The following is a 58,430-nucleotide window of genomic DNA, read 5'->3' as shown; positions in this document are numbered from 1 at the left end:
CAGCACAAGGTGTCACAACAACTCTAACATGGAACCATAACACACCAAGTGCTCACACCGCAATGATCACAGTGACTGCCATGAATGCATTTCACAGCAGCCTCCAATTTGGGAGCCAATCCCACCAGGAAGAATTTTCTTCTTTCTGCCACTCTTCTCCTGATCTTTCTATCAAGGAGATTCCTGATTGCTGGACCTCAAACCCAGCACTGATAAACATCCCTGCAACATTCCTGTCCTACAATAGCCCACGTTCCTCCCTGGCCAGCAAGCAGATAATCCAAGGCCATGTGGTTCTGCAGAGCCCCATTTGTGTTTGTTGGAGCTCACAGGAAGTACTATTGGATATTTTCACAGCATCATTTCTTACTTCTTCTAATAATCAATTTAGCTTGTTAATGTAAATTGGGGGCAGCCGTGCACAGCCAGGGGATTCCATTTCCCCAGTGGGCCATTGTTAAGGGCATGGAGCACATCTGGGAGATGGGTTCTCCATGGGGACAGGTTCCCATCTCCTCATTTTGTCAACTGCTCTTTTAACAAACCTTCACCCATTCAACCAATGCTGCAGCTTGTGGATGGTCTGGGATATGAAAAACACAGCAGTCTTAATCACTGTATTTTTTACAGTAACAGACAAAGCATTCCGCATCACAGTATAAACAAATCCTATAAAAAAATGCCAATTTCATCCCTTCCTCCTTTATTCATTGTACACAATTCACAAAGTTTACCACTGACATTTGGGTCTTGGCCAGTCCTTTTCTCTAGGGTATTTAGTGTTTACAGTGAGCAGCCAAAGCTGACAAATTATTGTCAGCCTTATTTCACATTATCAATTTTTAATTATACAGATATAAATATAGATTATTGTGTTATATATAATTATTATTATTATTATATCACTTGCACAAACAAACCTGAGCTCAAGATTGAAACCTTCTTCTGTCACTCCATGTGGGAGTGTTCCAACAACAGTTTTTCCTTCAGTTAGTGCTGTTTCCAATGTGTCATTAACAAAATTCACCCTTGTCTTCCAAAAATGCAATTTTTTTTCCTTTTTCCATATGCAATTTTTTGGATGCATTTTAAGACATCCAGGGGTTCAGCTTCTTTTAACCAGCTGCCCCACTGCTCACATCTGCTCTGACCTCAGCCCACTCCAGAGCCAGCCAACTCCAATGAAGGGCTTCCCATCTGGGAATTTCTGATGGGACCGATTCATCACATTTACATTTAAAAATGACATTTTCTTGTCATCTGGCCCGACTGTGCCAGTTTTGTTTTACCAGTGGGCAGGGTCAGCACCAAAGACACAGACTCCAACTGAAGGAATCAGTGTCATTTACTGCAGCTCAAAGCAGCAAAGGATCACAAAAGGAGCAGCTCAGCAATGCAGCCAATCAACAGAACCAAAGATTGCAGCAGTGATTAAGAAAGATCCAGCACCTGTTACCCTCAGACTTCAGCATCCCCCAGATCCACACAGCAGCGGGGGAAGCTGTCCCAGCCAAGGGCTGCAGAGCCACTCCTGGACACTGGGAATTCCTGCAGGTGCCTCCAGCCACAGGTGAGGCTCCAAGCTCGCAGTGAGAGGGCCCAGCTCTGACAGTGCTGAATGAACAAACTGACAGCACTTCTGGTGTGGGAACATCTGGTTTCATCCTGCTCTTGGGTTCCTCCCAAAGCCTGGCCAGGGCTCAAGGAGGAACCAAGGGAGCTGACTTTGATCCTTCAGCCCCAAACAAGGCCAGATGTCAGATTTCATGGCCCTGTCTGGCTTGCAAATACAAAAAGATCAATACATGTGTCAGCTACATCTATCACAATGCTAATGACCATGCATATTTCATTAATGAGCAGATACAAAGATAACCTTTGGTTGAAAGGTTCATCCAGAGGCCACCTTTGGCTCAGGGCCTGCTGTTCAGGCCTTGGCACTTCAGGGACGTGGTTTAGTGCTGGGCTTGGCACTGCTGGGTGACCAGCTGAACTGGATGAGCTCAGAGGTCTTTTCCAACAGAAAGGATTCTGTGATTCCAGGATTCTATCTGCTGAATTCAGTTAGGTCCAGGTTAGCAGCACTCATTTGCTCAGAAAGTCTCCTCTTGCTCAGCTCTTGTGGCCTGAGGCTTCAGCTCCTTCAGCTCCTGGTGCTAAGCTGCTCATGCTGAACGAGACGACTTGGAGAGAAAAACACAGTCCATCCAATTCCTTCTGGGACACAGAGAGGGGAGGGTGTGGAAACAGGAGCATTGTTTGGTGAGGCCTCCTCTCTGTCCTTCATGGCTTTCAGTGCTGTGAACCAGCCAAGAGCTTTCTCCAAGAGTGCAATGGAGCAGCTGTTCCTGCTCCCAGGTCTGGCTCTCTCCAGTCTCTGACCTTGCTTGGCTTTGTCCCTCTTGCTATGCCCTCTGTTCCCCCAGGGCTCGGTGGCTGCTGCCCAGGACTGTGGGACTGGCACAGATCCAGTGGTCGAGACCCTCCTTGCTGTGGCCTTGGAGCTGCCTGGGCACAGCAGCCTCTTCCATCTGGAAGCTCCCCATGGACAGGGAGTCCCCAGCTCTGTTCCTTGCACAATCTCCAGGAGCCCAGGGCTGTCATCTCAAGTCCCTGCTGGCACTGGGGGCTCCCAGGTGCCTCAGGCTGCTGTGACACCGCTGCACACAGGAGGGAAGAGTGGCAGGGGCTGTGCTGAAATGTCACTATAGGACACAAGACAACACGACGCAGAGACGCTGTTGGTCTCAAGGCAGGAAAAAGGGCAGGTTAATTTATTTACTCCAACATTTATAGATTTCCAAATATGACAGTGGATTGGAGGGTGAAAGTGCCACCTCTCCAAGGACAAACAAACAGTCCATCAAGTTTCTCCTCCTCCATAAAAGAATGCAAAACAATAAGTTGTTTACAGAAAGTGTGTGAGAAAGTTTGGTACAAGAATGCAAACATCAGAACACTTAGAAAATCTTAAAAAGTCAAGGCGACATTGAAAGTCAGCTCCATGTGCTGCTGCTGCTGCTGTGGAGCCATTTGTCCAGCCCTGGCCCAGAGTCAGGGATCAGATCCAGGCCCTGCTGCTGCTCCCTCGGGATCAGCCCCAGTTTGGGTGTTGCTGTCAGGGCCAGCAGGAGTAGTGGCTGGAGCAGCAGGTGCTGACAGTGCCCCAAGCCCTGGGGCTGGAGGGGTCCCTGGGCTGGGCTGGAGGGAGCTGCCCCTTGTTCTCCCTCTGCCCCAGGCAGAGCTGGGCCAGGCACAAGTGGGGCAGCACAGCCAACAGGGAGCCTGTGAGCCTCTTCCAGCCCTGGCTGCTCAGAGTTTGGGCCTTGGAGCCCCAGGTGGCCAAAGGCAGCTGCTGCTGGTCCCTCTGTGTGCCCCTGTGTTCAGCAGTGCTGCTCCATCAGTCTGTGCCCAGCAGTGGGGAAAAGCCTCAGCCCTGCAGGGCCAGGAGCTGCCGGGCTCTGCCTGAGCAGCTCAGCCAGCAGGAAGGGAGCTGCTCCACATGGGAACCAGGAGCAAAGGGCTGCAGCACCTCGTGCTGGGGCAGAGCCCGAATTCTGAGAGGGAATAACAGAGTTATTCATGTGCATTGCTGCATCGGCACTGCGGGTGCTGTGCCAGCAAACACAGAGTTCAAGATGTGCAAAAGAATTCTGCAGCTCTTGACTGGATCAGGATGTCAGCAGTGCTGAACTCCAGCACAGTCCAAATGAAACACTTCACACCTCTGCTCATATCTGCTAGATTTTTTTCTTCAGGGTGTCCAGAGAAAAGTAAACAGAGGAGGAGCCTACGTTTTCATTGTTTATCAGAAATGTATCTCATTTTGCTGTACATTCCTTTTGTAGGACGAGTTCTCTGTTAAAAACACTGGACAAAAAAGAAAAGAAAAAATATGAAAGATAAAACCAAAAAACAAATGCGTAGTGAAAATCCTTGGTAACTTTGGATTAAGAGGCAACTGATCTTTTTAAGAAGAGAAATCAGTTACTCTGTAAATGTTCTGATGGCATGGATTCATCTTACTGACCTTGGCATCCCTTTTTTAAAACATTCAGGGTTTTGTTTGCAATACTATGTTATTCTAAATTGTGATGGAATCAATAGGAAATTGAAAGATCTATTATGCATTTATGCATTACTGTGTCTGGAGTGTAAAAATATTGCAGTTGGAAATTTGGATTTAAAGTGTTGCAAATGAAAGTTATAAATCCCAGTGGATTGTCTGACAGCAGCTTTTCCTAGAGGATGTGCAGCACTCTACCGACTTCATCAGTGGGGTTGGGGGTACTTGGACCTTTGTCCTGTGCCACTCTGAGAATGTCATAGAATGGAACTTTGCCTGCCACCAGCCCAAGTCACCCTCTGCCACCAAACCTCCTTGGACCTTGTGTCCCCCAGGCAGGCACAAACTGTTTGTGCTGCTCCCGCTTTTGCACAAACCCACAGAGAGCTGGGATTTTTCCAAGTCTCATGTCTGCATTGGGCCATATTCCTAAAGAAGCAGCAGCCCATCCCAATGAATATGGCAAGTTATATGGATGGTTGTGAGCTCCACTTCCTACCTAGAAATCCTGAAACTGCTTCTGAATGCTGCTCCTTCAGCTCTTGGACATCTTCTCACACAGAGCTGGGAAAAAAATCCCCTGGTCTCTGGCTAAAGGGTGAGTTATGCCAAAGTTGGAGCTCTGTGCGAAGTCTCTATCCATCCCTCTCCTATTAATATACCAATATGTGGGGGTGTGCATGGATGTGTCTTGTACACAAAGGAAGGAGTGTGCAAGCAACGTGACTGACACTTTCACTGTCCATGTTCTCCCATACCCATGGGTACAGAGACATTATGGAAACCCAGGCACACACAGAGCCTTCTGCCCCTGGATACAGAGACACCCAAGAGCCCCTGGCACACACAGACCCTTCTGTCCATGGATGCACAGACATCCAAGAGCCCCTGGCACACACAGACCCTTCTGTCCCTGGATACAGAGACATCCAAGAGCCCCTGGCACACACAGACCCTTCTGTCCCTGGATACAGAGACATCCAAGAGCCCCTGGCACACACAGACCCTTCTGTCCATGGATACACAGACATCCAAGAGCCCCTGGCACACACAGACCCTTCTGTCCCTGGATACAGAGACATCCAAGAGCCCCTGGCACACACAGACCCTTCTGTCCCTGGATACAGAGACATCCAAGAGCCCCTGGCACACACAGACCCTTCTGTCTCTGGAGGATGGAGTGTGGTGGGTGGGGGCGGTTGGTGGGCAGCGAGTCCCGGACAGCAGGCCAGACCCAGCTCCAGCCCTGCCAAGGCTCAGTACCAGCTCCTCTGGAATGGGGAAGCCCTTCAGCCTTGTCCCTGCCCAGAGGGGCAGTGCTGGCCTGGCAGCACAGGTTGTTTTCCCCTCAGGCTGCAGGAGATGAGAACACAACACTTGCCAGCACTGAGTGCGAGGCACAGCTCCGGGTGCTCCCCATGAACCTCAGCTCTGGGAGCACTGTCTGCCCCAAGCTCCAGGGGCTGCAGTGGGAGCCCGGCTGGGCTCTGCCCTGGGCCATCCTGCAGGGACAGCTGGAAACAGGGAGCATTCAGCTGCCACAAACAGCCAAGCCAGGGCTGCAGGGCAGCTGCTCCAGCCCGGACTGCACTGCTGTGTGCTGTGCTCTGGGACTGGGGCTCCCCACACAGGGGACTGGACTGGTGTGCCAGAGGAGACAGAGAAGCTTCAGCTTCAGCCTCACTGAGGTGGCTGCGTGGGCTGGGAAGAGTGGGGAGGCTCAAGGGGATTCACAGAGCTCATCCTGCTGCAAGGATGAAGAAAAGGGAGTGGGAACTCAGCAGTGAGGAGAGCTGAGGGCTGGAAAGTGGCTCTGAATGACACTAAAATCCCACTGGACCTCTGAGACATTGCTGCTCCTCAGCCACTGACAGCATGAGTCCCTAAACCTGGGGGCTTGGCCTTCCTTGTGGTCAGGGGCATCAAGGAAGGCAACAAGAGTGATGGAGACTGCAACAGGTTGGTAACTTATTGGGGGAAAATAGGGAGCAGTTGAAAAGTAAAAGGCAGGTGGGGGAGAGAACTGTTCAGAGAAGGGCTGAGCTACATCTTGAGAAAGCTGAGAAATGTCATTTGTAGTCATCCCAGATTGATTTGATTTCAGAAGGTATTGAACAAGTTTAATTTTTGGGAGGTGTCATGTTTTCCCTTGGAGGTGTACACTCTGCAAACTTGAGCTGTGTTGCCAAAATGCTCAAGCAAGTCTGTGCTGCAGGTGACACCATTTCTTCTTTGGCTGATTCCAGCCTGGTGCTGAGCTCCAGCAGAGCCCTGCCAGAGCCCAGAGCAGCTTCAGCATCCGCAGAGCCTGGCTGCAAGGAGAGAAAGCAGAAACCACCCGTCAGCTGAGGGCTCCTGTCCCCTTGTCCCAGCTGCCCGCGGTGTCCAGGCCGTGCTGGCCGGGCTCAGAGCTGTGCCCAGAGCTGCCCATCAGTGCTGCTTTTGGCAGCTAGGCAGGAGGGCAGGACATGTGCCCAGCCTGCATCCAGCCATGGCACATCCACCTGCTCAGCAGCTGCCCAGAGCAGGATGCTCCTGTGCTCGCTGCCATCTCCCAAAAGCTCTGATCCCACCCTGCCAAGCAGACAGGCACCCACCTCACGCCATCCACGGCTGGAAGAAAAGCTGGTCCCAAACGATGTCCTCAGCCTGCTCCAAGGGCACGGCCCATCCACGCCACAGCTGGTCCCAAGCACTTCCCAATCCAGACTGGACCCCACCTGGAACGCTTCCTCTAGAAAAACAAACAATAAATTATTGAAAATAGATAATAGACAAAAAGGGGAAAAAACAACAGATGTAAAAATCTTATCTCTGTCAGGGTCTTGAGGAAGCACCAACCCCTGCATGTCCACCCACGGGAAAAACACACCCATGGGTGAGGGAAGCCCACGCTTTCTCCTTTCCCCCTGCACTGCCCCCCAAAATAACCATGATCTCAAAGCAAACAAGGGCAGTGGAGCAGCCCAAGCCCTTCCTTGCCTGCACAGCAAAGCAGCCCTGCAAAAGTTCTGGAGTCCCACCTCTGCTCCCACCATGGGGGTTTGTTTGTATCGGGCTGGCTGCCCCAGCTCCAGCCCAGGGCACGGTGGGTGCTGGGGGCTGTTGGCAGGGCCAGGAGCCCACTCCCATTTCGTACCCATCCCAGACCATGGCCCCAGCCCTGCCAAAAGCAGCTGGGCAGCCGACTGAAGGATCAGCTGCATCTGCCACAGCAAAGAGGGGAACCTTTGGTTCTTAGCCAGGCTGTGCAATGCCCAATTCTGGGAGCATCCCCCTGCGTGTGGACTCATCTGTAAATTCGCTGTGGAGCCAGACTTTGAAGAAGGTGCCAGAATTGAAGGCCATCATCTTCAGCTTACCAGTGGCCAGGTCCAGGGAGAGGTTGTCATCCTTGATGTCATCCTCGCTGTCTCCTGCAGCAGCAGCCCCACCTGGTACAGCTTCTCTGGGGGCTCCTTCTCCTTCCCTGGGCTCAGACCAGGCTGTCAGGGCTCTGCCCAGGGCCCCAGCTGTCAGGGAACCAGGACAAGCCAAATCAGCTGGGATGTTGGCCACCAGGGCTGGGCAGAGCAGCTCAGCTCCAGCACAAGGGCTGTGTGCTCCCATCTGATGAGCCCTGGGCAGTGACACAGGCAGGACAAAAAAGTCTGGGTTTCTTTGCTTCTCATTACCAAGGCATGTGTGCAGCTGTAACTTACCAGGGCCCTGCAGCACAGTGTGCCTGTGGCTCTCTCCCTTCTTCTAGGGCAGATGAATATCCTGCATCCAAGGATGACAGAACACCTCTTCTAATGAGGGCCTTTCCACGTCCGGCATGGATAAACACCACCTGATGAGATCTTGGCACTCTGGGCAGAGAAACCAGAAACGGCCAGTCAGTTGGAAAAGGCTTCTGTTGGCTTTGCCCCACTATTCCCATGCCCACTCCATGCTGGATGTGCTCAGAGCTGAGCCTAAACTTTCCCATCAGTTCCCTGTTTTGGAGGAGAGCAGGAGAGCAGGACATGTGCCACCTCCTCAGCAGCTGCCAGAGCGGGATGCTCCCGAGCCTGCTGCTGTCTCCCAGCACTGGCATTCCCCCCGTGCCCAGAGATGAGGATCCACCTGGAGAGAGCCGTTGTGGCAGCGAGAGCTGATGGTCCCAGCTGATGTTCTGGCCCCTCCTGAAAGGGTGCTCCCCGCAGACCATCTGGTGCAGCACGATGCCCAGGGACCAGATGGTAGCTGGCTCGCCATAGTACCAGCCAAAATGGGTCCATTCTGGGGGGCTGTATGATGGTGTTCCTGTGGAATACAGATGGAGTTCATCAGGGGGATGCTGCTGGCCCCAGCATCCCTGGGCGTGCCGGGGCTGCAGCAGTGGCACACGGGGTGACCACTGCCCTCTCACCAGCACCTGGGACTGGTGTACAAACTTTGGGTTGGAAAAGAAGCCACTGGTGTGGGAAGGGGACAACGGAAGCCCTGGCAAGACCAACCATGACAGAAACACACTTAGTGCTGAGGGAAAACCATGCCTTCATCCTCCCTGCCTGCATTGTCCCAAAATACATTATGAACCCAGAACAAACCAGGTGAGTGGACCAGCCCAAGCCCTTTCTCACCTGCACACCAAACTGGCTGGGGCACAGGTTCCAGGCCCCCCCATCTCTGCTACCCTCACCCACGGGTGTTTTTGTTGGGCTGGCTGCCCCAGCCCCAATCCTGGGCAAAGTGGTGGGCAAAGGCTGCCAGCAGGGCTGGAAGATGGCTCCCCACCCACCCCTGCTCAAACCCAACTCGGCTGAAGACTCCGTGCCATGAAGGTCAGCAAAAGGGAGAATCCCTGCTGCCACACCCAGCTTGGGCCCTGAGATGCTGGGCCATCAGATACCAGAACCGGGAGCACAGCTCTGTGTAGGCTCACCTGCAAAATGAATGTAGGCTGTCTTTTGCAGGTAGGTGCCACAGCCGAAATCAATCAGTTTGGCTTGCCCGGTGGCCAGGTCAATGAGGATGTTTTCTGGCTTGATATCCCTGTGCAGGACCCTGCAGCTGGTGCAGTGCCGCACGGCCTCCAGCACCTGGCGGAACAGCTGCCGCGCCACCTCCTCGGACAGGAACCCCCGTGCCCGAATGAAACGGTGCAGGTCCTGAGAGTGCTCTGGCCGCTCCAGCACCATCAAGATGTCGTTGGGGAGCTCAACCCACTCCAGCAGCTGGACCACACCGGAGAAGCCATTGGACACCTTGACCTGCAGCACAATCTCCAGGGGTGCGCTGGTGCCGTCGGGCTGTGGGACGAGCACGATGCCGTCAGTGGGGCTGATGCCGTGCCGGGGGTCAGGAAGCTCTCAGCCAGCCCGGGATGCTCTGCGCCCTGCGCTGGCCCCACGCCGCTCTCCTTTGAGGTGTCCTGGAGGCTTCCACCCTGCCGGGCCTCGGCTCATCCCTGCCCAGCACAGCACCTCGCTCACTCACCAGCTCACCCCAGTGATGGACGCGGTTCTGTGGCACCCTTTTGATGGCCACCTGCAAGCCAAGTGCAGAACAGGGCTCAGCTCGCTGTCCACCCTGCCCAGCCCCATCCTCCACCCGCCTCCTCCGCCCTGCTCCTCCTCCTCCACCCCCTCCTCCTGCGCCCGCCGCCGGTCCCGCCGCTCACCGGGGCGCCGTCCGAGAGCCGCGTTGCTGCGAAGACGCTGCCGAATCCGCCCCGGCCCAGCAGCGAGCCCAGGCGGTACCGCTCCTTCAGGCGCTGCTGCGCCTTCCCTGCGGGCGGGACGCGGCTGTCAGCGCTCGGCCCGGGGCCAGCAACGGCCCCCGAGCGCCCCTCACCCGCCCCGGCCCGGCCATGCCCCGGCGTTCGCTCCCTGCAACGGGACAGCGGCGGAGCTCGGGCCGGGGGAGCTCGGGCCGGGCAAGCCGCAGCGGAGGTGGCGGGAGCGGCAACACCGCGTGTGTCCTCCGCGGGCCCCGGGAGGAGCCGGGGCCGGGCTCGGGGTCGGGCTCGGGGCCGGGGCCGGGCTCGGGCCAGGCGGAGCCAAAAGCCGGCGATGCCGCCCCAGCCCCAGGCATTGACTCCCGCCCAGCAGCGCCAGCGCCAGCACGGCCAGAGCCGGGCTGAGGCCAGGCGGCGGCGGGACGTCCGGGGGCGGGCACGGGGCAGCCCCGCCCGGGGCCGGGGGCGGGCCGGGGGCATGGCCCGGCCCGGCACGGGGAGAGGGAGGCGGGGAGAGGAGGGGAGACCGGGAAAGGGGGAGCGGGAGAGGTACGGGGCAGCGGGAGAGGGAGAGGAGAAGAGACTCTCAAGTTTCTTCTGTCGCTGCTGCTGCCGCCACTGCTGCTGCCGCTGCTGCAACTGAAGCTCCGGGGCCGTTTGTCCCCGTGTCCGTTTGTCCGTTGCCCGCTCGCCCCCGCCCCGAGCCCCACGTTCCCCGAGGGCAGCCCCTGAGCCTCTGCAAACACGGGAACTTTGCCGAGTTCAGCCAAGAGCCAGAGTCTGGACTCCTGCACAGTGGCTCAGGATTGCCCTCGGTCCCTGCTGTGCATTGTCCCTGCTCAGGGTCAAACACTCTCAGAGCACAATCCCTGAATGCAGAATTTGTACCTGACCCAAGCACTGCACTTATCTCTCCAGCATTGCTTTCCAAGAAAAACAGGGGAAACCAAACTCTGTGTAGGTCATGGTATCTTAAAATGTCTAAAACTTGCCAACTCATGGATCTTAGTGGTGAGATCCATTTGGAATTAATGGGATGGAGAAGTAGTGCAAGATGGAAAAGGGGAGCATAAAAATAAATTGAGAAAAACGTCTTGAATTGTTTCAGTTTTCATTTAATATCTTAAAAGCTCTTTCAGTTTTTCTAGAATCTTCTCCTCAGTCCTGTTTGCTTTTTCCAAGAACCTTTCCTGGAGAACGAGGTGCAGCTTCTGTCACAAGGTGTGCCACCAACTGCAGCTTTCCACACTGTGGGTACAGCACAACTCTTGCAGCAAAGCAGGACAAATATTTGAAGAATTTTGCAGCTTGTTCTTTTCTTTTCCTTGTGGGCTGGGCAGTTGTGCCATTGGTAAGGTTTTCATTGTTACTCTTCTACCCTAAGCAAACATGACAGGCTACCAAGAACTCTTAGGGAATGCAAGCCTGACTGAATGCAAAGAAAGAATCTCCAGAGCCTGCAGCCAGAAGTGGAGAGCTGTGTGATAATCATTCCAACACCCCCAAGGACATCTTGAAAGTGATCTAGAAGATGAAAATGGGCTGACAGAAGGAGTTTGTTTCTGTGTTCAGTTCAGATTCTGCTACATCTGAAATCAATTCTACAGTCTCCATCTAAATCAAGAGTACAATCAGTTCATGAAAAGCACCAGAACAAACTGGACCTCTAAAGAGATGACAGAAAGAATCTGAAAAGGAAAAAAGCAGGAGAAATGCATTTCTCAGCACTGCAGTACTTGCCTACCTGAAACCCTCCTCCATTTCCTCTGCATGCCTGGATCTGGCAGTGTCAGTTCTGTATTCGGTGGTGCCTCCAGCCCTGAATCCCCTCATCTACAGCCTGAGGAACCAGGAGCTCAAGGCTGCAGTGTGGAGACTGATGACTGGACATATTAGGAAACATTAAACTGCTGGCCAATTTCTGCAAATCACTTATAACAAAATTAATCTTTGATAGTTCTGTTGGTTTGGTCCATTGATTTCCCTGTCATTTTTTTTTTTTTTAATATTCTTCCTAAAGCTAGACCATTGTTTCTGCTATTTCTGACTTTGTTTCTCTCCACCTTTGCTGTGGCCGCAGACTGTGACAATGAGGAGGTGTGCTCTCAGTGGCTTTAAAGGAACTAAAAGATCTCCCAGCAGAGTTTTCTGCAGAGATCCCCCTTTTGTTGCCTTCTCTGGAGCTGCAGCAGCAATGTCTGTGTGCAGAGCTGGGGGCAGATCAGTGCTGGCACAGCAGCTGTGCCCAGCAGCAGCAGCAGCAGCACTTGGTGTTGCCAGTGCTGCTGCCGTGGCCCTGCCCCGCTGCCCTGGTGGCCCTGGTGTTGCTGTAGGGCCTGAGTGCTCTCGGGGCCGGGCACAGTCCTGGGGGTGGCAGTGCCGGGGCTGCAGCAGGGACAGGCCATGGGCACTGCTGGGGCAGCGCTGATGCCTCAGGCCAGGCCCTGGGGGCTCCAGGCTCCTTGCCCAGGCTCTCTCAAGAACACGGCCAGGCCAATGCTCAGCACAGAAAAGCCCCAGGGTGAGCAGCCCCAGGCTGGCCGTGGGCAGGCTGGGGGCAAACAGCATGGCTGGGGCTCTGCAAGGGCCCTGGGGGAGACGGGAAGGAGCAGCAGAGCAGGGGCTGATCCATCCCCAGTGCACTGCACAGCCCAGGGCAGCGTCCCAGAGCGTCCTCATGGAGCTGCCAACAACATCCCCCCTCTGCAGCCCTGGCCTCTCCCCCAGCTCACAGAGGTGCTGCATCCTTGCAGGCACAGACACGGCAGCACTGGCTCAGGAGCCCCTGTTTGCATTGCACAGAGCAGGTGGGAGCACACCCATGCTGCTGCTGTGGGGACATGAACCTGAGGGAGCACAAATGCCATCAGCCCCTGGGGCCAGCAAGGGCTGGGGGACACCAGGGAAACCACTCAGCTTTGTCGTGGCCTCTGCAGTCAGCCAGAAAGTTTGTTCCCATCAGCTGGGAGTTTCCTGTCCCACTGCAGACCCTGTTGCTCAGAGCCAAGGCTGCCTGGCAGCCAGCCCCAAACTGCCCTGAGCATTTCCTTTGCTCCACCTTTGCTTTCTTTACCCATCCCTGATCCAGATTTCTTCCTATTGCCCAGCCCTGTTCCCTGCCCTGCAAACAGCCCATCCCTGTTTGCCCTTTCCTCTCTGGCCCCACTCCCCATTGCAGTTCCTGACTTGGCACCATGGGAACGTCCCTTGGGCAGCAGGATCATCCTCCAAGTGCTGCAGGAATTGTCTGCAGGCTCCTGCAGTGCCTGGTGCTGCTCCCTTGCCAGAGGCACCCCAGGCCAGGGGGGCACATCTGGGCTGCTGTGTCTGCCTGCGGGCCTCCCTGTTCTGGGCAATGAGGAGGAGCTGCAGAGGCTCTGCAGGACTGACAGGATGGGCTTTGGGGCTGGGAGGAGAAGCTGAGGGACCTGGGCTGCTGGAGCTTCTGAAGAGGAGGCCCAGGGCTCATTGTGGAACTGCCCCAAGGGTGGTTTCAGAGAATCACAGAATCAGCAAGGTTGGAAAAGTCCTTGGAGATCATCAAGTCCAACCTGTGCCCTGACACTGCTTTGTCTCCCTGAGCCTCCTTTTCTCCAGGATAAACCACCCCAGCTCCCTCAGCCACTCCTCACAGGACTTGTGTTCCAGACCCCTCCCCAGCCTTGTTGCCCTTCTCTGGACACGCTCCAGCTCCTCCATGTCCTTCCTAAATTGGGGGGCCCAGAACTGGACACAGCACTCGAGGTGTGGCCTCACCAGTGCTGAGCACAGGAGAAGAATCACTGCCCTGCTCCTGCTGGCCACACCATTCCTGATCCAGGCCAGGAGCCATTGGCCTTCTTGCCCACCTGGGCACACTGCTGGCTCATGTCCAGCCTGCTGTCCCTCAGTCCCTGCAGGTCCCTTTCTGCCTGGCTGCTGTCCAGCCACTCTGTCCCCAGCCTGTAGTGCTGCAGGGGTTGTTGTGGCCAAAGTGCAGGACCCAGCACTGGGACTTGCTCAACCTCACCTTGTTGGATTTGGTCCCTGGATCCAGCCTGTCCAGGTCCCTTTGCAGAGCACTCCTGCCCTCCAGCAGATCCACACTCACACCCAGATGGTGTCATCTGCAAATGTACTGATGCTGGACTCAGTCCCCTCATGCAGATCATCAGTGCAGATACTGGAATCCACGCTGGCTGGCTCTGATCCCTCAGCCATCCTGTGGGTGCCCTGTGATGGCTCCCATGGTGATCTGTTCCATAACCTTGCCAGGCACCAAGGTCAGGCTGACAAGGCCTGGAGTTCCCCAGATCCTCCTTCCAGCCCTTCTTGGGGATGGGCTCACATTGGCACCTCCACTCCTCTGGCATCTCCCTGCTGAGCCAAGTCTGATAGTAAATGATGGAGAGCAGTTTGGGGAGCTCATCCACCAGATCCCATCTGCTCCCAGAGACACCTGTGAGCACCTGAGTGGCTGAGCAGGTCCCCATCTGCTTCCTCCTGGATTCCAGGGGGCTGTTCTGCTCCCTGTGCCCATCTACCAGCTCAGGAGAACACTTGTCCTGAGGATGGCCTGTCTTATTGTTGAAAACTGAGGCAAAGAAGGGGTGAAGTAGCTCAGCCCATTCTTCATCTTCGGTAACCATATCCTTCACAATAAGAAATGCAGGTTGTCCTTACCCCTCCTTTTGCCATTAATGTGCTTATAAAAACATAATCATTGTCCTTCACAGAAGTATCCATATTAAGTCCTAACTGAGCTTTCACCTCTCTCATTTTCTATCTGCTCAACCTATCAACATCCTTAAACCTTTCTTGATTTACCTGCCTCTATGTCCAAAGGTGATGCACCCTCTTTTTAACCCCTAAATTCCTTGAAAAGCTCCATGCCCAGCCAGGCCAGTCATTTCCCCCTCTGGGTCATCTTTCTGCACAAAGGGACAGACTACTCTTGCTCCTTCAAGATTTCTTTTTTGAAGTGTTTCCTTCAAAACAAAATCCTTCCTGGAACTCATTGTTTTTACGGGCTGTTTCTCTTTAAAAAATCAATACCCCAAATCTGCATCCTCAGTAGGCCAAACTCTGCTCTTATAAGTCCAGGGCAGAAAAAATTTTGATGCCCCTCCTTCTTTCATGGAATATTGAAACAACTCAATAATTTCATGGTCACTGTGCCCCAAACAGCCTCTGACCAGCACTTCTCCCACCAGCCCTTCTCTGTTTGTGAGCAGCAGGAGACAGAGCTTTCCTTGGGAGTGGGAATTGCAGGAAACCTCCCTGTTGGGAAGGATGAAAGTTTGACAAGAAAGTCTCACAGATATGTATGCTTAGCAGAAAGATTTTTGAATGTAGAAGCTGAGGAAGGAATAGAGATAGAAGCAAGTTTTGATATAGAAGAAAAGAATTGCTGAGCCAGTCTTACTGGATAACCAAGGAGGCAAAGGGTATGTTAGTTAGAAGGGGGTTTTTATGACTCAGAACAAAGGATAAACCCATCTCAAACAAGATGTTTTTACCAAGCAGAAAGATAGCACAGGCAAACAAGTCAGCAAATGTTGCAAGTAGAAAAAAGGTCTCAGAATTTTCCACTGCAAGAAAACTGAAAAACACCTTCTAGCTTAAACTATAATGTACTAACATTTAGTGATTGGAGAATACTAACATGAATATGGTAATTGTATTAGTTATGATAGGCTATAGATAAAAGTTAAGGTATAGATTGGTTCTACTGTATTAAGATGCTCAGGAGAGAAAAGTATATAATGCATTTGTAACCTAAACTAAGGGGCTCCAGGCCTGCCTGCAGCTGCAGCTGACAGCTGTAGGCTCAGGCTCTGTCGCCCACGACCCTGGAACACCTTGCATGCAATAAACTGCGTTTTGGAAGAGCCGCCTGGAGTCCCGCATCTCTCATTTAGGCTCTTACACCTCCCCAAAGCACAGCTTGGAAGGTTCAGCCTGGAGCTGAGGAGAAAGCAAAGTCCCTGCCAGGGTGGAATTGTGGTGCTCGAGGTGTGGCAGCGTGAGGCTGGGCCATGGCCGGCTCTGTGTACCAGGAGCCGGCAGCGCTGGGTGCAGGGAGCCCAGGGAGGGCACAGAAACGCTGGCTGAGAAATGCTGGGGCACAGCGAGAGGGGCGAGTGCAGCCGGCCAGGGCACAGGAGCAGCACGCACAGGGGGCACAGCCTGCAGGACAGATGGCCAAGGGCTGGGCAGGGCTGGCAGGGCCACAGGCACCCAGGCCTTTGTGCCCTGGGCTCGGGCAGCGCCTCTGGAGGCCCCACAGCAGGAACTTTCCTGGCAGGGGCTGCACTTTGGCTCTCCCTCGGCCTCCCTGGCCAGGCTGGCAGGGGCTGCAGGTTTATGGCATTTGTCCTTGCTGCCCCTGACATCCCCCTGCCCCACAGAGAGCCCCGAGCCACCCGTGAGGGACAGGCCCTGCTGGCCCAGGCTGGGCTCAGGGCTTGGCCTTTCTGCTTCCCCCAGCCAGCCCAGGCCTTGCTCAGCATTGCAGTTCCCTGCCCAGAGCCCTGGGCTCCCTGCACTCCTGGCCTCAAGGATCTGCTCTCACCAGTCCCTGGGAGCCTTTGGCACTCCCTGCCCTCAGTGGGGCCCAGCCATGCTCCACGGCACTTGGAGTTTTGCTGCTGACTCCTTGAGCAGCTTCTTCATCCTTCTCTCAGTACCTGAGGCTCCTGGACCCAGCCCCAAATCCACCGTGGGGCTGATTAAAATACAGAAAGCCCTGGGGGGCTCTTTCTCTTCCTTCAATTTTCCTCCAAGTCTCCAGGGCTTGTGAAGCTGCTTGGAGTCAGCCTGGAGTTCTGTTAACGAGGGAGATTTCAAAGTGCACCGACGGCATGATGTTTGGTTTTAATCACGTGTGTGGTTTTTTATTTTTCAGTTCAGAAAAGAGGTGAAAGAACGATTCCCCAGGTGATCTTGATGCTGAATGTCTCCCTAGGAGATCTGGGCATGGAGAGGAACAAGCCCCTTGCAGGCTGACCCATTTTGGACAACCTGCTCCTCACCCCAGCCTCACCATGTCTGACATGGCCCACCTGGGACTGACATCCCAAAACATAAAAAAGTATGCATTTTAAAAATAAATAAGATTGATTAATTTATAAAATTATAATTATAGTTTTTTTAATTTATATTAGTATTACTGTATATTTCTATTACCTTTGATATTTATGTGAAAAATTGAATACATTTTTAGCAGTCAAAAAATTATTTGTCATTGGTTTTAAATAAAACAATTCCTTTCATTAAATCATTGACCACTACTGGCCATTTATTTCTCCTTCTTAATGCTAATTAGTGCTATTTTTAGATCTTTTGACATATTTTTTTATTATTTTCATGGACAGGGTAAAAGGGGCCACTTTGGGGTCCCTGGAGACATTTCTGGGGCACATTTGGGGCAGTTTTGGGTCTGGGCAGTATGATAAACAAGTCCACTGAATTTAAGGATCAAATAATTATCTTTATTATTTTGCAAGCAAGAATAAGCAAGGACAGCTCTGGGCGGCCCGGAGTCTCCGCTCCACTTTGGCTCACAAAATCCTATCCCCTGAGTCCACCCTTTATTGCCTTCTTCTCCGGGTTTAGGGATGACGTGATCTGTCTTCTGCACTTGCTCGTTCAGTTGCTCGGGGGTCTTTTTCTGCCTTCTGGTGGTCGTGGGATGAAGGCTTAGTCCCCCTTAGTCTTCCTCTTTGTGAATGCTGAGTGAACTTATGCCTTATAAGGCATATCTATACAGAACACTATACACTTTCTGCAAGCTAAGCAATTCTTACTAGTACTATACACTTTCTGCAAGCTCAGAAATTCTAGCGAGTTTAAGGATTGCTATTACAGCTGCTTCTCATTACTTTCCTTTCACAAGGCATAACTTTACAATGGAATTCCCAAAGCACTATAGTAAACCAGCAACCATATGTATCTGCACGAGAAGTTTTTTGGCTATTTAACTATTGTTTTATATTGTATAGTTATTTAGCTATTGATTTAATTAATGAACAAACGTATTACTACTTATTACAAATCCCCCATTTCTTTTTTTACCAATTTTGTTCATTAAATCTTTCTAGTTCTTTCTTAGCAAGCATTAAATGAGCTGCCTCATCAGTTAAGCTATGTGCACTAATTATAGGTACTAACTTCCTTAGTTTCTTCATCATATTCCAATTCATAATGAATGGAACTGCTGACAAAATAAAACCAAGCACAGTCAATATCAACAGAACAACAATGGGATGGCATATACTGTTTAGGACCCCTGCGGCATTAGGAGACCAACCGAAAAGGGTATCCCACTGGATGTCACTCTGGAAATGCCAGTGGCTCTGGAAATGCCAGCTGAGAGCTCTGGCAGTGACTGACACTGCACTGAGAGGGGCCACAGTCCTGCAAGGGGCTTTCATCAGGAGCAAAGAGCAGCCTGGAGGGTGGGCAATGCTGGATCTGTACCACTGCGTGCTCATCCTTCACCTGAATGTGGAGCTGCCCCCAAAGTTGCCATGGATCACTTTTTCTTTTTCTCCTCTTGGGTATATTTTGGAGCAGCTGTTCTATGTGGCTTTTAATGGTGATCCTGTGGCAAGCAGCCATTTGCCTGCTGTGCTATCCTCACAACTAATACTAACTCCTCATTCCCTGTAGTTTTATTTGGGGTTTTTGATCTATTTGTTGGACTGGTTTGCGTGGGTTTGTTTGTTTGTATGGGTTTTTGTCTGATTTGGTTTGAGGATTTTGTTTGCTTTTTTATAAATGACTGGTGAAGTTTTCCAAACTCAAGAAAATGTAAAGCAGGCTCGACTTTGCAGAAATTACTTTGGGCTGGGTTTAGCTGCATCCCCCAGGCTCAGGATCACTAGTATATTTTCAGGTTTTGCTCTGCATATCAGCCTGCCCACTCTCCGCTTGGTGTTTCACAAATGGAGAAGACAATGGACATTGTGCCAAGCTTCCTTTCAAACAGAAAAACCTGGGTCAGCATGACAGAAAAGAAGAAACAAAAAATCACCAGTTAGAAGAGAACCAGTGTCCCACCATCTTCCTCTCCACTGTTCTTAATTTTGTACATTTAGAGGCAAACGTGGGTCTAAAGCTTGCATCTCTCAGTTCCTGATGCTATTTGCTACCCTGCAGCCTTGACTGGCCCTGATGTGACTGACTGCTGGGCAAGTGGGGCTGGGGATGCTCAGCCTGGAGAGAGGAGGCAGTGGGAGACCTCACTGTGGCTCTGCAGGACTGGAAGGGTCCCGCAGGAAAGAAGGGGACAGAGTGTTCAGCAGGGCCTGTGCTGACAGGACAAGGGGGGATGGCTTTCAACTGCAGCAGGTTGATTGAAGCTGCATCTAGGGAAGCTGCTCTTTTCCACTGGGGGTGCTGGGGCACTGGCCCAGGCTGTGCACAGAGGCTGTGCATGCCCCATCCTTGGCAACAGGGCTCTGAGCAGCACGCTCTGGGGGAAGACTGCTCAGCTGGGAACAAGATGTTGTTCTTCAGGCTCCCTTGCAAGCCCAACCGTTCAGGGACTCCATCATTCCATGGTCTCCACTGTCCACTTCAGATGGAGCCTGGGAACTGTGATGTCACAGCCCACGCTCCAGCTGGAACGTCCAGCGCCCAGCAAAGAGCACAACACAACCCTTGGCTGCTGTGTTTGCACACTCTTCACCCTGCTCCTGCCCACTCTGCTTGTCACCTGCCCCCTGATAACCCCATCACTCCTGAAAGATCCTGAGTGCCTGGATTTTGTCATCCAGCCCTGCAGGATGCTCCCATTTGTCCTGAGGAAGGTATGGTGCCATTCCATGGAGGTGGACACTCCCCACCTGCCTGGGTGGGCTGGAGCTCTGTGGGCATGGAGTGGGACAGGGACCCCACTCTGAGGTTTTGCTACCTCTGCAGGCTGTCCCAGACAGAGAGGAGGAGATGGAGGTAGATGCAAAGATTGATATGGAGGAGGAGATGGAGGTGGATGTGGAGGTGGAAGAAGAGATGGAAGTGGATGTGGAAGAGTCCATTGAGGACATGGACATTGATTAAGAAGGTGAGGAAGAGGCCATGATCTTGGCATGAAGAGTAATGCCAGCAGCAGGACAGGCAGAGTGGGTCTCCTGCTGCCAGGCTGGGGCTGGGCTGGGTGCTCCCTGCTCAGGGACATTGTACCAGGGCACTGGATTCTGGTGGCCATCCACAGCCTGTCCTGTGCCTGCTTTGCTCCACACAAGCTCCATGCCAGACCCAGCCAGGCTCAGTTCTGCTAGCAGAGTCCTGCTGCTGGGCCAGCTGTGCCAGCCTAGGGGCACATGCAAGAGCCCTCTGTGCCTGACTGGAGTGACCGTGGCATTTGCTTTTCTTCCAGGTGCGATGGACATCATGGACAGAGATGTCACCCTTTTGTACATACCTTTTACATTTTGTTGTTGTCTTATATGTTTTAGGGCTTTTTGTCTTCTGTAAATATGTTGCATCTATTTTTGCTAGATAGGTTCTTATGTATATATGTTCTATCAATTGTTGTTGTTACAAATATTCTTACAATGTAAATGTGTTCTGTATTTTTGCTGCTGTTATTCTGTAATAAACAAATTTTATTTTTCACACCCCAGTTCTCCTTGCATTTGCTTCAGGCACAGGCAGCATTTTGCAAAGTTGTAGTTTCCACTTGCTCCAGGTTCCCAGGGCTGGAGGTCCCTGGCATAGCCACCCCAGGAGTGGGGGTCCCTGTGCACAGAGGGATCCCACTGACAGAGGTGAGCCTCTCTTGCAGTTTCTCTGGACACACTTGGGAGCTGTAGGGGCAAAGCCCAGTGTGCCCTGGCCCACGGATCCCATGTTGGAGCAGGGCTGAGCCTGTGTGCTCCTGCAGAGCCTCAGCCATGGCTCTTCCCTGGGCAGCCCCAGGGCTCAGGAGGGTGCACTGTGCTGTGGGCAAGCCCTGCTCCTGGGCACCCTGAGGGGCTGGAGCCAGCCTGGAGGGAGCCTCAGCCCTACATGGACCAAGATTTCCTTTGGAAAACCCCCTCTGTCCACAGACTCTGGTGAGCACAAGAATTGATCCTCCTAGTTCAAGGTGTGACCTTCATTGGCACAAATGTGTCCTTTGCACTTTCTAGCACAGCAAATGTCAGTGCTTGTAATCCCTGTTCTGCACACTCTGCTCAGGCAGCAAAACTCCTGAACCTGAGGGAACATCTTGAATTAGCACCAACCTGCAGAGAGCTACAGGGGGAGAACCTACCCCCAAGCACCCAGAGAAATACTTGACACTGATAGTCTGGGGCAGAGCTGACACTAAAGTATTTTAATGCCAAGAGAGAGGCAAAGAAGAGATGGAAAAGAATAAGACATCTTCTCAGTCAGTGGGAATGGCTTGAAAGGGGGGCAGGGTGGGGGTGGATTCATGGCCAGCTGATCCAGTTGACACCCCCTCTCTTCTGGCCATGGCCAGAGCTGGGTGGGATGGCCCTGGCAGGATGGTCTCCTAGGATTCCCACAGATCCAGGCTCTAACTGTGGCTCTGTTCCTCTCCCTTCCAGCCCTTCAAGCCCTGAGGAGAGATGACAGCCCTTCCCAGAAAAACATAGTTGTTAAACAGATATTCAGTTGGAGAGTTACAGAACTGGCTCAGAAGAACCAGTGTTTGTTGAAGACCTGCAAATGCCATGGAAGATGAGAGTGCCTTGAGACCAGAAGAGACCAGCTGGAGCTCCAGGCACTGCTGATGATTGGCACAGCTAAGCCTGTGGGAAACTTGCATGGCTTCAGCCCTCTCCCTGCTTATAGATAGCTCCCTCCCTCCAGCCCTCAGACTCTGCCCATCCCTTCTTTTTCCCTCCACTCTCCCTCCCTTTTCACGGCTCTTTCCCTCTAGTCCTCAGATCCTGCCCTTCCCCTTTTCCCCACCCAGCTCATTCCTTTGCTTCGCCTTCTATTAATAAACAGTTTGGCTTCTTCACTTTGCCTGCATCCCTGTGGAGCTGAAGCAGAACAAATCCGGGGCCCTGGGACACACAGGCCCCTGCTGCCATTCTCTGCCACACCGTGTTTTGTGCACAGACCCAGAGGAACGAGGGCAGGTCAGGCTGGCACGGTCCCTGTGCTGAAGGTGCAGTTCCACAACCCTGTGCAGGTACAGATCCTGCTGAGCACACGGAAGGCCAGCAGTGGCACAAGGAGTCTGTGTGTCAGGAGTGAAGTCGTGTCTAAGGCCCTGCCACATTTGATCCGCTGCTGTGCATGTCAGCAAGATAATGAAGAACAGACAGTGAAGGAAACCTTATGGTTGAACTGGTGGGAATGTGACCCTTGAGAGAAACAATGGATTGGTCAATTGATGCGAAGTTAACCTGTGAAAGAGGAACAGCACACAGTGGAGCTGTGGTTGGCATGGAGGTGGTATCAGAAGCCATTGCGGCCTCATCTGATGCACTGGCCAAGCGTGAGATGACGTCCTAAGTGGAAAAACTGCAGAGGAGGAGATGTCAGGCCTGGTTCTGGTGTGGAGGGATGAAAAGGACAAAATGCACGCCCTGTTGATGCAGGGGATGCCCTGAAAGTGGGTGGCCTGCCTGCCTCTCCCACTGCAGCACCATGCTGAGATCCCCTGAGAGGAGCCCAGTGCTCCTTGCTCCTCTCTGCTGACATGTGAGCCTTTGTCTGGTTTCGGGGTGGCCCTGGCTGTGTGAGGGGGGCTACGTGGGCACGAGACAGCCGGTCCTGTCCCTCTGGGTCCCAGCAGTGCCTGGCAGCTGTCCTGCATCCACGTCAGGATGCTGGCCAAGAGCGGTCCAGGAAGCTGAGGCACAGGTCAGGGCCCATGGTGTTCCCTCAGGATACAGCAGTCCCGAGGGGTCTCCCTAATTCAAAGAAATCTGCAGACAAATGCATTGTCCACCAAAAGCCCTTTTCTTGAGCTGACGGGAGGGCAGGGGTCTGCACCCACCAAAATGCTTCTCTGCCATGTATAAATTTCAGTGGGTTGATGTAGGAATTGTATCAAAAATACCATCCATCTTTACCCTGCTGAGGTGATTGCATAGGCAGCGGGTTAGAAATACATTCTGTCAGATTCCTGTACTTGAAGCTGATGTCCAGGCGCTGGCCAGAGCGGTCTCCATAACCTAAAGCAGCACTTCTTCCTCATGGCTTCCCTGCACAGGGCTCATTCCCTACTTGCCCTTCTTTCTTCTGCTAGAATGTGTGGAATGTGTCTAAAGCTTTTTTCAAGTCCCTCTCCTGTCAAGTTAGGCCCCCAGGTTTTTCTTATGCTAACTGGTGCTAAGTACTTCCCTGTGTCTGTGCTAAGTACTTGTTTGCTTATGTGAATTGCTTGTGCTTATGTCAAACAAAGGCCTTGTTTCATCCTCCCTTTCTCTTTATTCTGATGCAAATTCTTTTGCAAGATTCCCTCCACAGTCCACAGGACATATGTACTGTTATGCTGCTCTTTTAATTTTCTACCACATCCATAGCTTCATGATTGGTTTAGAGGAGGGTTTTTTTTTTTTTTTTTAATTAGAACTGTTTTGCTGAGGAAGCTAAAAATCTGAGGAGCTGTTGGTGATTCCAGATTTGTCCATCACAAGAAGACATCTGACTCATGATGTTCTCTGTCTTTCTCTATTTTGGTGATGATTTAGATAATTTCTTTGATAGCAATTTGAGTGTCCATAAGGCTCTGTGAGATGCATTTTTGACTTCTGCCACTAGCCATTCTATATTAGGCTGGTGCAGCATTTCTTTTAGAACATCAATGATCCTTCCAGTTTGGAATTTGGGTGCTTTGTGATACACATCGTACGCATTCGGCATAAGCTCAAGAGAAGTTATTGTGTGGTGCAGCTCAAATAACATCTACTTTTGGTTGTGAGTTACAAATAGAGACGTTATCATTAGCAGTTTCATTTAATGAATCTGTTGTAATAGTTGTGCAAGCAGATCTCACCCAGGCACATCCCCTTCCCACATAACATACCTGTGACTGTGCATGGGTTACTGGGCTCATTTCACAAATACAAGGGCTGCCCTCAGTGTGCAGACACTGATCCTCTCTGTCAAGCCCTACATTTTTGCACACAAAATTCAGTGCATCCCTTGGCACACATGCTTTGATACTAAGAGTTTGCCAGTTTCCAGTTTTCTTGTTGAAAATGGCCCACACATTATCCTGAATGGGTGTGACAGTTACATGAGTTCTTATAGCTCAAAGGGCCAAAATTGGAATTACACAGTATTTTGTTGCATTCTTAATAGTTAATGTAAAAGACTGCAGGGTTCTGTTCATTCTGTGTGAAACTGACCAATTGCCACCAAGTGTGGAAGTCTTTTTCAAATTCCTTTGTGGTTTCATTTTTAGGCATGATTTAGTTAATTCTCTTGGCAATTTCCCCAGCTCTCCTTTTTCTAAGTTTTCCTGAGATTACAGACCATAGCCACAGCTGAGCTTGTCTACATTGAAATGCTAAAGAAATGTTGCCCTGTAGTTTTTCCATAAAGCCAACAACTGCTGGAAACAATCCTGCTGTGTATTGTTGGCCAGGGTGGTTAATAGGTTAGCTGCCAGGCTGTAGGTCTGGGCAAGTGTTAGCAGGGCTGATCTGAGAGGAGTTTGTGTCTGTCCAATATAAAAACTCACAGTGCTTCATTTATTGGCTAAGACTTCTTGATCAATAGAATTTCATATTCCCAGTTCAGACCCAAACCGTCCCCTTAAGCCTTTTTTAGACCTATGATTTGGTGTCTGGGAATGTATCCATGACTCCCAGCCTTTTAGGCTTTGCTGTATGAACGGGTAGTATTGCTGTTTAATTTTGGATCTATTAGCCTGTATTTTTACCTCCAGGTTTTCAGAGAGAACTGTGGATTTAGAAGCAACGATTGTTCATTTACTTTTCTTACCACAGAGTGAAAGACTTTATTATTTCACATATGGGTCCCGTGCTATGCCATTGTTTGCTCATGTAAAGTTGTTTGTTTTAATTTTAAATGCCTATTGTGTGACCCATTCTGTTTTGCTCCTTGTCGAGTACCCAAGGCATGGTAACTGGTTTCTTCAGATACATTGCCTGCCTTTAGGCAAGCGTTTCAGAAACCTTCAGAAACCTTACACTGGCCCCTGGTAGTATTACAAAAAACACTTACTTTACTAAATTTCCCAGTACAAATGGCTGAGTATTCTGAGTACCTCAGCCCACAAGAGGATGTAGTTGTGCTGTCAGGATTCCATGCATATCTGGGTTGCCATCACACAGTCATGACATTGGGCATGATATACCCTAACAGGATGATTGTGCTCCAGGCTTCCCCTCCAACTTGATTGGTGACTATTTCTGATGGCCTGGAATATGCCAAGAATGAAATTCAATTCTCAGAAGCAGATGCTCTGTGAGACCTGTTCCATGTACTAAGCATACCAGCAGGACGATTTATTATTCTAGTGGCACAAGAGCTGCCTGCTGGAAACAATATTTGTTGGGTTGCATTCCTGGCAGGCTCAATTCCTGTATCTCTGTGTGATGATGGTCCTCCCACCCCACCTGTGCACTGCAGAAGAAGGGAACTATCTTGTGCTAGGTTATAGTCTCCCATTTTAATTTGCATAGCACAAAAATCCTGATAGGAACCACATGAAAATGGATTCACACGCTGCTTGTTAGAAAGGTCACGGATGTGCATGGTCACTGTAGTAATCTCGTCTAAAAGAGGTTTTGTGAGTTTCAAATTTACACGCCATAGAGGTCCTGCTTTCAGGTGGGTCAAGAAAGGCCGGCATGGAGTCAGGTTTTCATCAATCTTCAACTGCTTGGTCATTAATCCTTAAAATGGTGTAAAGTGTTTTTACCTTATTAATCCCTTTTAGCCAATTAGGTCCTGAATATTTTTGAGTGTTCCATCTAGCAGGATCTCGCAGGCCAAGGAGATCATGATGGTAGTGACAGTCACCTACTGTGGCTTGGATTCTGATCAGAAATATCGGGAAGACAATGATGGTGTGAAGCGCATCTTGCTTTCTTCTGTTCTTTCTGAGGTCCAGCTGTGGACTCCACTTGCCTTTTGCAGAAGTCTTTTAATTCTGGAATAGTGTAGCCAAGAGGTTAACGCTTCAAGCTTTAAAGGCTGTATAAGTGATTAAAAGTACCAATTAGAGTCCTTTCCATTTTGGGATAAGAGGCTTTCCCCCAGGGGATTTGATGTATACCTGGTCCCCAGGCTGGATTTGTGGAGAGGAGCATCCTCTTGCTCCTCTGCTCAAAATGTGTTGATTTATTTGCTGCAGCTGTTGTGTCAGTTGAACAATATGGTTCTGCAGATACCCCTCCCCAACTTGTACAGTATCTTCCCCTTGATAGTAATGCTTATATGGTCTTCTGTACAGTATTTCAAAGGGATTCAGATTTTCTTTTGTTCTTGGTCTCCTGGAATCCATAATAAAGCCAAAGGTAGGGCCTGGGTCAAGGTATGTTGGCCCCTTGTCCAATTTTGACTATTTGTTGTTTTAGCAGATAATTCCTCTTTTCCACTTGGCTGCTGGCCTGGGGCCAATACAGCATGTGTAGGTGCCCGTTGATTTGGAGCTTACTGCAAAGTTGCTGTGCAATATTTGCTAGGAAACGTGGCCCTCGATCAGAGGAGATGTCTAAAGGCACTCTGAACCAGGGCATTATGTTGTTCATCAAAATCTTGACAACTCCTTTGGCTTTATTTCTTTGGGTTGGGAATGCCTTAGGTCACGCTGAGAAGGTATCAGTGAAATGTAAAAGGTATTTATAGCCCCCTTTTCTTGGCAATTCAGAAACATCAACTTGCCAGTGCTGTCTAGGATCTTCTCCTTTGTCTACTGTGCCAAGCTCAACTCTAGTCCTAGTTTGTGGATTGGTTCTAAGACATTATTTCACACCCTTGGGTTACCAGCTTTACAGTAGAGTACAGGTTGCATCTTACTCTTGTCCTTATCAAATAATTATGTAAGGCATCCCCTTCCCACTGTATACAATTATGTTCATCCTTAATTAATTTTCACAATGCTTTTTCAGGTATAACTGTCTATCCCTGAGGAGTTGCAAAAACAATATGTTTCTGTTCTGCTCGTAAATTCCTTGCTAATTCTAGATCTTTCTTATTATACGACATACATCATTGTCATATTGTTCCTTACCTTTGGGAATTAGTGCCTGAACCTCAGCATGGCTTTGTTCTGCTGCTCTTTTTGCAACTTGTTACCCCTTTTGGGGTCTGTTTCTTCTTTCTGATGTCCTTTGCAGTGCATATCTGCAACCTCTTGAGGTACTAGTACTGCCTCCAGCAATTTTAAGATTTCTTCTTGATGCTTAATTTGCTTTCCTTGAGCTGTCAATAATCCTTTTCTTTCCAAACTGCTTCATGGCACCGATTACTCTGAAGGCATACTTGGAATCTGTTCATATATTGATCCTTTTTCCTAAGGCTGGTCAGAAGGTACAGCTTAAAGTGATTTTCTCTGCCTTCTGAGCTGACTTGTCTAGGGCTTCTATCCCCTATTGCTCCATGCTAATTGTATATCCCCATTTTCACTGATCTGCTCTTACAAAGCCACTCCCATCTTTGTACTGAGATTCTGCTCCTGGATTTGGGCTTTCTTTAAGATCTGGGCAGCTGGAATAAAGTGGACTTCATGGTTTTGATAAGTCATGCTACAAAGGTTCCTTGTCTGTCTGGTGAGTGGCCAGGAATGCTGCTGGATTAACTAGAGAAGAGATTAGTTTGGTAATACCACATTGTTCCACCAAAACTGCCTGATGTTTAAGCAATCTGGAGGGTGAAAGCCAACGCTCGCCCACCCTTTTGCTCAAGAAGTGCTGCTACTGAATGTGAGATAAATACAATTATTTGTTGGCCTAGAGTGAATTCTCAGGCTTTTTGGATGTTTGAAACAAGAGCAGCAACTGCTCACAGTCAGGCTGTCCCCTACTCACTTCATCCAGTTGTTTTGAGAAGTACGCTATTGCTCTCTTCTATGGGCCAATTGTTTGGGCCACTACAAGGACTACAATCTCTACGCCCCCTACACAACAAACAAGGGATCAGAGGGTTACAAGGAGCATAGGGCATCAGCCACTTTGCTTTCCCTGCCACTCCTGTCATCGGAAAGTGGAAATGCAGGTAGAGCTACTGTGCTTGGTTCCTGTCAGGTTGTAAATCTCATTCGTGTCAGAGTCACTCTGGCCTTTCTCACCATCTACTTCTTCCTTGTCCTTCACCTGCCAAGCCCCTCCAGGTGACAATGGAAATGCAGTTCCACACATTCACACTCTTTCATATAACACAAAAGGGTTCTTAGGGGCTTTCCCACAAACTAGAAAATTGTCTGAGCGCTTAAGGTGCTCCGAGCATCCAAAAGATATCATCCTATTGCTGGAAAAAAATTCCCAGCGAGGCTGGGAATGAGGTGATCTCTAGGGGACAAAATTACTTTTGAGGAAAAGTCTGAGTAATTTCTAGAGGGCACATAGAGATCATTATGGGACCAAACCTGAGATAAATGTTAGGGGAAAGAAAGAAAGAACACTTGGGGGGTAAAATCTCAGGTTATCTGACTTCCCAGCACCTCGTCCCTTGCCCCAGCAGGGGAGCTTTGCCCTCCCTGTCCCCAGCCAGCCCAGCCTGAGCACCTCAGGGCTGTCCCCAGCCTCCTGATGAGGCCTGGCCTCGAGGGCTTCTGCCGCAGGCCTGGCAGACGCTGTGGGGAAGCGCCAGAGCAGCTGGGTGCCAGGAACAAGGCGGCTGCCTGGGGGCTGCTTGTGGCCTCCGACACCCAATTCCTCAGGGCTTCCCAGTGCTCCAGCCCCTCAGGAGCCTCCTGTTGTTCTGCCAATTGACAGAGGCCATTTAAAGGACACCTCACTGGAAATCATGTTCTTATTTTACTGTGAATATTAAGGAACCACAGTGAAAGATGATACATTCAATAAAAATGTGTGCTTGGTTTTAGTGAGAAGCAAAAACAAGCAAGGCAGTGCACCTCAATCAGTACTGTAAGAGAGAAAGGAGAGTGATTTAGAAAGATGCATCACAATTGCCTGAATTGTTTATCATCTTGTAGATCCTCAGTTCCTGGGGGGCCCTGTTTTGCACCAAGGACCTGGAGAACCATTCCCAGCAATTGGGAAAATCCTAGGTGGTCCATCCACCCATAGATGAGGTCTCCAAATTTGCCCCAAAAGTCAGTCCACCTTTCATAGGCCAAAAAGTGCAAGTCCAAGTGACTTGATTATATTTTTAGCCCAGAAACACCTGGAGGTGATGGCACACTTCACAACCAGCAGGGGACACAGCTCGGCCAAAGGCCAGACCTCTGCTGCGAGGGCTTCCCTTAAAATACCCTACAAACAAACCTCTATTCAAGTCAGTTGGGAAAGTTTCTTAAAATGACACATTTCTGCCACATAATTACACAGGGTTATGTGACAGTTTCTTAAGCAGCTGGTTTGGAGTCAAACAGCCAGCATCAAGAGTCCTTGTCATCTATTTGTAGCTACATCACACTTAGGGGGATTTGAAGAAGTTTGGAACGAGTTAGAGACCGGATCTCTGAGTTTTTTAGATGATGCCATTTCTTTTTTTTATTTTTGACACAGACAGGAAGGGTGAGTTTGGCTCACATCTCTACCGCATGGCTCACAAGATCACAAGACTTCTAATTACAAGACCTTTTAAGGATTTATTGGCCAATAAAACACTGCCAACAAGGATATTTTGTTTTGGACCCAATCCTTCAACATTTCGCTTTAGGGACTCATGCTACACTGTAAGCTTCCTTAGCCAATCATGTTATGGCAAACAAACCTACAGCACTGCATTCTCCACTTCTTGTTTACTTTTGTAACTACTTTTATTTTTTCTACATCTTAAAGTCTAAAACTTTAAACTTTCCTCCACTTAGCTTCATGTGTCACTGCTATGAACTCTAAATCCACATTCTCGCTTCCAGCTACTAAATTTGGAAACCTTTTCCAAGGTCTCAGATCAAATCCTGTCTTAAATTTTAAGCTTTGCTTACAAGACCAAAGGTCTGAGAATTCCCTACATTTCGGGTTCCAACAGCACTGATGCAGTGAGTTACAGAGTGCCCAGGACCTGTCTTGTAAGTCAACTCCGTCAGGAACAAGGCGGATGCCAGGGGGCTGCTCATGGCCTCTGACACCCAATTGCTCAGGGCTTCCCAGTGCCCCAGCCCCTCAGGCTCTCCCCCAGCCCGGCCAAGCTGCCCGGCAGCAGCGCTGCAGCCCCACAGGAGCTCCAGAGGAGCCCCAGCCAGAGGCACCTGGGAGCCCTCAGCAATGCAGCCAGCAGCACACGGCCAGGAGGACACGGATGGCGCTTCCTGCCTGCCACAGGCCTTGTGGCCATCTCCAGGCACCGCTCCCGCAGGGATCCCCGCAGCTCCGGCCCTGCCCACCCGCTCTGTCGGCAGCACAAAGGCTTCAGCAGAACCACCACAGGCCAAGGGGCTTCTGGCCATTGTCCCTGCAGCACTGCACGCCTGGGCAGCTGGCTGAGTGCAAGCACCATTTTCCCCCTTCAGGGACCCCTCAGCTTGCTCTGCTGCTGAGCACAAGCATCTTTTTCACCGTTTCCTCTCTCTTGCCCTGCAGATCCTGGGCAGCAAAGAAAAGCTCCTGGGAGTCTGTGTATTATAACACATTCTATATTTACAGAAATTCAAAAGAGGAAAAAAAAAAAAAGAAAAATCTTAATAGATAAAGGAAAATTCCCACTGGCTAGGATTGCCCCCACCAAGTGTGCCTTGCCCATCAGTTCTCCTCAGAGCTCCGGCAATGCAGCCAGCCGAGCCCTGACAGACGAGGCCGACTCTTCCATGCCCTGCGCAGCTGATCTTGCAGCCTCTGGAAGATGGAATAGTGCCCACGCTGAATTGCCCGGAGGACATGCAGTGTTTGAAGTGCCACCTCTGACACGGCACTGCTCATATCCTCGGTCAGGTGTTCAAGGGCTGCATGAGAGAGGAACAGAGCCACGGTCAGGTCCTGGATCTGCACAGAGACGAGGAGAGCCCCCTGCCAGGGCCATCCCAGCCGGCTCTTGCCATGGCCAGGAGGGAGCAGGGACCAAGGGGATCAGCCCAAAGCGGCAGGCCAGGAATGCCCCACATGGCCCTGAAACCTCTGTGCGTTCAGCCACGGGAGCAGAGCCCTGCACAGCCGGGGCAGGGCTTGTAACTCTCCCTGCCAGTCCCTGGTGTCAGCCCACTGCCCTCACTCACCACTGCAGATCATCAGGAGCTCTCTTGGCTGCCCCCTCAGGTGCCGCCCGGCCATCCCTGTGAACACAGAGCCTGTCACGGCGGCAGCGGCACAGCTCCCTGCCAGCGGCGCTGCCACCGCTGCGGCCACACGCCCTGCTGGCCCGGCAGGGCTCAGCCCGGGCCCTTGCCGCACGCTGCCGCCCAAGGGCACGGCTGCCAGAGGGCGGCAGCAGCGCCCGGGCCAGGCGGGGCTCCACGGCGCCGGGCCCGGATGGCGCTGCCGGGGCAGCGGGCGGGGCTGGGGCCGAGCTGCGGCGGGCCGGGGAGGGAGCCCGGCCTCGGGGCTCACCCATGAACCTGATGGCCGCCTCTCGCAGGGGCTCCTGGGGGCTCTCCAGGTAGCGCAGGGCCCGGCGCAGCTGCTCGGCCGCTCGGCTCGTGTCCTCTGCCAGCTGCAGAGAGCGGCAGCAGGGAAGGCTCGGCGCGGGCTCAGCCCCTGTGGCGGGCGCTCCCTGCGCCCAGCCCCGGCCTCCCCTGCCCGCACAGCCCTGAGGTGCGGCCAGCAGCCGCTGGCGCCGGGCTCCGCAGGGGGCAGAGGGCCGGCTGCTGCCCGGGGAGCCGCGGGGCCGCCCCGCAGCCCCGCCGGTTCTTAAAGCTGTTCTTACCAAGACCTCGGCAAAGGCCAACAGCTTCTCTGCCTCCACCAGCTCTTTGAGATCCCTCCTCTGCAGGAACCCGGCCGCACAATGCAGCGTTTCCTGAGAGGCCTGGAGAGCAGCAGAGACCCAGAGATAGCCCCACAGCCCAGGACACAGGACTCACATCCCTGTGCCACAGCCTGGAGGAGGCTGCAGCTCGGGATGTGAGCAGGGCAGCCGGCAGCCCAGCCCCCTGCCAGGGGGACACTAGCAGCCCACGAGTCCTGACCTCTGCCACACGCTGATTCTCATCATGGCAGTGGAAGAAGAGTGCAGGAAGGCTCTGGCACACCACTGACTTAAGAGGCTTTTTTCCCTCCTCTGCTACCAAATCCATCACCTTGAAGAAGAGGTCAAGGGAAAGCAACTGCACGTGGCTGTTGTCCTGAATGAAAGAAAAAACCTCAGCGCCATCTACTCCAGGCCCACCTGAAGAGTACAAAAAACCACAGTGCACAAAGTTTCTGGGCAGCACCCAGTGCCCCAGGCTGGGGATACAAAGCCTTACGTGGTCGAAGAGCAGCAGGAGAGCCTCAGCCAGCTTCGGGGCAGTGGTGCTGGATACCAGCATGTCTCTGCTCTTGAGCAAATTAGTGAACACAGAGAGCGTCATGCCGACCAGCTCTCCGTCTGCATCACCCAGCAGCTCCAGAAGGCTTGGAGACAGAGTGCCCATTCTCCTGGCCTGTGTGGAACACAAGGCTGTGCTGGGAAGCCATGGACGGCTGCACCGCCAACAGCGCCCGGGCACTGCGACCCCACCCTGCTGCTGCAGGGCCCACAGGCCAAAGGCCTGCCCCAAAGCAGTGGGGCCGGTGAGGCAGGAGAGCTGGGAGCAGCTGCCTCAGCTGCTGAAGCCCTGCCAGCCCATGGGGCTGCTTTCCCCAGCGCAGCTTCAGCCGCTGCCCCTTCTCACCATCGAGGGATCCTTGCTGAGCACCACGAGGCCTCTGAGTGCCAGGCGACGCCTCTCCCTGCACTCATTCCTCAGGTGCCTTGACATGATCTCCAGGATGCTGTCAGCACATTCCCTCAAGTCCAGGCACTCGAGGACCTGAAAGGCACAGGGCAGTGACAGGGCACCCAGCCAGCAGCAGCCCAGAACCGCACAGGGCTGGGCCAGGCAGCAGCACAGGGCACGGGCACCGTCCCAGGCAGCTGCGGCTACGAGAGGGCAGAGAGCTGGGAGGCAGCTCAGCCAGGCAGCGCTGGCCTTCAGGCTCACCTCCACAAGGAACGCTAGGCCGGGCAGATCCCAGCGTGGCTCCTCCCTGCTGAGCAGCCCAAGCAGACGGAGAGCAATCCCAGAACACAAGGAGAGGGAGACACGGCGCATCTCTCTGGAAGGGGAAAAAAGACACCAAGAGCCTGAGGTGGGGGGACCAAACCTCTGCCAGGACTGACTCACGGAGGTCTGGTCTTTGCCCAGCATCCCTGGAGAGGATGTGAGCGCTGTGGGAGGTGGCCCCTTCGGGGCACCCTCCTCTCCCAGCCTTTTCCAGTCTCCTTGGCCGTCCCTCGGTGACAAGGCCCTCTGGCCCATGACCACAGGGACTGTGTGGGGCACCCGGGCACAGGGCACAAATGCTGGGGGCAGTGTGGAGGAGAAGGGGGTCTCACCTGGCCAGCAGACCCACAGCATAGTGCTGGGTGTGAGCACACAGCAGCGTGTCCCAGCCACACTTACGCTCCATATCCATCACCTCCTGGTCACACTCCAGTCGGCAGAGCAGAGCCTTCATGGCCTGCACTGCAAACCTGTGTGCAGAGCAAAGCCCAGGTCACACTGGGAGCACTGGCACTGGCCACAAGGGCATGGGAAGGACAGGAGGACTGGGACCTGTTGGGCTTGCTGGGAAGGTGGTGTTCCTCCTGGCACGCTCTCCAGAAGTTTTCAACTTCCTCTGGTGGCATCTGCTGGGTGGTGATGACAACATGGAAGAGCAGAGCCACAAACAGGCGGGAGGAATGAAGGATCATGGCCTCCTGGCATTTAGGCACAATGACCCAGATCACCAGAGTTGCCTGCAGAAGAAGCAGCCCAAGACAGCGCTCAGTGCCCTGGTGTCCATGGGGCAGGGCCCAAGGGCAGATGCAGGGGGAGCAGTGGGCCTGGTGTCCCCTGAGTCTGCCCCTAGCCCAAGTTTCATCCCAGCGACTGAGGCAGGGAGAGGATGGAGAGCTGCTGGAGAGGCAACCGGGTGGCAAGCAAAGGCCAGTTCCAGAAACTCACAGCCAGGGCAAAAACGTCCTTGTTGTCCCCATTGGAGGTGCATGTGCTGTGCACAGGCCAATGCTCCATCACACAGAGCAGTGTTGCCAGCACCTTCTCCATTGCTGGTCCTGATGTGCCTATGGCTCTCCACATCATTGCAGCAGCTCTGTGGGATCAGGGCTCTGTGTCAGAGGCATCTCAGTCACAGTACCATGCCCTGTGCAGCTGTGGGGGCACAGGTGACTGAGCCCCGGTGCCCTGAGGGGCAGGGAGGGAGCATTGGCAGCAGGCTGGGCAAACAGAGGGGCCCGAGGGTCCTGGAGCTCTCTGCCTGTCTGGCAGAGCCCATTGGACAGGCTGTGATGGGCCACGGGCCCTAAAGGCTGGTGAGCCCTGAGCTCTCAAGGCACGTGGGCCCCGTACCTGTCACACGTTGGGGCACAGTGCAGGAGGGTCAGCGCCACGTCTGCAGGGTGTTCCTCAGCCAGCCTCACAATGTCGCTGTGCAGCCTGGCATCCACAGTGACGTGGGACATGAGACTCTGGTGGATGTTCTTCACCATGGCTGGCACCTGGAGGAGGCATGGGGAAGACCTGGAGCGCTGTGTATGGGAGCAACTTCCCCAGGTTCCCCCCAAGAAGTGCCTCCCTTCCCGTCACAATCTACTGGCCTCAAAGGCTGAGGGGGCCCAGTGACCGAGGCTTGAGGGGACACACGGCCCTGGGAGGCCTCCAGTCCTAGCCCCAGGCTGCTTACCTGCTGCTGATAAGGAACAGCACTCTCCAGGAAAAAATCCACAGTGGAAGCACAAATCTCAGGGGGAGTGGGCATGGCTCCAGTATTTTTCAAGGCCTCAGTCTCTTCATTGTCAGTGTTTGTTATGACTGCATCCTCAGTCCCTGATGTGGGAAGATCCTGTGCCCACGTTTCAGTCCCTGAGGTGTCCATGTCTTGTGAGAGCCCAGCCAAGTCTGGGCTGACATCAGGCTCTGCCTGGAGCTGGGTCAGCCCCGAGTCAGGCTCAGCTGGGCCCTCAGCTGCTGTGGTGTTGGTCTCTCTACGCCGAATGCGCGGGAATTTTCGGAACATCTGCCAAAGAATAAAGGACAGGGAAGCCAGGGATGCTCCAAGCGTAGTGCTCAGCTGAGCAGGTACAGCAGGCCCAGCCCAGGTGGGCATAGCTGCAGGTACCTGCGCTGTTCTGCGGAAGCGGCCATGGCTGGATTGCTGCTCTTGTGTGTTCTCCACGGCTGCATCTGGCAAAGAGCGAGCGCAGCCAGAGCTGAGGGGCTGCGGGAGAGGCCGGAGAACACAGCCCAGCCCTGTGCTCCCCAGGCAGGGACAGCCCCGGGATGCCCCAGGGGGATGGAGCACGGCCACTGCGGGGTGTCTGCCTGGGCCCTCTTCCGTCCTCTCCATGGGCATGGCCCCAGGGGATGGGGACGGGACGGGACGGGACGGGACGGGACGGGACGGGATGGGACGGAATGGGGCCAGGCTGGCTGCAGGCTCCAGTCCTATGGCCCAGCTCTGCCACTCACCCTCCTGCAGTGTCTGGATCTGCTCTGGCTCTTCAAGTTGCTCTCCTGCAGCAGCTCCAGGGCCTTTCTTATTTTTCCCCCGGAAGCATTTGAACAGGCTGAAAAATCTGCCTGCCATTCCACCTTCCAGCCTTGAAGGCACCTTCTAGAGAGATGCCTCAGGATATTGCCAAGTCAGCAATTTCAGTTGTGCCTTGAAGATTTCTGAGACAGAGAGGTCTCAGGATAGCTGCAGGACAGCAAGTCCTGCACTCTAGTCTTGGGAGCTCCTGCCACAATGACAGGAGATTCCTGGTAAATGACTCAGGTCAGCAAGTCCCACAGTCTGGCTTCGAGGTCAGCTTCAGGAACAACACCTCAGAAAAGCTCCGGGTCAGGCAGGAACGAGTGCGCTGTGCGGGGGCTCCTCACAGCACCGCTCTGCCCCGTCCTGTCCCGTCGCCTGCTCTGAGCGCTGTGGAGTGTTCTTGTCACTGCCAGCTCCTATGTCACCACGTGTCACAAAGGACACACTCCTCCATTCCATGCCACAGTGACCATGCTGCAGCGTGTCACAAAGGGCCCTTGCACACACTGACACCTGCCCTGGGGCCGCCCCCAGCCCACCCAAAGTAGCCCTGGTTGGCAGGAATCCCTGGCCCCAAGTGTCTAAGGCAGCCCGACAGGATCTTTAGGAAGGGCTCAGCCCATCAGCAAACGTTGCCCTGCTCTGCGGGCTCAGGGCAGCAGAAGGAGCCCCCAGGGCTGCCGAGGCAGCCGCGCTGGCAAGGGCATGAGGCCTTCCACGGAAGCTGGCATGGCCTCCTTGGGACATGTCCCGGCTGCTGGCCATCCTAAACCCGCGGCTGTGACAGGCACAGGGAATGTGTGGGCCAGGGCACCAATGCTGCTCTGAGCCCTGGGGCCCGGGCAGCGCTGACATCAGCAGCTGTGGCAGAGTCCCCGCCCAAGCAGAGCTGCCACCCCCCGAGCCCTGGCAGCGCTGCTGCCCCTCTCCTGCCCCAGAGACCTGTGCCCCGGGGGGCTTCTGTGCCACAGGGAGCCAAAGCCCACGTGTACTGGGGGCTGTGCTCCTCCCTGCAGGGGCTGTTGGCAGCAGCACCCGGAGCACTGCTGCAACACCTGGTGTCTGTGAGAAGGCAGAGGCTGTTAGTCAGTCCTGAAATGATTTGCTCATGGAAGGGATTGGCAGTAGCACCACAACACCATCAGCTGCTGAGTTTCCCTGGACAATTGGATTGTTCAGGGACACTGTCGTGTTTCATTGTGATCTTCTGTCAGTTCTTCTGGGAAAAACACTAGCCCAGTCTGTGATGTTCAGTGCTCCATTTGCTGTGTGTCTGTCTATGTCTTAGCTGATGCAAAGCAAATATTTCCTCCAGACCCAAAGAGCTGTGCCTGAAAATTCACAGAGCTACATCCATTTCTGATTTTTTTAAAAAGTTTTCCAGAGCCCGCTGATCATTTTCAAGGTTTTCAGAGAACCACAGAATAATGAGGTTTTAAGACATGTCTAGGATCATCAAGTCCAACCTATGCCCCAACACTTCAATTAGACTATAGCACCAAATGCCATATTCCACCTTTTTTAAAACACATTCAAAGATTCTGATTCCACCACCTCCCTGGGAAGAACATTCCAGTACTTTATTATTCTTTTGGTGAAAATTTTTTTCCTAATATCCAACCTATACCTTCCCTGACGTATCTTGAGACTGTGTCCTCTTGTTCTGTCAGTCACTGCCCGGTGGAAGAGACCGACCCCCACCTGTCTACAACCTCCCTTCAGGAAGTTGTAGAGAGCAATAGGGTCACCTCTAAGCCTCCGTTTCTCCAGGCTAAACAACCCCAGTTCCTTCAAACATTCCTCATAGGGCTTGTGTTCCAAGCCCCTCACCAGCCTCGTTGCTCTCCTCTGAACGTGCTCAAGCATCTCAACATCCTTCCTAAACTGAGGGGCCCAGAACTGGACACAGTACTCAAGGTGCGGTCTCACCAGCGCCGAGTACAGGGCAACAATGACCTCCCTGCTCCTGCTGGCCACACAATTCCTACTGCAGGCCGGGATGCCATTGGCCTTCTTGGCCACCAAGGCACATTGCTGGCTCATATTCAACCGGCTGTCAACCAGCACCCCCAGGTCCCTTTCCACCTGAACACTGTCCAGCCACACTGTCCCCAGCTTGTTACATTGTAGGGGATTTTTGTGGCCAAAACGTAGAACTCGGCACTTGGACTTATTAAACTTCATGCTGCTGGACTCTGCCCATCCATCCAACGGATCCAAGTCTCTCTGCAGAGCCCTCCTTCCTTCCAGGAGATCAACACAAGCTCCCAGCTTAGTGTCAGCTGCAAATTTACTAATGAAGGACTCGATGCCCTCATCCATGTCGTCTATAAAAATATGAAATAGAACTGGTCCCAGCACAGAGCCCTGAGGGACAGCACTGGTGACTGGCCGCCAGCTGGATGCAGCACCGTTCACCATCACTCTCTGGGCCCAGCCATCCAGCCAGTTCCTAACCCAGCCAAGAGTGCTCCCGCCCAAGCCGTGGGCTGCCAGCTTCTCCAGGAGTGTGCTGTGGGAGACAGTATCAAAGGCCTTGCTGAAGTCTAAATAGACAACATGCACAGCCTTTCCTGCGTCCACCAGGCAGGTCACCTGGTCACAGAAGGAGACCAGGCTGGTCACACGTGGCCTACCCTTTGTAACCCCTGCTGACTGGCTCTGATACCCTGGCCATGCTGTAAGTGCTGTGTGATAGCACTCAGCGTGAACTGTTCCATCATCTTACCTGTTACTGAGGTCAGGCTAACTGGCCTGTAATTGCCAGGATCCTCCTTCCTACCTTTTTTGTAAGCAGGTGTCCCATTGGCCAGCTTCCAATCATCTGGAACCTCGCCAGTGAGCCACGACTCTGGATAAATGATGGAGAGCGGCTTCGCAAGCTCATCTTCCAGCTCCCTCATCACCCTGGCATGGATCCCATCTGGCCCCATTGATTAATGAATATCCAAGTGTCCCATCAGTTCTCTGGCTGCCTCTTCTTGGATAACAAGAGGACCATTCTGCTCCCTGGCACCACCTACCAACCCCTGAGGACAAGCTGTCTTACCACCACAGACTGAGGCGAAGAAGGCATTAAGCATTTCTGCCTTTTCCTCATCTTTAGTCACTAGGTTGCCTGCCTCATTCAATAAGGAACAGAGGTCGGATATACCCTTCCTTTTACCATTAATATATTTGCAAAAACTTTTTTTATTCTTTTTAACAGAAGTTGCCAAGTTAAGTTCAAACTGAGCTCTGGCCACCCTATTTTTTTTCCTACATGCACTAGCAGCTCCCTTAAATACTTCCTGAGAAATCAGCCCCTCCTTTAAAAGACGATACATCTTTTTTTTTATTTCTAAGTTCCTTCAAAACCTTGTTGCTCATCCAGACTGGACATTTGCCTCGTCGACTCATCTTTCAGCACACAGGGACAGTTCTCTCCCTATGCCCTAGGGCACATGCTGCAGAAGTTCTGCTGTTACATTCTTTTGCATTTCCTGAAAGTGACCCGCAATGACCAGTCGATCAAAGCCCTGGGAAAACTTGAACTCCTGTGTGAAGCCAGGCAAAACATTTAAGCCATGAAGTGCCAAGTACGGTCCCTGGTGTCATACCCTGTTCCCTGTAATTGTGCTGATGCCATTTAAAAGGGGTTGCCAATGAAAACAACCTTTTAACAGTTTTGTAATTTCTGCCTTAGCATTCAAATCCTTGACCAGAAAAATCCCATGTTAAATACTAAAGCTGTCATTTTCACCCTGCATTTTAGAGTCTCTGAACAGTTGCACAAGGTTTTTAGTTTTAAACACTACAGAAAAAGTCCCTGGTGCTCAGCTATAACTTTTACATTGGTACATACTCCTGATGATTATTTTAGGCAGGAGCAGCAAACCCAAGAATGAGGCAAACAGGCTCATTCCTGTGTTCTCATGTCCTGCACAGCACTGACTGGGAATTCAAGATTGCATTCAGGAGCCTCAGGGTGCTCAGGAAGGCACAAAAACTTTGGGATGCTGAAATGGACCGGCCTGGGGCCTGTGCCTGGGCTGCACAGGGCTGAGCTCCATCTGGATGCTCCAACAAAGGCTGAATGGACAGAGCATGGCCCACTGGAGACTCCCATTCCAAGTCCTGTGAGCTACACAATTCAGCTGTAACCAGCTGAGTTTTTCATGTCAGCTTGAAATCCAGGAGAGGAAAAGGCAAACATGGAAAAGTGTTCTTCCAGTTCTAGTGACAGCTGTGCCTGCATAGCACCTGTGCCCATGGCAGGGTGGTGGGAACTGGATGATCCTTACGATACTTTGCAACACAAACTGCTCTGGCATTCTCCAAGCTGAGAAGAAAACTCGAATTTTCCTCATGTTGTCAATTGCTGAGCAAACGTGACAGCATCAAAGGAGGCATTGGACTCTAATTTGTCCTTCCATTGCCACCATTCGAACTGCTCAATCCCTATTGTCACTGCAGACCCTGGAATTGGTGGAAGTTCCTGGCTAAGCATTAGACAGTCCAAAGAGAGCAAAAGAAGCACTGACAGAGCCAGAGGAGCTCTTTCTTAGTAAAGAAAACCACATGTTTAGACTGAAAGAGCCTATATTTAGAAGTTCTTGCCAGCACCTTCCAGGACTCTCTGCTGTGCACACTGCGCTTTTCTTGCCCGCGCCCAACAGGCTTTGGAACGCAGAGCACAAGCTGGCTGGCTCTGCCACCAGCACACCCCAAACACGGGCGGAGGAAGAAGCAGCAGGGGCTGTTTTGTGACCATGGCCAAGAGAGACTGGGAGGGTGCCCTCCCTCTGCTCTCACCTGGTTGGCTTTCTGCCTGGGGCTGAGCCTGGGGCTGCCATTCCTCACTTGTGGGGACCAGAACCACAGCCGGGATCCCGGCACTACCTGGCAGCGCTCCAGGCACCGGCACGGTCGCGTGTCCGAGTCTCGGGCACCATGCTGCTGCTTCATTTGCTCTCAGGCACACCCAAAGCTCCCTGTTGAGCCTGGATGGTCTCTGGTTCTGCCCTCCTCCTCATCCTGTGCAGGCATGGAGCACTGCTGTGCTTTCAGGAAGCTGTTCTTGAAAACTGCCAGCATTCCAAGCTCCTTTGCCCTCCATGGATGCTTGCCATGGAATCCCTCACAGCTGGGTTCAGAGCATCCTCAGGCTGGCTCTTCCAAAATCCAGGGGCTCCAGGATGCTCAGCAAGATCTGTAACTGCACAGGGTTGTGGAACTGCACCTTCAGCACAGGGACCGTGCCAGCCTGACCTGCCCTCGTTCCTCTGGGTCTGTGCACAAAACACGGCGTGGCAGAGAACGGCAGCAGGGGCCTGTGTGTCCCAGGGCCCCGGATTTGTTCTGCTGCAGCTCCACAGGGATGCAGGCAAAGTGAAGAAGCCAAACTGTTTATTAATAGAAGGCGAAGCAAAGGAATGAGCTGGGTGGGGAAAAGGGGAAGGGCAGGATCTGAGGACTAGAGGGAAAGAGCCGTGAAAAGGGAGGGAGAGTGGAGGGAAAAAGAAGGGATGGGCAGAGTCTGAGGGCTGGAGGGAGGGAGCTATCTATAAGCAGGGAGAGGGCTGAAGCCATGCAAGTTTCCCACAGGCTTAGCTGTGCCAATCATCAGCAGTGCCTGGAGCTCCAGCTGGTCTCTTCTGGTCTCAAGGCACTCTCATCTTCCATGGCATTTGCAGGTCTTCAACAAACACTGGTTCTTCTGAGCCAGTTCTGTAACTCTCCAACTGAATATCTGTTTAACAACTATGTTTTTCTGGGAAGGGCTGTCATCTCTCCTCAGGGCTTGAAGGGCTGGAAGGGAGAGGAACAGAGCCACAGTCAGAGCCTGGATCTGTGGGAATCCTAGGAGACCGTCCTGCCAGGGCCATCCCACCCAGCTCTGGCCATGGCCACAAGAGAGGGGGTGTCAACTGGATCAGCTGGCCATGAATCTGCCCCCCCCCCCCCCCCCCCCCCCCATCCCTGAAATCTCTCTGTGCTCTGCCCACGCCACCCCTCATCCACACAGGGAGCGAGGCCGCCACAGCCGGGACAGGGATGGCAGCTCCCTGCCCAGGCACTGCAGCTCTCCCTGCCAGCCCCGCTGTCAGCCCGCTGCCCTCACTCACCACTGCAGATCATCAGGAGCTCTCCTGGCTGCCCCCTCAGGAGCCGCCCGGCCATCCCTGTGAACACAGAGCCTGTCACGGCGGCAGCGGCACAGCTCCCTGCCAGCGGCGCTGCCAGCGCTGCGGCCACACGCCCTGCTGGCCCGGCAGGGCTCAGCCCGGGCCCTTGCCGCACGCTGCCGCCCAAGGGCACGGCTGCCAGAGGGCGGCAGCAGCGCCCGGGCCAGGCGGGGCTCCACGGCGCCGGGCCCGGATGGCACTGCCGGGGCAGCGGGCGGGGCTGGGGCCGAGCTGCGGCGGGCCGGGGAGGGAGCCCGGCCTCGGGGCTCACCCATGAACCTGATGGCCGCCTCTCGCAGGGGCTCCTGGGGGCTCTCCAGGTAGCGCAGGGCCCGGCGCAGCTGCTCGGCCGCTCGGCTCGTGTCCTCTGCCAGCTGCAGAGAGCGGCAGCAGGGAAGGCTTGGCGCGGGCTCAGCCCCTGTGGCGGGCACTCCCTGCGCCCAGCCCCGGCCTCCCCTGCCCGCACAGCCCTGAGGCGCGGCCAACAGCCGCTGGCGCCGGGCTCCGCAGGGGGCAGAGGGCCGGCTGCTGCCCGGGGAGCCGCGGGGCCGCCCCGCAGCCCCGCCGCGCCGGGGCTCCATGGGCACCCGGCTCGGGCCCACAGCAGCCTGGAGAAGAGCCCGCGCAGCCTCTGGGTGCAGCAGCGGGCGGGGGCACAGCTGCCAGCCCCGCACATTGAGCACCAAGCTCAGGGGATTTCTCCAGACTGAGGATGGGGATTCTCGGTCGTCCTTACCAAGACCTCGGCAAAGGCCAACAGCTTCTCTGTCTCCACCAGCTCTTTGAGATCCCACCTCTGCAGGAACCCGCCGCACAATGCAGCGTTTCCTGAGAGGCCTGGAGAGCAGCAGAGACCCAGAGATAGCCCCACAGCCCAGGACACAGGACTCACATCCCTGTGCCACAGCCTGGAGGAGGCTGCAGCTCGGGATGTGAGCAGGGCAGCCGGCAGCCCAGCCCCCTGCCAGGGGGACACTAGCAGCCCACGAGTCCTGACCTCTGCCACACGCTGATTCTCATCATGGCAGTGGAAGAAGAGTGCAGGAAGGCTCTGGCACACCACTGACTTAAGAGGCTTTTTTCCCTCCTCTGCTACCAAATCCATCACCTTGAAGAAGAGGTCAAGGGAAAGCAACTGCACGTGGCTGTTGTCCTGAATGAAAGAAAAAACCTCAGCGCCATCTACTCCTGGCCCACCTGAAGAGTACAAAAAACCACAGTGCACAAAGTTTCTGGGCAGCACCCAGTGCCCCAGGCTGGGGATACAAAGCCTTACGTGGTCGAAGAGCAGCAGGAGAGCCTCAGCCAGCTTCGGGGCAGTGGTGCTGGATACCAGCATGTCTCTGCTCTTGAGCAAATTAGTGAACACAGAGAGCGTCATGCCGACCAGCTCTCCGTCTGCATCACCCAGCAGCTCCAGAAGGCTTGGAGACAGAGTGCCCATTCTCCTGGCCTGTGTGGAACACAAGGCTGTGCTGGGAAGCCATGGACGGCTGCACCGCCAACAGCGCCCGGGCACTGCGACCCCACCCTGCTGCTGCAGGGCCCACAGGCCAAAGGCCTGCCCCAAAGCAGTGGGGCCGGTGAGGCAGGAGAGCTGGGAGCAGCAGCCTCAGCTGCTGAAGCCCTGCCAGCCCATGGGGCTGCTTTCCCCAGCGCAGCTTCAGCCGCTGCCCCTTCTCACCATCGAGGGATCCTTGCTGAGCACCACGAGGCCTCTGAGTGCCAGGCGACGCCTCTCCCTGCACTCATTCCTCAGGTGCCTTGACATGATCTCCAGGATGCTGTCAGCACATTCCCTCAAGTCCAGGCACTCGAGGACCTGAAAGGCACAGGGCAGTGACAGGGCACCCAGCCAGCAGCAGCCCAGAACCGCACAGGGCTGGGCCAGGCAGCACCACAGGGCACGGGCACCGTCCCAGGCAGCTGCGGCTACGAGAGGGCAGAGAGCTGGGAGGCAGCTCAGCCAGGCAGCGCTGGCCTTCAGGCTCACCTCCACAAGGAACGCTAGGCCGGGCAGATCCCAGCGTGGCTCCTCCCTGCTGAGCAGCCCAAGCAGGCGCAGAGCAATCCCAGAACACAAGGAGAGGGAGACACGGCGCATCTCTCTGGAAGGGGAAAAAAGACACCAAGAGCCTGAGGTGGGGGGACCAAACCTCTGCCAGGACTGACTCACGGAGGTCTGGTCTTTGCCCAGCATCCCTGGAGAGGATGTGAGCGCTGTGGGAGGTGGCCCCTTCGGGGCACCCTCCTCTCCCAGCCTTTTCCAGTCTCCTTGGCCGTCCCTCGGTGACAAGGCCCTCTGGCCCATGACCACAGGGACTGTGTGGGGCACCCGGGCACAGGGCACAAATGCTGGGGGCAGTGTGGAGGAGAAGGGGGTCTCACCTGGCCAGCAGACCCACGGCATAGTGCTGGGTGTGAGCACACAGCAGCGTGTCCCAGCTACACTTACGCTCCATATCCATCACCTCCTGGTCACACTCCAGTCGGCAGGGCAGAGCCTTCATGGCCTGCACTGCAAACCTGTGTGCAGAGCAAAGCCCAGGTCACACTGGGAGCACTGGCACTGGCCACAAGGGCATGGGAAGGACAGGAGGACTGGGACCTGTTGGGCTTGCTGGGAAGGTGGTGTTCCTCCTGGCACGCTCTCCAGAAGTTTTCAACTTCCTCTGGTGGCATCTGCTGGGTGGTGCTGACAACGTGGAAGAGCAGAGCCACAAACAGGCGGGAGGAATGAAGGATCATGGCCTCCTGGCATTTAGGCACAATGACCCAGATCACCAGAGTTGCCTGCAGAAGAAGCAGCCCAAGACAGCGCTCAGTGCCCTGGTGTCCATGGGGCAGGGCCCAAGGGCAGATGCAGGGGGAGCAGTGGGCCTGGTGTCCCCTGAGCCCTAGCTCAGGTTTCAGCCCAGCGACTGAGGCAGGGAGAGGATGGAGAGCTGCTGGAGAGGCAACCGGGTGGCAAGCAAAGGCCAGTTCCAGAAACTCACAGCCAGGGCAAAAACGTCCTTGTTGTCCCCATCGGAGGTGCATGTGCTGTGCACAGGCCAATGCTCCATCACACAGAGCAGTGTTGCCAGCACCTTCTCCATTGCTGGTCCTGATGTGCCTATGGCTCTCCACATCATTGCAGCAGCTCTGTAGGATCAGAGCTCTGTGTCAGAGGCATCTCAGTCACAGTACCATGCCCTGTGCAGCTGTGGGGGCACAGGTGACAGAGCCCCGGTGCCCTGAGGGGCAGGGAGGGAGCATTGGCAGCAGGCTGGGCAAAGAGAGGGGCCCCAGGGTCCTGGAGCTCTCTGCCTGTCTGGCAGAGCCCATTGGACAGGCTGTGATGGGCCACGGGCCCTAAAGGCTGGTGAGCCCTGAGCTCTCAAGGCACGTGGGCCCCGTACCTGTCACACGTTGGGGCACAGTGCAGGAGGGTCAGCGCCACGTCTGCAGGGTGTTCCTCAGCCAGCCTCACAATGTCGCTGTGCAGCCTGGCATCCACAGTGACGTGGGACATGAGACTCTGGTGGATGTTCTTCACCATGGCTGGCACCTGGAGGAGGCATGGGGAAGACCTGGAGCGCTGTGTATGGGAGCAACTTCCCCAGGTTCCCCCCAAGAAGTGCCTCCCTTCCCACCACACTCTGCTCGCCTCAAAGGCTGAGGGGGCCCAGTGACCGAGGCTTGAGGGGACACACGGCCCTGGGAGGCGTCCAGTCCTAGCCCCAGGCTGCTTACCTGCTGCTGATAAGGAACAGCACTCTCCAGGAAAAAATCCACAGTGGAAGCACAAATCTCAGGGGGAGTGGGCATGGCTCCAGTATTTTTCAAGGCCTCAATCTCTTCATTGTCAGTGTTTGTTATGACTGCATCCTCAGTCCGTGATGTGGGAAGATCCTGTGCCCACGTTTCAGTCCCTGAGGTGTCCAGAGGAGAGATGACAGCCCTTCCCAGGCATACATGTTAGTTCAACAGATAGTCAGTGGGAGAGCTGCAGAACTGGCTCAGAAGAACCAGTGTTTGTTGAAGACCTGCAAATGCCATGGAAGATGAGAGTGCCTTGAGACCAGAAGAGACCAGCTGGAGCTCCAGGCACTGCTGATGATTGGCACAGCTAAGCCTGTGGGAAACTTGCATGGCTTCAGCCCTCTCCCTGCTTATAGATAGCTCCCTCCCTCCAGCCCTCAGACTCTGCCCATCCCTTCTTTTTCCCTCCACTCTCCCTCCCTTTTCACAGCTCTTTCCCTCTAGTCCTCAGATCCTGCCCTTCCCCTTTTCCCCACCCAGCTCATTCCTTTGCTTCGCCTTCTATTAATAAACAGTTTGGCTTCTTCACTTTGCCTGCATCCCTGTGGAGCTGAAGCAGAACAAATCCGGGGCCCTGGGACACACAGGCCCCTGCTGCCATTCTCTGCCACGCCGTGTTTTGTGCACAGACCCAGAGGAACGAGGGCAGGTCAGGCTGGCACGGTCCCTGTGCTGAAGGTGCAGTTCCACAACACTGTGCAGGTACAGATCCTGCTGAGCACACGGAAGGCCAGCAGTGGCACAAGGAGTCTGTGTGTCAGGAGTGAAGTCGTGTCTAAGGCCCTGCCACATTTGATCCACTGTTCTGCACGTCAGCAAGATAATGAAGAACAGACACTGAAGGAAACCTTATGGATGAACTGGTGGGAATGTGACCCTTGAGAGAAACAATGGATTGGTCAATTGATGCGAAGTTAACCTGTGAAAGAGGAACAGCACACAGTGGAGCTGTGGTTGGCATGGAGGTGGTATCAGAAGCCATTGCGGCCTCATCTGATGCACTGGCCAAGCGTGAGATGACGTCCTAAGTGGAAAAACTGCAGAGGAGGAGATGTCAGGCCTGGTTCTGGTGTGGAGGGATGAAAAGGACAAAATGCACGCCCTGTTGATGCAGGGGATGCCCTGAAAGTGGGTGGCCTGCCTGCCCCTCCCACTGCAGCACCATGCTGAGATCCCCTGAGAGGAGCCCAGTGCTCCTTGCTCCTCTCTGCTGACACGTGAGCCTTTGTCTGGTTTCGGGGTGGCCCTGGCTGTGTGAGGGGGGCTACGTGGGCACGAGACAGCCGGTCCTGTCCCTCTGGGTCCCAGCAGTGCCTGGCAGCTGTCCTGCATCCACGTCAGGATGCTGGCCAAGAGAGGCCCTGGAAGCTGAGGCACAGGTCAGGGCCCATGGTGTTCCTTCAGGATACAGCAGTCCCGAGGGGTCTCCCTAATTCAAAGAAATCTGCAGACAAATGCATTGTCCACCAAAAGCCCTTCTATTGAGCTGACAGGAGGGCAGGGGTCTGCACCCCACCAAAATGCTTCTCTACCATGTATAAATTTCAGTGGGTTGATGTAGGAATTGTGTGAAAAATACCATCCATCTTTACCCTGCTGAGGTGATTGCATAGGCAGCGGGTTAGAAATACATTCTGTCAGATTCCTGTACTTGAAGCTGATGTCCAGGCGCTGGCCAGAGCGGTCTCCATACCCTAAAGCAGCACTTCTTCCTCATGGCTTCCCTGCACAGGGCTCATTCCCTACTTGCCCTTCCTTCTTCTGCTAGAATGTGTCTAAAGCTTTCTTCAAGTCCCTCTCCTGTCAAGTTAGGCCCCCCAGGTTTTTCTTATGCTAACTGGTGCTAAGTACTTCCCTGTGTCTGTGCTAAGTACTTGTTTGCTTATGTGAATTGCTTGTGCTTGTGTCAAACAAAGGCCTTGTTTCATCCTCCCTTTCTCTTTATTCTGATGCAAATTCTTTTGCAAGATTCCCTCCACAGTCCACAGGACATATGTACTGTTATGCTGCTCTTTTAATTTTCTACCACATCCATAGCTTCATGATTGGTTTAGAGGAGGGTTCATTTTTTTAAAAATTAGAACTGTTTTGCTGAGGAAGCTAAAAATCTGAGGAGCTGTTGGTGATTCCAGATTTGTCCATCACAAGAAGACATCTGACTCATGATGTTCTCTGTCTTTCTCTATTTTGGTTATGATTTAGATAATTTCTTTGATAGCAATTTGAGTGTCCATAAGGCTCTGTGAGATGCATTTTTGACTTCTGCCACTTGCCATTCTATATTAGGCTGGTACAGCATTTGTTTTAGTACATCAATGTTCCTTCCAGTTTGGAATTTGGGTGCTTCATGATACACATCGTACGCATTCTGCATAATCTGAAGAGAAGTTATTGTGTGGTGCAGCTGAAGTCGCATCCACTTTTGGTTGTGAATTACAAATAGAGAAGGTAGTACCATTAGCAGTTTCATTAAATGAATCTGTTGTCATAGTTTTGCAAGCAGATCTCACACAGGCCAAAATTGGAATTACACAGTATCTTGTTGCATTCTTAATGGTTAATGCCAAAGCCTGCAGGGTTCTGTTCATTCTATGTGAAACTGACCAATTCCCACCAAGTGTGGAAGTCTTTTTCAAACTCCTTTGTGGTTTCATTTTTAGGCATGATTTAGTTAATTCTCATGGCAATTTCCCCAGCTCTCCTTTTTCTAAGTTTTCCTGAGATTACAGACCGTAGCCACAGCTGAGCTTGTCTACATTGAAATGCTAAAGAAATGTTACCCTGTAGTTTCCCCATAAAGCCAACGACTGCTGGAAACAATCCTGCTGTGTATTGTTGGCCAGGGTGGTTAATAGATTAGCTGCCAGGCTTTGGGTTTGGGCAAGTGTTAGCAGGGCTGATCTGAGAGGAGTTTGTGTCTGTCCAATATAAAAACTCACAGTGCTTCATTTATTAAGACTTCTTGATCAATAGAATTTCATATTCCCAGTTCAGACCCAAACCATCCCCTTAAGCCTTTTTTAGACCTATGATTTGGTGTCTGGGAATGCATCCATGACTCCCAGCCTTTTAGGCTTTGCTGTATGAACGGGTAGTATTGCTGTTTACTTTTGGATCTATTAGCCTGTATTTTTACCTCCAGCATTTTCAGAGAGTACCTTGGATTTAGAAGCAACAATTGTTCATTTATTTTTCTTACCACAGAGTGAAAGACTATATTATTTCACACATGGGTCCCGTGCTATGCCATTGTTTGCTCATGTAAAGTTGTTTGTTTTAATTTTAAATGCCTATTGTGTGACCCATTCTGTTTCGCTTCTTGTCGAGTACCCAAGGCATGGTAACAGGTTTCTTCAGATGCATTGCCTGCCTTTAGGCAAGCGTTTCAGAAACCTTCAGAAACCTTACACTGGCCCCTGGTAGTATTACAAAAAACACTTACTTTACTAAATTTCCCAGTACAAATGGCTGAGTATTCTGAGTACCTCAGCCCACAAGAGGATGTAGTTGTGCTGTCAGGATTCCATGCATATCTGGGTTGCCATCACACAGTCATGACATTGGGCATGATATACCCTAACAGGATGATTGTGCTTCTGGCTTCCCCTCCAACTTGATTGGTTATTATTTCTGATGGCCTGGAATAAGCCAAGAATGAAATTCAATTCTCAGAAGCAGATGCTCTGTGAGACCTGTTCCATGTACTAAGCATACCAGCAGTACAATTTATTATTCTAGTGGCACAAGAGCTGCCTGCTGGAAACAATATTTGTTGGGTCGCATCCCTGGCAGGCTCAATTCCTGTATCTCTGTGTGATGATGGTCCTCCCACCCCACCTGTGCACTGCAGAAGAAGGGAACTATCTTGTGCTAGGTTATAGTCTCCCATTTTAATTTGCATAGCACAAAAATCCTGATAGGAATCACATGAAAATGGATTCACACGCTGCTTGTTAGAAAGGTCACGGATGCGCATGGTCGCTGTAGTAATCTCGTCTAAAAGAGGTTTGTGAGTTTCAAATTCACACGCCATAGAGGTCCTGCTTTCAGGTGGGACAAGAAAGGCCAGCATGGAGTCAGGTTTTCCTCAATCTTCAACTGCTTGGTCATTAATCCTTAAAATGGTGTAAAGTGTTTTTACCTTATTATTCCCTTTTAGCCAATTAGTTCCCAAATATTTTTGAATGTTCCATCTAGCAGGATCTCGCAGGCCAAGGAGATCATGATGGTAGTGACAGTCACCTACTGTGGCTTGGATTCTGATCAGAAATATCGGGAAGACAATGATGGTGTGAAGCGCATTTTGCTTTCTTCTGTTCTTTCTGAGGTCCACTTGTGGACTCCTCTTGCCTTTTGCAGAAGTCTTTTAATTCTGGAACAGTGTAGCCAAGAGGTGATCGCTTCAAGCTTTAAAGGCTGTATAAGTGATTAAAAGTACCAAATAGAGTCCTTTCCATTTTGGGATAAGAGGCTTTCCCCCAGAGGATTTGACATATACCTCGTCCCCAGGCTGGATTTGTGGAGAGGAGCATCCTCTTGCTCCTCTGCTCAGAATGTGTTGATTTATTTGATGCAGTGTCCTGGTTTAGGGCAAGTTTGGGAGATAACCCCCAAAGGGGCTTCTCTACAATAGCAGATTCAATTGCCCCTCACCCCTCCAACCGGTTCGGGAGAAAATATCTCCTTGGAGAAAAGTGGAAAGAAACCTGTTTATTAAACAATAGAAACCAAACAATATTAAACAATAAAACTTCTCACTGATCCAAGGAAAGCAAACTCAGAACAGTCCCCTCCCCTGGTTGCAGCTCAGCTCACTCAGTCTCTGATCAGTCTCTGGTGCTGGAAACGCCGCGGCCCAGGCCTGGCCAGGGGGGCCACAGGTGGAGCTGCCGGTGCTCTTCTGGGTGTTCAGTGCAGAGCAGGCTTGAACAGGTCCAAGAAAAAAGGAAAAAATCACAATTCGGAGAACTTCTTTGCCTCAGCTAGCTAAAACTAACTAAAAGCAAGAAAAAGGGAAAAAAGGAGCTCTGTCCGGCTGTCTGTCCATCCACAGACAACACAGTCCAGGAGCAGGAATGTGGAGGAGTGAGAGCAGTCTGAAAACAAACTGCGCGCTTCTTCCCTCCCCTCCTCACTGTCTGGAAGAGAGTCTTAAAGGTGTAAAACTTAATATTCAGTATAAACAGAACAAGACGATTGGGGATAAAAGCATCATATAGTCAACCCAGGACATTCCACCCCTTATCCCCATATCGTCACCTTACTACTAAAACTAATATATATATTCTAACTCTACAAACACATACATTATACATCTAATATACAGCTATACACAGACAATGGTGGCAACATTCAGCAAACAGTGATATTTATACATGGTTCTCACCCAACAATCAGATCTCCCTGAGGTACACATCGTGTTCTTCCATCTTCTTGCATTATCCACCATGTGCAACCTGGTCCCTGAGCAAAAACAACCCCGCAAATGGGTTTGTCTGTACTCGAGGCAGGACTGATCCAAACTGTCTTCCCTAACAAACCCCTGACATGTACCACTGGGACTTTGTCTCCATCTACACTGTGCAAAGGCTCAGATTGGGCAGGGCCCACTCGGTTAGTAGAGCCTCGGGTATGAACTAACCAGGTGGCCTTTGCCAGATGCTGCTCCCAATTTTTGAAAGATCCCCCACCTAAGGCTTTTAAGGTGGTTTTTAGCAGCCCATTGTACCTTTCCACTTTTCCTGCAGCTGGTGCATGGTAGGGGATATGGTACACCCACTCAATGCCATGTTCTCTGGCCCAGGTGCTGATAAGGCTGTTCTTGAAATGAGTCCCGTTGTCTGACTCAGTCCTCTCAGGGGTACCATGTCTCCACAGGACTTGCTTTTCAAGGCCCAGGATGGTGTTACGGGCAGTAGCATGAGGCACAGGATAGGTCTCCAACCATCCCGCGGTGGCCTCTACCATTGTGAGCACGTAGTGCTTGCCTTGGCGTGTCTGGGGCAGTGTGATGTAGTCAATCTGCCAGGCCTCCCCATACTTGTACTTGGACCACCGCCCACCATACCATAGGGGTTTCACCCTCTTGGCCTGTTTGATGGCAGCAACGTCTCACAGTCGTGGATAACCTGAGAAATACTGTCCATGGTTAAATCCACCCCTCGGTCTCGTGCCCACTTATAGGTGACATCTCTACCCTGATGACCTGAGGCATCATGGGCCCATCGAGCTAGGAATAACTCTCCCTTGTGCTCCCAATCTAGGTCTATCTTGGACACCCCTATCTTTGCAGCCTGGTCTACCTGCTCATTGTTTTTGTGCTCCTCATTAGCTCTACTCTTGGGGACATGGGCATCTACATGGTGGACCTTCACAGGTAGCCTCCCTACCCTGGTAGCGATGTCTTTCCACTCTTCAACAGCCCAAACTGGTTTTCCTCTACGCTGCCAATTAGCCTCTTTCCACCTCTCCAGCCATCCTCACAGAGCGTTGGCTACCATCCATGAATCAGTGTAGAGGTAGAGCTTTGGCCACCTCTCTCTTTCAGCAATGTCCAAGGCCAGTTGAACAGTTTTGAGTTCAGCAAGTTGGCTTGATCCACCTTCTCCTTCAGTGGCCTCTGCGACCTGTCGTGTGGGGCTCCATACGGCTGCTTTCCACTTCCGATTCATTCCTACCATGCGACAGGAACCATCAGTAAAAAGAGCATATTGTGTTTCTTCCGCTAGCAGTTGGTTATATGGAGGAGCTTCTTCAGCACGTGTCACTTCTTGTTCCTCTTCATCAGTGAGACTGAAGTTTTCACCTTCTGGCCAGTTTGTAATTATTTCCAGAATCCCAGGGCGATTCAGCTTTCCAATACGGGCGCGCTGTGTTATGAGAGCAATCCACTTACTCCGTGTAGCACTGGTGGCATGGTGGGTAGAGGGAACCTTTGCTTTGAACATCCACCCCAGTACTGGTAGTCGGGGTGCCAGGAGGAGTTGTGCTTCAGTGCCTATTACCTCTGAGGCAGCTTGGACTCCTTCATAGGCTGCTAAAATTTCCTTCTCTGTTGGAGTATAGTTGGCTTCAGACCCTCTTTAGCTTTGACTCCAAAATCCCAGTGGTCGGCCTCGAGTCTCCCCAGGCACCTTCTGCCACAGGCTCCAGGACAAACCATGCTTCCTGGCTACAGAGTAGAGCACATTCTTCACATCTGGTCCTGTCCTGACTGGGCCAAGGGCTACTGCATGAGCGATCTCCTGCTTAATCTGGACGAAGGCTTGTTGCTGTTCAGGGCCCCAGTGGAAAGTGTTCTTCTTACAGGTGACTAGATAGAGAGGGCTCACGATCTGACTGTACTCGGGAATGTGCATTCTCCAAAAACCAATGGTGCTTAGGAAAGCTTGTGTTTCCTTCTTGTTGGATGGTGGAGACATTGCTGTTATCTTGTTGATGACATCAGTGGGAATCTGACGTCGTCCGTCTTGCCACTTCACTCCCAGAAACTGGATCTCTTGAGCAGGTCCCTTGACTTTGCTCTTCTTGATGGCAAAACCGGCTTTCAGGAGAATCTGGATTATTTTCTCTCCTTTCTCAAACACTTCTGCTGCTGTCTTCCCCCATACAATGATGTCATCAATATATTGCAGATGTTCTGGAGCTTCACCCTTTTCTAGTGTACTCTGGATCAGTCCATGGCAGATGGTAGGACTGTGCTTCCACCCTTGGGGCAGCCGGTTCCAAGTGTACTGCACACCTCTCCAGGTGAAGGCAAACTGAGGCCTGCATTCTGCTGCCAGCGGAATGGAGAAAAATGCATTGGCAATATCGATAGTGGTATACCACTTCGCTGCCTTGGACTCAAGCTCATACTGGAGCTCTAATATGTCTGGCACAGCAGCGCTCAGTGGTGGAGTCACTTCATTCAATGCACGGTAGTCAACCGTCAGTCTCTATTCTCCTTCAGATTTACGCACAGGCCAGATGGGGCTGTTGAAGGGTGAGTGGGTCTTGCTGACCACCCCTTGGCTCTCTAGCTCTCGGATCATCTTATGGATAGGAATCACAGCATCTCGAGTGGTTCTATACTGTCGACGATGCACTGTGGAAGTGGCAATTGGTACCTGTTGCTCTTCTCCCTTCAGAAGCCCTACTGTAGATGGATTCTCAGACAGTCCAGGCAAGGTATTCAATTGCTGGACGCCCTCTGTCACTACAGCTGCTATCCCAAATGCCCACCTCAGTCCTTTTGGGTCTTTGAAATACCCACTTCGCAGATAATCTATGCCCAGGATACATGGGGCCTCTGGGCCAGTCACAATAGGATGTTTCTTCCACTCATTCCCAGTCAAGCTCACATCAGCTTCCACCAAAGTGAAGTCTTGTGATCCCCCTGTCACACCAGCGATAGAAACGGATTCTGTCCCCACGTGCCTTGATGGAATTATGGTACACTGTGCACCAGTGTCGACCAAAGCTTTATACTCTTGTGGTTCCGATGTGCCAGGCCAACGAATCCACACCGTCCAGAAAACACCATTTTCCCTAGCCTCTACCTGGCTAGAGGCAGGGCCCCTCTAAGCCTGGTTATCCTTCTTTCCTTGGGCATATGTCTTAGAGGTTCCTTCAAGGGGATTAGACATGTCATCATCATCATCATACCTGGCAGTTCGGCTATGGGCAACTGGAGCTGCTTTCCTTGTGGTGGAACTTCCTCTCTGAGCCCTGTCTTCCTTCAATTCACGCACCCTTCGGGCCAGAGCAGCGGTGGATTTTCCATCCCATAGCCTCATGTTTTCTCCACAATCACGCAGAAAGAACCACAGCTCAGCTCGTGGGGTGTACCTTCTCTCTCCATCTGGGGAACGTCTGCGTTGGGTACCAGAACCTCTGATCTGTACTGCCGAGATTTGGAGAAGGTCTTCTTTAATCTCCTCTCTGAGCTTCTTATGATTCTCCTCTATCTTATCCTCTAATCTCTGCAGACGTGTTTCCACCGCTGCGATTCTGGCATGTGTTGGGCCATGTACAGCATCTGCATAAGCTCGGAGCTTCCTTGCCATGTCAAGCACGGTCTCATCCATGTCATCCCGCTTCATAATAGCTAGAGCAGATGCATATTCATGTGGCCCAAGTCGTACCAGTTTTCGCCACATCACAGACGTGCATGGTACCAAGTCTGGATTCCTAGTTGTTATGTCATCTGAGAAGATAATCTTCGCTACTGCCATTTCTTTCAGGCGTTGAATCCCTTGTTCTATGGTTTTCCACTGTGTTTGCTGCATGTAGAGATCATCGGCACACAGGTATCTTTGCGCTACGCTGTCCAAGACCCGTGCCCAGAGGCTGTGAGGGTTAGCCCCCCTCATCATGCCTTGGTCGATGACAGGATCATGTGACAGGGATCCCAAATGCCTCGCTTCTGTGCCGTCCAGAATTGTAGCCTCAACTGCAGCATCCCAAAGACAGACTAACCAGCTAATTATGGATTCATCAGATAGTCGGGTGTAATCCTTCCTTAGGCCATGCAGGTCCTTCAGGGAGAAGGACTCAATATTGGCTTCTGATCTTGTGCCAGTTGCTTTGACTCCTGATTTTATGTCAGGAAATGTTGAGGGTCCTTCTCCTGCATCATCATCATCATCATCCACTGGTCGATCGGTCTTGTCTGTGCACTTCCCACTTCTAGTGCTAGTAGCAACAGCCATTGGTTGAGGCTTATTGTCTGGTTTAACTGCTGGCTTAGGCTCACTATGTGGTTTAGCTGCTGGCTTTGAGCCTGGGGTGTTGGCTGCAACCTGAGCGACTGGGATAGCTCTTGATGTATCTCCCTGCCCCCCTTCCTCTGTCTGCTGCCCTAGAGTATCTAGCAGTGTGCGATAAGCATATGCCAGGGCCCAGCTTACTGCAATGATCCTTTTCTCCTTAGGGTCATCATGATATTTCTCTTTCAGATATTTCCCCACCTCAGCTGGGTTCTGAATTTGTTCATGGGGAAAGTCCCAGACTACAGGGTCAGAGAATTCTTTCAGGATTTGGCCCATATTTTCCCATTTTCCACCCCACTCAGGATTCTCCACACGTGGGTCTACTTCTGGGTCAGGGTTCTCATCAGCTCTTCTAGACATCTCGGCCCTCATTCTAGAGAAGCTGCAGACCATATAGAGGAAGCTTACGAGATTAAATACCAGAAAGATGGTGTCTTTAACATTCAAGGGAAACTGAACATTCTCCAAAAGTGACATAACAGGTTCAAAGGAGAAGAAGGAAAGGAAAGGAAAGGCTGGAAAGCCTCATTCCCTGCTCCTCCTCTAACCAGCTGGGTGCAATTACTAATAAATTCCCAAAACATACTGCTACAACTGGGATGCAGGGTAGGACGAAGAAACCATAAACCATACATATCGTAAACAGACGCCAGTATCTTTGTAAACGCCCTATAAATCATTATCACCAAGGCCAGCACAATAGCTAATCCAATCCGTGCCCCTTTACCGCAAAAACTACGTGATAGGGACAATAATCCTAGTGACCAGAAAGGTATTGAAACCTCAAAAAGGTCTAGAGACCAGAGCCACATAAAAGCCTCCCCAAGAGACATTACAAATTCAAATAACATGGCTACTGGGTACTTTAACCTACTGCACAGCAAGCACAACCAATCTGCAATCAATAAAGGGTTTTTTTCCACTTTCTCAAGCCTCGCATTGGGCGCCACTAACTATATTTGTCCTGGTTTAGGGCAAGTTTGGGAGATAACCCCCAAAGGGGCTTCTCTACAAAAGCAGATTCAATTGCCCCTCCCCCCTCCAACCGGTTCGGGAGAAAATATCTCCTTGGAGAAAAGTGGAAAGAAACCTGTTTATTAAACAATAGAACCCAAACAATATTAAACAATAAAACTTCTCACTGATCCAAGGAAAGCAAACTCAGAACAGTCCCCTCCCCGGGTTGCAGCTCGGCTCACTCAGTCTCTGATCAGTCTCTCTGGTGCTGGAAACGCCGCGGCCCAGGCCCAGCCAGGGGGGCCACAGGTGGAGCTGCCGGTGCTCTTCTGGGTGTTCAGTCCAGAGCAGGCTTGAACAGGTCCAAGAAAAAAGGAAAAAAAAATCACAATTCAGAGAACTTCTTTGCCTCAGCTAGCTAAAACTAACTAAAAGCAAGAGAAAGGGAAAAAGGAGCTCTGTCCGGCTGTCTGTCCATCCGCAGACAACACAGTCCAGGAGCAGGAATGTGGAGGAGTGAGAGCAGTCTGAAAACAAACTGCGCGCTTCTTCCCTCCCCTCCTCACTGTCTGGAAGAGAGTCTTAAAGGTGTAAAACTTATTATTCAGTATAAACAGAACAAGACGATTGGGGATAAAAGCATCATATAGTCAACCCAGTACACCGGGCCGGAGGAAATATGTGGCCAGTATGATCCAGTGAGTTGTGTTTTGGTTTTCCCTGTAAATAGTTTTTCTTTTCCCTTCTGTTACCAGTATTGTTTCTGTTCTTGTTTGTTCTTTATCTTGTTGCTGTTCCCAGTAAATTGTTCTTATCCCTGCCTAGGATCCTCTATTTTTGTGCTTTCCATGGGAGGTGGGAGGGCAGCGAGCAGCAGCGCGGTTTTAGCGAGAACAGGAAATTGGGGAATCTCATTTCTGAGCCCCGGCCCATGGAAACCAAGCATCCCAGCTTGTCCCAGCCTGGTGGCCATGGCAACAGCCTTGGGAGCGGGTCCCTGGCTGGGGCTGTGGGAACCTCTTCCCTCTGGTGCCCAGGGACAGGACTGGAGGGAACGGCTGCAGCTGAGTCGGGGCAGGCTCAGGTTGGATCTCAGGAAAAGGTTTTTGCCCAGAGGCTGCTGGGGCAGTGCCCAGGCTCCCCAGGGAAGGCTCCCAGCTCCAGGGCTCTCTGAGCTCCAGCAGCGTTTGGCCAGCGCTGCCAGGCCCAGGCTAGCATTGTTGGGGTGTCCTGTGCAGGGCCAGCAGTTGGACTCCAGGATCCTGATGGGTCCCTCCCAGCCCAGCCAATTCTGTGGATCTGGGATCCCATGACCCTGGAGATGGGGCTGCCAATGGTTGCCATGGCAACGGGCTCTGGCTGCAGGCCTGAGCTGGTGTCCATGGCACCCACCCCTGGCCTGGGGTGTGCATGGAGCTGCCAAGGGACTGAGCATGGCAACAGGGGGCTGGGGATGGTTGCCATGGAAACTGACCATAGCAGCACGGGACTGGGGATGGTTGCCATGGAAACTGACCATAGCAACAGGGGGCTGGGGATGGTTGCCATGGAAACTGACCATAGCAACAGGGGGCTGGGGATGGTTGCCATGGAAACTGACCATAGCAGCAGGGGGCTGGGGATGGTTGCCTGCTAAGGATCAGATTTGTCACAGGCCCTCAGAGGGGCTCCATGGTCACTTTCCAAGAGTCTCCAGGCTGTTCAAGAGCTGGAATGTCACAGGCAGAGACAGGGGCTCCATGGACACCTCCCAGGGGTTTCTGGGGATGGTAAAGAGCTGTGTGCTCAGAGGCAGTCACAGCCATTCCATGGTGACATCCCAGGGCACCTTGGGCTGCAAAGGCACCCATCTGTCACAGGCACTCACAGGGGCTCCATGGTAACATCCTAGAAGTCCCCAGGCTGCCAAAGAACCGGGATGTCCTGGACACTCACAGGGGTTCTTGTCATGGGCACAGTGGCAGCTTCAGGCAAAGTTTATTAGAGAAGCTCCTGTTGGGTCACAAGGCGAAGAATAGCCCACATAAATCCCCAAATGTCACTGTTGAGTCAGAGATGACACAGACTCAGATGAGAAGGCTAAGGGCCAAAAGCCACCCATTTGTTCAAGCCTATTCTTTTATACCTTGGCTTGCTACAGGTGGACTTCATTGGTCATTTAATCAACACATTTCACATGACTGGCTAATTAAGATAACACCCTTCAGTAAACCA

At 52.5% G+C, this 58,430-nt stretch overlaps 2 protein-coding genes and 3 long non-coding RNA genes across 7 annotated transcripts; 3 read left to right on the top strand and 2 right to left on the bottom strand.

The window, feature by feature from the left end:
- Positions 1 to 7,596: 7,596 nt before the first annotated feature.
- Positions 7,597 to 14,385, bottom strand: LOC135299801 (serine/threonine-protein kinase pim-1-like). The gene is made up of 6 exons (XM_064419224.1): positions 14,294 to 14,385; positions 9,714 to 9,921; positions 9,530 to 9,580; positions 8,976 to 9,342; positions 8,174 to 8,353; positions 7,597 to 7,917 (listed from the first exon to the last, which is right to left on the bottom strand). The coding sequence occupies exons 1-6, from the start codon at positions 14,383 to 14,385 to the stop codon at positions 7,811 to 7,813; spliced, it is 1,005 nt and encodes a 334-aa protein (XP_064275294.1). The 3' UTR covers positions 7,597 to 7,810.
- A 1,630-nt stretch (positions 14,386 to 16,015) lies between these two features.
- LOC135298347 (uncharacterized) lies at positions 16,016 to 18,785 on the top strand. Its single transcript, XR_010360336.1, has 2 exons — positions 16,016 to 16,111; positions 16,657 to 18,785. It is a non-coding gene; the product is annotated as an uncharacterized LOC135298347 (long non-coding RNA).
- Positions 18,786 to 19,388: 603 nt separating this feature from the next.
- LOC135298338 (uncharacterized) lies at positions 19,389 to 21,730 on the top strand. Of its 2 annotated transcripts, none has more exons than XR_010360324.1 (4): positions 19,389 to 19,564; positions 19,677 to 19,818; positions 20,381 to 20,524; positions 21,311 to 21,730. It is a non-coding gene; the product is annotated as an uncharacterized LOC135298338 (long non-coding RNA). The 2 variants fall into 2 exon arrangements; XR_010360323.1 differs by having other exon boundaries at positions 20,134 to 20,524.
- An 8,804-nt stretch (positions 21,731 to 30,534) lies between these two features.
- Positions 30,535 to 36,167, bottom strand: LOC135298332 (maestro heat-like repeat-containing protein family member 6). Of its 2 annotated transcripts, XM_064415899.1 has the most exons (15): positions 35,470 to 36,166; positions 35,120 to 35,184; positions 34,685 to 35,017; positions 34,351 to 34,499; positions 33,946 to 34,093; positions 33,553 to 33,737; positions 33,333 to 33,470; positions 32,938 to 33,052; positions 32,629 to 32,766; positions 32,221 to 32,397; positions 31,942 to 32,097; positions 31,680 to 31,781; positions 31,364 to 31,466; positions 31,033 to 31,089; positions 30,535 to 30,762 (listed from the first exon to the last, which is right to left on the bottom strand). In XM_064415899.1, exons 1-15 carry the CDS (start codon positions 35,585 to 35,587, stop codon positions 30,563 to 30,565), a joined length of 2,184 nt encoding a protein of 727 aa, XP_064271969.1. In that variant the 5' UTR covers positions 35,588 to 36,166; the 3' UTR covers positions 30,535 to 30,562. The 2 variants fall into 2 exon arrangements, with proteins under 2 accessions (XP_064271969.1, XP_064271968.1); XM_064415898.1 differs by having other exon boundaries at positions 31,942 to 32,397; positions 35,470 to 36,167.
- A 326-nt stretch (positions 36,168 to 36,493) lies between these two features.
- Positions 36,494 to 38,708, top strand: LOC135298346 (uncharacterized). The gene is made up of 2 exons (XR_010360335.1): positions 36,494 to 38,216; positions 38,334 to 38,708. It is a non-coding gene; the product is annotated as an uncharacterized LOC135298346 (long non-coding RNA).
- The last annotated feature ends 19,722 nt before the right edge of the window (positions 38,709 to 58,430 follow it).

Source organism: Passer domesticus, chromosome 4, assembly GCF_036417665.1.
Source record: "Passer domesticus isolate bPasDom1 chromosome 4, bPasDom1.hap1, whole genome shotgun sequence".
Taxonomy (NCBI): Eukaryota; Metazoa; Chordata; class Aves; order Passeriformes; family Passeridae; genus Passer; species Passer domesticus.
Note: the sequence above shows the minus strand (reverse complement) of the source record. Positions and strands in the feature narration are given on the sequence as shown.

Coding starts and splice junctions, on each gene's coding strand:
- LOC135299801 (XM_064419224.1), bottom strand. CDS start 14,385: ATGAAGAATGGGCTGAGCTACTTCACCCCTTCTTTGCCTCAGTTTTCA. Junction 9,922..14,293: donor ACAAGTGTTCTCCTGAGCTG/GTAGATGGGCAC, acceptor GTCCCGTTGCAG/GGAGCGAACGCCGGGGCATG. Junction 8,354..8,975: donor AGCCTACATTCATTTTGCAG/GTGAGCCTACAC, acceptor TGTATTCCACAG/GAACACCATCATACAGCCCC.
- LOC135298332 (XM_064415898.1), bottom strand. CDS start 35,587: ATGGCAGGCAGATTTTTCAGCCTGTTCAAATGCTTCCGGGGGAAAAAT. Junction 34,094..34,350: donor TGTGCCCCAACGTGTGACAG/GTACGGGGCCCA, acceptor CTGATCCCACAG/AGCTGCTGCAATGATGTGGA. Junction 33,738..33,945: donor AGGACGTTTTTGCCCTGGCT/GTGAGTTTCTGG, acceptor CTTCTTCTGCAG/GCAACTCTGGTGATCTGGGT.